Source organism: Triticum aestivum, chromosome 7D (genome assembly GCF_018294505.1).
Source record: "Triticum aestivum cultivar Chinese Spring chromosome 7D, IWGSC CS RefSeq v2.1, whole genome shotgun sequence".
NCBI classification, from domain to species: Eukaryota; Viridiplantae; Streptophyta; class Magnoliopsida; order Poales; family Poaceae; genus Triticum; species Triticum aestivum.
Window position 1 is genome coordinate 63,795,980 of NC_057814.1, and position 72,089 is coordinate 63,868,068.

Genomic DNA, 72,089 nt, shown 5'->3' on the forward strand with positions numbered 1-72,089 from the left:
CAATGAGTTCTGAAGAGCAAATTTTATTCCTTTTTCTTGTGGGTTTGACTTGACAAGGCAAAATCAAGAAAGAGGAAGGAAAAGTGTAAGGAAGGCGATGATGGTGGTCCTCTGCAGCAACGTAAACGGAGCATCTGTACCGATTCTCCTTGTACTGATAGTGCATTACAAGGTCCAAGTCTCCGCTCCCCTACTCCACCATCCAAGGTGCTTTCTCTAACTTGGCAGTGTGATATCTTGTTGCATGTTGCATATGGTGTCTAGCTTGTATTGCTCCTAATTAGTGTAAACTGCATCTGCTTAGCTTACACATGATACGTGTGAATATGACACGCTTTCCTGTTTTTGGTACATACTTTATCTGTCTATCACACCATGTTCTTACATGAAACTACTCTTCTTGTGTATCCTGCATCAGTCACTTATGATGGGACACCTTTAAGTTGGTAGTGTGATATTAGTTTGCGTCTTGAATATGACTTCTAGCATGTATTGCTTCTAGTTTGATGAACGCCACCTATGATGAGACAATTTTAACTTGGCAGAGTGATATTGATTGCACCTTTCATATGGTGTGTAGTTTGCAGTGCTTCTAATTTGTTGAAGTGCCTTCTCCTTAGTTACCACATCATAGGTGTGAATATGTCAAGCCGTCCATTTTTTCGTACATATTCCATCCTCGTATCATGACTTTGCCTTTCATCAGAGTAGTGTTCGTCAGTATCACGCACGAATGAGTTCTGAAGAGCGAATTATATTTCTTTTTCTTGTCGGTTTGACGTCACAATGCAAAATCAATAAAGCTGAAGGAAATTGGCAAGGCATTGGATGATGGTGGTCCTTCCGAGCAACTGAAATGGAGGTTCTCTACAGATTCTACTCCGCCATCCTCCCAACAAGATTCGCAAGACAACGCAAGGCTAGACAGTCAACGTAGCTGTGTAGATGATGAGCACATCTCCCCTACTCCACCATCGCAGGTGCTTGCTGTAACTTGGCACTATTATATGTGGTTGCATGTTGCGTATGATGTCTAGCTTGTATTGCTTCTAACTTTGTTAAATTGCATCTGCTTACTTTACACATAATGCCTGTGAATATGACATATGTTCCTGTTTCTAGAACATACTATATCTGATCACACGATATTCTTACATCAGACTACTGTTCTTGCATATCCGGCATCAGTCAGTTATGATAAGGCACCTTTAAGTCGCCACTATGATATTGGTTGTGTCTTGCATATGATTTCTAGCATGTATTGCTTCTAATTTGTTGAAACGCCATACAGTTTCAACTTGGCAGAGTGATATTGGTTGCATCTTTCATATAGTGTCTAGCTTGCAGTGCTTCTAATTTGTTGAAATGCCTTCTGCTTAGTTACCACATCATAGGTGTGAATATGTCACACCATCCTGTTTTTCATACATATTCCATCCTCGCATCATGTCTTTGCCTTTCATCCGAGTAGTGTTCGTCAGTATCATGCATGAATGAGTTCTGAAGAGCGAATTTTATTCCTTTTTCTTATCGGTTTGACTTCACAATGCAAAATCATTATAGCTAAAGGAAATTAGTCCGGCAGTGGATGATGGTGGTACTTCGGAGCAACGCAACCAGGGGGTCTCTACAGATTCTACTCCGCCATCCTCCCAACAAGATTCACAAGACAACACAAGGCTGGACAGTCAACGTAGCTGTGTAGATGATGAGCACATCTCCCCTACTCCACAATCACAGGTGCTTGCTCTAACTTGGCACTATTATATGTTGTTGCATGTTGCGTATGATGTCTAGCTTGTATTGCTTCTAACTTTGTTGAATTGCATCTGCTTACTTTACACATAATGCCTGTGAATATGACACATGTTCCTGTTTCTAGAACATACGTGTACATGATGAGCACATCTCCCCTACTCCACCATCACAGGTGCTTGCTCTAACTTGTAACTGTTATATGTGGTTGAGTTTTCCGTATGATGTCTAGTTTGTATTGCTTCTGATTATGTTGAATTGCATTTGCGTAGCTTACAACTTATACCTGCAACGATCACTTACCCATAAGACACATTTAACTTGGGACTGTGATTTAGGTTGCATCTTGCAATGTCTTCTAGCTTGTACTGCTTCTAATTTCTTGAAATGGCACTTACGACGAGACACTTTTTACCTGATAGAGTGATATTGGTTGCATGTTCATATGGTTCCTAGCTTTCATTTCTTCTAATTTTGTTGAAATGCCTTCCGCTTACTATTTTTTCATACATATTCCATCCTCCTATCGTACGTGTGAATATGAAACGCTGTCTTTTTTTGTTTATATTCCATCCTCCTATCCTGCGCTTGCCTTACATGAAAGTAGTGTTCGTCTGTATCATGCATCAACCAGTTATGCAGAGCTAATTTTATTCATCTTCTTGTGGTTTTGACTTCATAAGGCAATATCAGAAAATAGGAAGGAAAAGAGTAAGTTAGGGGATGTTGGTGGTCCTCCGCACCGACGCAAACAGAGACTCTCTAGATTTGCCACTGCTACTGCTAATGAAGTTGAAGTCCCAAGTCTACATGATGAGTTCATCTCCCGTACTCCACCATCGCAGGTGCTTGCTCTAAGTTGACAGTGTGATAATTGGTTTCATGTTGCATATGTTGTCTAGCCTATATTTCTTCTATTTTGATTAAATTGCACTTGCTGAGTTTATATGTTATACATGTGCATATGACATGGCGTTCTGTGTCTAGAATACAATGCATCTATCTATCATACCATGTTCTTACATCAAAGTACTGCTTTTTTGTATCCCGCATCAGACACTAATGATTGGACGCTTTTAACATGGCAGTTTGATAGTGGTTGCATCTTGCATTGATTTCTACGTTGTACTGCTTCTAATTTTTTGAATTGCCACTTATGACAAGACACTTTTAACTTGGCAGAGTAATATTGGTTGCATCTTTCATATGGTGTCTAGCTTGCATTACTTCTTTTTTCTTGAAAATCCTTCTGCTTAGTTTACACATCATAGCTGTGAATATGTCATGCCGTCCTGTTTTTCTTACATATTCCATCCTCATATGGTTGTCTTACATCAAAGTATTGCTTGTCTGTCTCATGCATCAATGAGTTCTGAAGAGCGATTTTATTCTTTTGTGTTGTGGGTATGGCTTGACATGGCAAAGTCAAAAAAGAGCAAGGAAAATAATATAGTAGGGAGTGATGTTACACGTCGGGTGAAACGGAATAGGATCTGCCGTCCAGATTCTGCTGGTACTTATAGTGCAGTAGAAGGTCCAAGTCCACCGGCTAAATCTACAAAAACAGTATCACCTGGTCCACCAGCTGCAGCATCCACTTCAACTGTACCAGCATCTCAACGAGTTAATCGTTCGTTTGCTCCGGAACTGGCCAGTTCCCAAGCTGCCTTCACACCTAACACTACTTCCGGAGCACTGCTGACACAACAGGACTTGGCAAGATCAGATGAACCTCATGAGCATCAACACCAAGACGGTACCTGACCGAGTCAAGTTGCAGTTGCATCCTCCTTTATATGTACTCTCACAGTTTGATGTACACTAACACTTTCCATATTCGTTGTTGAACTAGCACCACGGCGCAAGCGGAAACAGACATCAGGGATAATGCTTGACAGATTAGCAAAATCTAAAGGAGGAAGAATGGAGATCCATTTTGAGGCAGGTTTAAAAAGGCCACGTGATGCTACAGAGTCAGCCAAGTTAGTATCAGAGGCAGCCGTTGCCGTTAGGTGTCATGCACGTATCCTCCCAACGTGGATCTAGTACAGGAATGAGAAAGACAATACCCACTTTAACACCTTCCTTGACCATTTATCCATAAGTAATGTTATTAATCGCAATTAGTAATATTGTCTTGCTCTGTCCCATACTTTCTAGCTTCCTCCTAATAAGACTCACATTCTTTTTTCAACAGATGAGGTTCAAGTTGGATCCGAAAGATGATGCAACTAAACAAGCATGCACTCATGTTTTTCAGTCTGCTCTGTGACAGTATCGGTATAAACATAGAAAATCTCACTTTGAAGGCAAGGCTAACAATGAAATCGCCCAAACATCTCCAGTGGAATATATTACAGATGAAGACTGGACAGCCCTCATTAAACACTGGTCTGATCCAAAGTATCAGGTAGGCTATATGTATTTGATCAGACCACATATTGAACTTGTATTTATGTACGTGCCTTACAAGTGTATCTTCTTCTAGGCTAACTATTTGAAGAACAAGACCAACCGTTCTGAAGTGAAATTCCGACAAACAACAGGATCTCGTAGCTATATTGCACAGTGCGAGGCTCTTGTAAATAGCTGCTACTTCCTTCTTTTTTCTGTGCCATATTATCGTACCTATATTGACTTGTTCCAAATACAAAGGAAAGCATGTGCGGACCAAAAAGAACCTGAACCGAATGCACTGCAAATCTTGAAGGATTGCCACACCAGCAAGATGAAGGGCATGAGCACACCAGTTCAAGCCGTTGTTGTAAGTCCTTACTCCTCCTGCCTTTGAACTGATTGGTACTGTGATGTGTTCATTTAACTACTTGGTTTTCAGCCAATGTCAGTTACTCCATTCACTTTTATACACAGTTGTCTTAACGTATCATTTCACCTTACATGGTTTAAAAGAGATGAAGGATATTCTTTTGGTCTTGATCTGTAATCTAGTTGTTATGTTCACGTGCGCACACAATGATAAAATAGCCTGTTTGTTTTATATCTGTATTCCCATGATATGAATGATGTCATACTATGTTCATCTTACTTTAAACCATATCTCTTTATCCTTAGATGTCAATGAATGTGAGGAAATAGACAATACAGTAGGCATGCTACATGGACATATGTTCCGAAAGTGATTTTATTATGCAGTTGGCACTACAATACATGCTAATGTATTACAGTAGTTCACCAAAATAAGTTATGTATAAACGTGTAACCTACTTTGTTTGTTTTTGTCTCATTAGTAACTTATCTGGTACACTAATCTACAAGTTCAAACTTTCAGGAAGCTATGGAACAAATGATTGAACAGCCACAATCACCTGAAGGTGACGAGGCTACCACGGGCACAATGTCACCTCTTGCTGCAGTGCGTCAGTATCTCTCCACTAACAGTGCAAAAATCACCTTCCTGCATAATTCTGGGTTGGTTGTCAAGGTAACCTCGTCTAAATCTCCTACTGAACAAAATCTTCCTGCTAGATAGAGTGATATATCTGTGCTCCAGACACAAGTCCAATCCCTAATGGAAGTCGTTTTGGAAACAAGAATAGTGGTTGACAAATGTCGTCGAGATATGAATGGTTTTGAAACCAGACTATTAGACATTCGCTTCGTTGTTGATATGTGCTTCTATACATCTGATGGTGCTTTTATCTGCAAGGACTGTAAACTTTATGCCAACAGGCCTTTTGTTGTATGGTTGGAATTTATTTTGTTGTGATACAGCATTTATGATGCTGCCAAAGGCTGCGGTAATTACGATGCTATTTTTGTATAGTGTAGGTTTGTCTTAGTAATGTATTCGGCCGAAAGCTTCATAGGAGCCCAACATGCCAACATTCATCGGGCCCATTCCAATTGGGCTAAAAACTATTATGGGCCGAAATTTGCATGTAGCCCACTAAAAATATCTGGGCCTAAATCAGCATAAGCTTTCATATTTTTCTGGTAGGCATGTGCCCATAGTGGGCCTTCAACAGGCCTAAACATAATTTGGGCCCTCAGTAACAATAGGCCGTTTACAGGTGTAAATATCTCGAGCCCATAAAAACATGGGCCTTTAATAGACCGAAAGTGAGATTGGGCCTTGATTGTGCCAAATAACCCACTGGTCTTAGCAGGCCGAAATGGTGGCCCATTTACGATGCGGATCTTTCACAGGCCGAAATTCGGATGGGCCGTAAATGCGCCGACCTAATAAACGGGCCTTTAACAGACCGGAAGTTCGGTCGGGCTAGATTATCGTCATTTTTATATGGGCTGTTAATGGGCCCGATGTGACATTGGGCCACATATGGCCCATGGATTTCGTCCGACGTTAACAGGAAAAAAATCACAACAGGCCGAAAGTGGCCCAAATCTATAGTGGGTCTCTAACAGGCCAAATGTCAGACATGGCCGAATATGACCCAAATCCTTCACGGTCGTTTATGGGACGAAAGTTTCAATGGCCTGTAAATGGGCCCAAATGAAGCAGGACCTTTAACAGGCCGAAAATACACCTGGCCGTAACTCGGCCCATATACTTAGTTAACGGGCCAGAAGTGACCATGGGCCGCGATGATGACAAGTTTAGGACAGGCCGTTGACGGGCCAATTTGACACTAGCCGTACGGGCCTTAACTAAGAATGTTGGGCCTTTAGCTGGGCCGACCCATTATGGTCTGCAAAATCTTGTGGGCCTTTAGCTGGGTTGGCCCATTGTGGTCTGCTAAATCTTGCGGGCCTTTAGCTGGGCTAGCCCATTATGGTCTGCAAAATCTTGTGGGCCTTTAGCTGGGCTGGCCCATTATGGTTTGCTAAATCTTGTGGGCCTTTAGTTGGGCCGGACCATTTAAACTTTATGGGCCACTTTTGGGCCCGTCCACATGTCAACATATCATAGGCCCATCTCGACCGTTGGATGAGTGACACCTGTGCCAACGCGGAGCTGGCGCATGGTTCCGTCGGCCAATGAGAATTTTACACGTGGAAAATTGGCATTGGTCGTGGCTGTTAGCGGGTTATCGGATCCAAAACCGGACCCGATAGCTTAACGGCGTCACGTTACGGTGGATGCCATGTGTCGGTCACCCTTGACGAAAGCACTTCTATGACGCGCGATTTATCGTCATGGAAGTGAACACTTCCGTGATGATAACTTTGGAAATGTCATGGAACACTTCTACGACAGCACATGTATGACTATCTTCATTCTGTCATAAATTTCTCATGGATGTACATGCATGACAGAAAACATGACCTACTGTGACAAACACGTATCATCACGGAAGTGTATTTTTTTTTGTAGTGTACTAGGGATCAAATCCTAACAAAACTAACTTGATTACATGGTAAATCTCATCCAACCCATCACCGTCCAGCAAGCCTATGATGGAATTACTCACGCACGGCGGTGAGCATCATGAAATTGGTGATGGAGGATGGTTGATGATGACGACGATGACGGATTCCCCTCTCCGGAGCCCCAAAGGAACTCCAGATCAGCCCTCCCGAGGAAGATTAGGCCTTGGCGGCGGCTCCTTATTGTAAAACGCGATGAATCCTTCTCTCTGATTTTTTCTCCCCAAAAGTGAATATATGGAGTTGGAGTTGAGGTCGGTGGAGTCCCAGGGGGCCCACGAGGCAGGGGCCGCGCCCCAGCGAGGGGCGCGCCCTGTACCCTCGTGGACAGGGTGTGGGCCCCCTGATGCTGATTCTTTCTTCAACATTTTTCTTTAATTCCAAAACGTGTCTCCGTGGATTTTCAGGTCATTCCGAGAACTTTTATTTCCGCACAAAAATAACACCATGGCAATTCTGCTGAAAACGGCGTCAGTCCAGGTTAGTTCCGTTCAAATCATGCAAGTTAGAGCCCAAAACAAGGGAAAAAGTGTTTGGAAAAGTAGATACACTGGAGACGTATCAACTCCCCCAAGCTCAAACCTTTGCTTGTCCTCAAGCAATTCAGTTGACAACCTGAAAGTGATAAAGAATAACTTTTACAAACTCTGTTTGATCTTGTTGTTGCAAATATGTAAAGCCAGCATTCAAGTTTTCAGCAAAGATTATAAACTAACCATATTCACAATAACATTTAGGTCTCATGTTTACTCATATCAATGTCATAATCAACTAGCGAGCAATAATAATAAATCTCGGATGACAACACTTTCTCAAAAAAATCATAACATGATATAACAAGATGGTATCTCGCTAGCCCTTTCTTAGACCGCAAAACATAAAGGTTGAGCACCCCTGAAGATCAAGGACTGACTGGACATTGTAATTCTTGGTAAAAGAGATCCAGTCATAGTCATACTCAATATAAATTAATATGAATGCATGCGAATGACAACGGTGCTCTCCAACCGGTGCTTTTTAATAAGAGGATGATGACTCAACATAAAAGTAAATAGATAGGCCCTGCACAGAGGGAAGCAGGGATTTGCAGAGGTGCCAAAGCTCGAGTTTTGAAACAGAGATAAATAATATTTTGAGTGGCATACTTTTATTGTCAACATAACAACCAAGAGATCTCAATCCATGCTACACACATTATAGGCGGTTCCCAAACAGAATGGTAAAGTTTATACTACCCCACCACCAACAAGCATCAATCCATGCCTTGCCCGAAACAACGGGTGCCTCCAACTAACAACAATCCTGGGGGAGTTTTGTTTGCAATTAATTTGATTTGATTTGAGCATGGGATGCATCCCGGTTACCAGCCATTTTCTCGTGAGTGATGAGCGGAGTCCACTCATCGTGAGAATAACCCACCTAGCATGGAAGATATAGACAGCCTTGGTTGATACATGAGCTATTCGAGCATACAGAACAGAATTTCATTTGAAGGTTTAGAGTTTGACACATACAAATTTACTTGGAACGGCAGGTAAAGACCGCATATAGGAAGGTATGGTGGACTGATATGTAATAACTTTGGGGTTTATGTAAGTGGATGCACAAGCAGTATTCCCGCTTAGTAGAAGTGAAGGCTAGAAAGAGACTGGGAAGCGACCAACTAGAGAGCGACAACAGTCATGAACATGCATCAAGATTAATCAACAATGAGTGCAAGCATGAGTAGGATATAAATCATCATGAACATAAATATCGTGGAGGCTATGTTGATTTTGTTTCAACTACATGCGTGAACATGTGCCAAGTCAAGCCACTCGAATCGTTCAAAGGAGGATACCACCCATTCATACCACATCCGAACCATTTTAATAGCATGTTGGCATGCAAGGTAAACCATTATAAACTCCTAGCAAATTAAGCATGGCATGAGCAACTATAATCTCTAATTGTCATTGCAAACATGTTTCATTCATAATAGGCTGAATCAGGAACGATGAACTAATCATATTTACAAAAACAAGATAGGTCGAGTTCATACCAGCTTCTCTCATCTCAATCAGTCCATCATATATCGTCATTATTGCCTTTCACTCGCACGACTGAACAGTGTGGATAATAATAATAATAGTGCATGTGCATTGGACTAAGCTGGAATCTGCAAGCATTTAATACAGGGGAGAAGACATGGTAAAATGGGCTCTTGGTTAAATCAACAATAATGCATATGAGAGCCACTCAACATTTTCATCATGGTCTTCTCCTCTCGACCCCCAAAGAAAAGAAATAAAACTATTTACACCGGAAAGCTACCAACAAGCAAAAGAAGAACGAGAAATCTTTTTGGGTTTTCTTTTAGTTACTACTACAAGCATGGAAAGTAAACTAGCTAAAAGCTTCAACTAAATTATTTTTTTGGTTTTTATTAAGGCTTTTCAAACACACAAGAAGAAGTCTTAGAAAAGAAATTTAAACTAGCATGGATAGTACAATGAAAAAGTATGAGCACCGAAAAACTGGCAAGAGTGTGTGAACATGAATGTAATGCGGGTGAGAAATACGTACTCCCCCAAGCTTAGGCTTTTGGCCTAAGTTGGTCTATGGCCACTGCTGGCCTGGCGGATATCCAAAGTCGTAGCTGGGGTTGTACTGAGATGCAGAAGCTACTGCCTGAAGAGTTGCAGCTTGGAGGCGAGCTGCCTCCGTCGTCCTCTCATACTCCTTCGCCTCCTCCCTGGTTATAACATATCTCCTTTTTGCCTGAAAGTTAAAGAATGTAGGAGCAGGGAGAGCAACATGGACAGTGCGCTGTCTGTCAAAGATTAGTCGGTACTGGAGGGGTTGTTCATTCCTCTCAAGAAACTGATGGCGAACCATAGCACTATAATCTAGATAAGTAGGAGGAAATTCCATATCATTTTCATGTATGGGTACATCAAGATAATTAGCTACACGAGTTGCATAAATTCCACCAAACAAATCTCCACTTATACCGTTAAGATGCAACCTTCGTGCAACAATGGCCCCCAAGTTATATTGTTTATCACCTAATACCGCACTCTTGAGGACACTAAGATCTGGAACGCACATGTGACAAGCCTCATCTTTACCGTTAATGCATCTACCCATAAAGAGAGCAAAATAATGTATGGAAGGGAAACGAATGCTCCCTATGGTAGCTTGTGTGATTTCTCTAGATTCCCCCACAGTGATACTAGCAAGAAAGTCTTTAGATTCAGATTTGCGAGGTTCACTAACATTGCCCCACTGCGGGAGTTTACAAGCAGTATTAAAATCTTCTAGGTCCATGGTATATGATTTATCATAAAGATCAAATAAAACAGTGTGAAAATTGTGCGAGGATTTTAATTTAAACCTCCTCACAAAGGAATCAGTAAGGTAGTGGTAGTGTGGTCACTTATCTGACACGAAGTCCTCAAGATCAGCATTACGCACATACGCGTCAAATTCATCCTTAATGCCTGAATGGACCATAAACTCCTCTGACGGCCATTCACAAGGCCGCACTTGAACTTCCCTCGGTGGTTCATCGTCCGGCTCACGTATCGCGAGCCTTGGTCCTTGCTTCCTTGAGGAACCACCTTGGTACATTTTCCTATGCACTTTTCTTTCTCTGAAAAATTTCTAAAATTTTAGTGACTCAAAAGAAAAGTGAACCAGACTCAACAAGATTGATAGCAACTACTCCCACAAGTGCCTAGAGGCTATATCATGCATTAAAACTACTTTGGACGATATAAATTTGAAATGCAAGCTCAAGAACAGGGTCACCTAAGCAGCAAAAACTTGCAATAAATAAAGCACTAGAACAAAAACTAATTGGACCATTGGAGGAGTCACATACCGAAGAACAATCTCCCCAAACAGTTTTGTGAATGGAGCTTTGAGCAAAGAGATCAAAAATGGCAGCAAGATGAGCTAGAACACGGGTTTGAGCTATGGGAGGATTTATTCTGGAGGAAGACGAAGTGAGTGGGTGCTGGCATAAGTCGAGGGGGTCCACGTGGGGCCCACGAGGCAGGGGGGTGCGCCCCAGGGGGGCGCCCCATGCCCTTGTGGCCAAATGGTGGGCCCCCTGGTGTGTTCTCAGTGCCAGTAATTCCTAAATATTCTACAAAAAATCATATTTCATTTTCAGGACGTTTGGAGAACTTTTTTGGGGTATTTTTATTGCAAGGATAATTCAGAAAACAGACAGAAAATACTATTTTTGCTTTATTAAACCTAAATAACAGAAAATAAAAGGAGGGTACAGAGAGTTGTGCTTTATAACTTCATCCATCTCATGCTCATCAAAAGGAATCCACTAACAAGGTTGATCAAGTCTTGTTAACAAACTCTTTCCGAATCGCATGAAACCGGAGAATTTTCAAATAACACTAAGTTACCTCAACGGGGATATGTACGTCCCCAACAATAAGAATATCATATTTGTTCTTGAAAGTAGGAAGAGGGAATTCAAAACCTCCAATAGTAATCGTTGAAATTTTTCCAATAGAATTGATACTGTGGACTTGAGGTTGTTTCCTCGGAAAGTGTACTGTATGCTCATTACCATTACATGAAAAGTGACATTGCCTTTGTTGCAATCAATAACAGCCCCTACAGTATTCAAAAAGGGTCTACCAAGGATAATCGACATACCATCGTCCTCGGGAATATCAAGAATAACATAGTCCGTTAAAATAGTAATGTTTGCAACCACAACAGGCACATCCTCACAAATGCCGACAGGTATAGCAGTTGATTTATCGGCCATTTGCAAAGATATTTCAGTAGGTGTCAACTTATTCAAATCAAGTTTACGATATAAAGAGAGAGGCATAACACTAACACCGGCTCCAAGATCACATAAAGCAGTTTTAACATAGTTTCTTTTAATGGAGCATGGTATAGTTGGTACTCCTGGATCTCCTAGGTTCTTAGGTATTCCACCTTTAAAAGTATAATTGGCAAGCATGGTGGAAATTTCAGCTTCCGGTATCTTTCTTTTATTTGTAACAATATCTTTCATATACTTAGCATAAGGATTCAGTTTAAGCATATCAGTCAAACACATACGCAAAAAGATAGGTCTAATCATTTCAGCAAAGCGCTCAAAATCCTCATCATCCTTTTTATTGGATGGTTTAGGAGGAAAGGGCATGGGTTTCTGAACCCATGGTTCTCTTTCTTTACCATGCTTCCTAGCAACGAAGTCTCTCTTATCATAACATTGATTCTTTGATTGTGGGTTATCAAGATCAACAGCAGGTTCAATCTCTACATCATTGTTATTGCTAGGTTGAGCATCAACATGAACATCATCATTAACATTATCACTAGGTTCATGTTCATTACCAGATTGCGTTTCAGCATCAGAAATAGAAATATCATTGGGATTCTCAGGTGTGTCAATAACAGGTTCACTAGAAGCATGCAAAGTCCTATCTTTTTCTCTTTCTTCCTTTTAGAAGGACTAGGTGCATCAACATTAGTTCTCTGAAAATCTTGCTCAACTCTCTTAGGGTGGCTCTCGGGATATAAAGGTTCCTGAGTCATTTTACCCCCTCTAGTCATAACTCTAACAGGATTATCATTTTTTATTTAATTCATTGAGAAAATCATCTTGTGCTTTAAGCACTTGTTCTACCTGAGTGGTAACCATAGAAGCATGTTTACTAATAAGTTTAAGCTCACCTTTAACTCTAGACATATAATCACTCAAGTGTTTAGTCATATAAGAATTACGTTTCAATTGTCTACCAACATAAGCATTGAAGTTTTCTTGTTGAACAATAAAGTTATCGAACTCATCGAAGCATTGACTAACAGACTTATTATGAGGGATATCACCTTCATCAAATCTATAGAGAGAAATTACCTCTACTACCTGTGTCGAGTTATTAAGACCATGTATTTCTTCAATAGGTGGTAAATTCTTAACATCTTCAGCTTTAATACCCTTTTATTTCATAGATTTCTTTGCCTCTTGCATATCTTCAGGACTGAGAAATAGAATACCCCTTTTCTTCGGAGTTGGCTTAGGAGTTGATTCAGGAAGTTTCCAATCATTATCATTACTCAATATATTATTCAATAGCAATTCAGCTTGCTCGACAGTTCTTTCCCTGAAAACACAACCAGCACAACTATCCAGATGGTCTCTGGAAGCATCAGTTAGTCCATTATAAAGGATATCAAGTATTTCATTTTTATTGAGAGGATGATCAGGCAAAGCATTAAGTAATCGGATAAGCCTCCCTCAAGCTTGTGGGAGACTCTTTTCTTCAATTTGTACAAAATTATATATTTCCCTTAAGGCAGCTTGTTTCTTATGAGCGGGGAAATATTTAGCAGAGAAGTAATAAATCATATCCTGGGGACTACGCACACAACCAGGAGCAAGAGAATTAGACCATGTTTTAGCATCACCCTTTAATGAGAACGGGAATAACTTAAGGATATAGTAGTAACGAATTTTTTCCTCATGGGTGAATAGGGTGGCTATATCATTTAATTTAGTAAGATGTGCCACAACAGTTTCAGATTCATAGCCATAAAAAGGATTGGATTCAACCAAAGTAATTAACTCAGGATCGACAGAGAAATCATAATCCTTATCAGAAATACAGGTAGGTGAAGTACCAAAAGCAGGGTCATATTTCATTCTAGCATTCAGAGACTTTTCTTTCAGCTTAGCTAACAGTTTCTTAAGATCATACATATCTTTGCAAGCAAATAGGTCTTTAGCAGTTTGTTCATCCATAACATAACCCTCAGGCACATCAGGCAATTCATATCTAGGGGGAGAATCTTCATCATCACTTTCATCAATATTATCTGTTTCAATAATTTCATTCTCTCTAACCCTAGCAAGTTGTTCATCAAGAAATTCACCTAATGGCACATTATTATCAAGCATAGAAGTAGTTTCATCATAAGCATCATGCACAGCAGAAGTGGCATCATCAATAACTTGCGACATATCAGAATTAATAGCAGGAGTAGGTTTAGGTGTCGCAAGTTTGCTCAAAACAGAAGGAGAATCAAGTGCAGAGCTAGATGGCAATTCCTTACCTCCCCTTGTAGTTGAGGGAAAAATCTTGGTTCTTTCATCTTTCAAGTTACTCATAGTGATCAACAGATATAAATCCCAAGTGACTCAAAGAATAGAGATATGCTCCCCGGCAACGGTGCCTGAAAATAGTCTTGATAACCCACAAGTATAGGGGATCGCAACAGTTTTTGAGGGTAGAGTATTCAACCCAAATTTATTGATTCGACATAAAGGGAGCCAAAGAACATTCTCAAGTATTAGCAGCTGAGTTGTCAATTCAACCACACCAGAAATACTTAATATCTGCAGCAAAGTATTTAGTAGCAAAGTAGTATGGAAGTAACGGTAACGGTGGCAAAAGTAACAGTAGCAGTTTTTGTAATAATCGTAACAGTGGCAACGGAAAAGTAACTAAGCAAAGATCAATATGCAAAAAGCTCGTAGGCAATGGATCAATGATGGATAATTATGTCGGATGCGATTCCTCAGCCAACAGTTATAACATAGGGTGACACAGAACTAGCTCCAGTTCATCAATGTAATGTAGGCATGTATTCCGAATATAGTCATACGTGCTTATGGAAAAGAACTTGCATGACATCTTTTGTCCTATCCTCCCGTGGCAGCAGGGTCCTATTGAAAACTAAGGGATATTAAGGCCTCCTTTTAATAGAGTACCGGACCAAAGCATTAACACTTAGTGAATACATGAACTTCTCAAACTACGGTCATCACCGGGAGTGGTCCCGATTATTGTCACTTCGGGGTTGCCGGATCATAACACATAGTAGTTGACTATTGACTTGCAAGATAGGATCAAGAACTCACATATATTCATGAAAACATAATAGGTTCAGATCTGAATTCATAGCACTCGGACCCTAGTGACAAGCATTAAGCATAGCAAAGTCATAGCAATATCAATCTCAGAACATAATCGATACTAGGGATCAAACGCTAACAATACTAACTCGATTACATGGTAAATCTCATCCAACCCATCACCGTCTAGCAAGCCTACGATAGAATTACTCACGCACGGCGGTGAGCATCATGAAATTGGTGATGGAGGATGGTTGATGATCACGACGGCGACGAATACCCCTCTCCGGAGCCCCGAACGGACTCCAGATCAGCCCTCCCGAGAAAGATTAGGGCTTGGCGGCGGCTCCGTATCGTAAAACGTGATGAATCCTTCTCATTGATTTTTTTTCTCCCCAAAAGTGAATATATGGAGTTGGGGTTGAGGTAGATGGAGTCCTAGGGGCCCACGAGGCAGGGGCGCGCCATGCACCCTCGTGGACAGGGTGTGGGCCCCCTGATGCTGATTCTTTTGCCAATATTTTTATCTTTATCTAATATTAAAAAACGGATTGTTTCTCCACCATTTTTCGTCTATTAGTCATTTTTCGTACGTCATCAACCGTTTTTATGTTTTTAACATTGGGGGTCGCCGCACATGAACGCCCAAATGGGCCGGCCCAATAGCAGCAAGCACGAGCGAGCTAATAAATCCAAAAAATAAACGCGCCTACATGGAGTCGAACTAACGACCTATGGTTCCACAATGCCTGATGACTGCCAAGTAAACTGGTGAACGTTTGTGTTACATGTGCACCACGGAACTTAATTAAACAAGGTACATTTTCGTGCGTTGGAAAAAAATGGCTTGCCTAGGCCTTAACGCTTTCTCTGGCCCAACAAAGTCCTCGCTGCTGCATCCAGTACAGCTCGACCTACGCCCGAGAAATTAACAGCTTCCTTATTCTCAAAAAAACAAAGTTTAACAGCTTGCTTCACGTTTTAATAAGTTTTGCACTGTAAAATATAAATGAGGTACGACCTGGGTACAAAGAAGCGTGAGTGCGCCCATGTAGGATTTTTAGCATTAAGATCCCGGCTCCTGTAATCTATTGCTTTCGAGACATAGTTTCTATCTCTAACAATAAATAACATACCGCTTCTATTTGTCCGCCGTGCCTTTTTGCAAAATAAAAAACCTTAGTTTGTTGAAAACAACTCACAGTCCATCTTTAAGTAGGGATGAATCATTTGTTTAATTTTACATAAAACACCCCTGACTTTTATACTAATCAAACTCCAGTCCAACTTTTAGTCACAGCGCATCGTTTTCTGAATTTTTTCATAAAACCCCTTAATATTTGTGTTAATCAACCAGCAGTATATCTGGAATAATCATATCTTTTAAACCTTAAATTTAATTTCAGCATTGTATATATGAAATTTGATTAAAAAAATGTGTAGAATCTGAATTTTATATATGATGTTATTTTTATGATTTTATCTATTAACTATTAAAAATGCTATTTAGGGTGTAACCTAAATCAATGTCACATGATCCGTCATTCTAGCTCGGATAAGAAATATTTACTCTCCCGTTGCAACGCACGGGCATGTTTGCTAGTTTAATTCCAAAACGTGTCTCCGTGGATTTTTAGGTCATTCTGAGAACATATATTTCTGCACAAAAATAACAACATGGCAATTCTGCTGAAAACAGCGTCAGTCCGGGTTAGGTCCATTCAAATCATGCAAGCTAGAGTCCAAAACAAGGGGCAAAAGTGTTTGGAAAAGTAGATACGTTGGAGACGTATCAGACCCTCGACCGCTCGGCGATCCACAACCCTCTACCCTAGTTCCCGACCCTCGACCCCCTCATCTCACGTTTGTCTAGTGTCAAAGGATTCAACAAAACCATGTCTTCATCATTAGGCGAAAGTAACAGACGCATGATGGTATGAAGCTCTTCAAAGTTGTTCAGGAACGGAGTCCCAGATAGGATAATCAGCTTTTTGGTACAAAGTTCAGCAAGAGCCTTCCGAATATCGCTATTTGGAAGGCCTTTGCTGAAATTCATACCAAAAGGCGGATTATCCTATCCGGGACTCCGTTCCAGAACAACTTTGCAGAACTTGGTACCATCATGCCCCGGTTACTTCCGGCTAATGATGAAGGCATGAATTTCTTCAATACTTTGACACTAGGCAACGTCTCGACCCCTCGGCGTTCCTCGACCCTCGACCCCTCGACCACCCTCGGCGACCCTCGACCCCTTGGTGACCCTTGACCCTCTACCCTAATTCTCGACCCTCGACCCCTCGGCGATCCTCGATAGCCTCGTTCCTGATAAAAATTAAGAAGAGGAAGAAGAAAAAAATGAGGAGAAGAAGAAGGTATAGAGGAGAAGAAAAAATAGATTTATTCTTCTCCTCTATTCCTTCTTCTTCTCCTTTTTTTTCTTCTTCTTCCTCTTCTTTTTTTTGACGTACCCCTCATGTCATGTCCGACGTCCCCCCTCATGTCATGTCCGACGTCCCCCCTCGTCACATGTCCGACGTCCCCCCTCATGTCATGTCCGACCCTCGACCGCTCGGCGATCCTCGACGTCCCCCCTCATCACATGTCCGACGTCCCCCCTCATATCTATTTTTTTTCTCCTCTTCTTCCCTTTTTTCTCCCCTTTTTCCTCTCCTTCTTTTTGTTCCCTTCTTCCTCTCTTTTCCATACATATAGAAAATACATACAAAACATACATACATACATATAAAAAGAAAGAATATATATAAAAAAGCAACGGTGGTGGCGGCGGGGTGGCAACACGGCGGCGGCGGCGGGTAGGACACTGCGCGATGCTCACAGAGGAGGCGTCGGGGCGGGTCGGGCGGTGTCGCGGCGGCAGACGGCGTCGGGGCGGCAGGCGGCGTTGGGGCGGCGTCGAAGAACGGGTGGCGGGCAGCATCGGACGATGTCGGGGCAAGGCGCGGCGACGGCGACGAGGAGCGGACTAGCGGCATCGGCGGAGAATGGGAGCAGTTGGGCAAATTTTCCTAAATGTTGGCTTATAGCCACACCTTTGGTCCCGGTTGGTGGCACTAACCGGGACCAAAGCCTCCCTCTGGTCCCGGTTGGTGCCACCAACCGGGACCAAAGGTCTCTTTTCGGCAGCCCAAAGGGCCGGAAGCAGAGACCTTTGGTCCCGGTTGGTGGCACCAACCGGGACTAAAGGGGGGCATTGGTCCCGGTTGGTGCCACGAACCGGGACCAAAGGTATGCATTGGTCCCGGTTTGTGGCACCAACCGGGACCAATGGGCTTGCACAGCGGGGTGGTGGTGGAAGTTTAGTCCCACCTCGCTAGTTGAGAGCGCCCCGCACCGGTTTATAAGCTCGACTGCCTCATCCCTATTGAACTCCACTGAATTGCAGGCCTATGGGCCTAATCTGACACTGCTATGCCTGTGGGCCAGCCGGGCCTTCTGCGGGCCTGAATCCTGGCCCAACTAGCTGGGTTTCTAGTCGTATTCAGGCCGTGGTGGCCCAGTAGGTGGCATTTTTTATTTTTTGTCCTGTTTTTTGTTTTCTTTGTTGCTTTTTTTTATTTTGTTTCTACTTACAACAAAATACTTACTGTTGCTATTTTTATTTATTTTATTAAAGTTTATTTTATTTTGTTTCTACTTATTTATTTTTATTAAAGTTTATTTTATTTTATTTTATTTTTTCTACTTATTTATTTTATTTTATTTAGTTTCTACTTATTTATTAAAGTTTATTTTGTTTCTACTTATTTATTTTATTTTATTTTTTGATTTTTGATTTATTTTATGAAAATTGGTTTTTATTTTAATGTTTTGAATAGAAAATACTTTATAATTTTAGTTGCATAAATTTTATATAATTTTAGTTTCAATAATACTAGAGGTTTATAAAAGCTTTTTAGTTGATTTCTTTAGCTATTTGAGTTTCATTAAAGTTTTCTAGTTCATTCTTTTTTTGTTAGAGTTTCATTAAAGTTTTCTAGTTCATCTATTACAAAGGCATTTCATTTAGTACCGGTTCTATGGCTGGGCCCCATGAGCACCTTTAGTACCGGTTCGTGGCATGAACCGGTAATAGAGTTTTTTAGTTGATTCTTTCTGTAGCTGTTTTTTAGTCCCACATCGCCAAGCGAGAGGCACTCACAGCGGTTTATAGGCCCTGAGTGCAGAGACGATGAAGGAGGGGTGCAATGCTCACCTACACGTTGCTTAGCTTCAGGCCTTGAAATGGTGTAGACTGCACGGAGCTATGTGCAGTTTCTCAAGGCCTGAAGCTAAGCAACGTGCAGGTGAGCATTGCGCCTCTCTTTTATTTTTAATAGCTTATTACAACTCCGGACTTTTTTTGCGTTCAGTATGCATCATTCAGAGCGACGTCATCAAATTTCAACCCTTTCTGACATACGGACAATCTCTTTCGAAGTATCAGGGTTTCAGACGAAACTCATCTGTTACAAAGGGATTTCATTATTTTGAACTTATTTGAAGTCTAGACTTTTTGTGTGTTCAAAATGCAGCATTCAAAGCCACATCATCAATTTTCAACCCTTTCTGACTTCATTTGTTATTTTTCATGCATTTACTGATTTTTTTTAGGCTATATGACCCTGAAATTGAAAAGCATTTCAAATCAACTCTGAAAAGGTTGAAAGTTGGCATGGTATCATAATTTCACGCACATAGCATGTGCTAAAAAGTTGAGAGGGTTACGGCAAAAACTGGATGCACTTCGTGTACAAAATGGACAATCTGTTTCGAGGTATCAGGGTTTCATACGGAAACTCGTGTGTTACAACAGGTATTTCATTTCTTCACATGTAACTGCAGTGATATTCTAGATCAAAGGCATCATTCATAATAGTTGTGGAGAGAAAGTCTTCACTTTTTCTTCACTTGTGTCCTTTGCTTATTGCGCCGTAACCATGGATATTCTTCATCGCTTAACAGGGTGCTTGGGTCAGCCTTGGCTTTGAAGGTAGGAATTTCATGAAACTTTTCATAATCTTCAGACATGTCTGTCTTGCCCTCCAATCCCATGATGTCTCTTTTTCATGAAAGAACTAGGACGTGCGTCAGACAGGATCCAGAATGACAATCTCGTCGACTAGATGAACTAGGATGTGCGTCATGATATTGAAGAAGGATGGTGGGAACACCAGCTCGAAACTGACAAGACATTGTGCCACATCACTCCTTAGCCTTGGTAGGATTTCTGGATCGATCACCTTCTGATAGATTGCATCAAGGAATGCACATAGCTTCACAATGGCTAATCAAACGTTTTCCGGTAGAAGCCCCCTCAATGCAACCGGAAGCAGTTGCGTCATAATCACGTGGCAGTCATGAGACTTTAGGTTCTGAAACTTTTTCTCAGCTATATTTATTATTCCCTTTATATTCGACCAGAAGCCAGACGGGACCTTCATACTGAGTAGGCATTCAAAGAAGATTTCCTTCTCTTCTATGGTAAGAGCGTAGCAGGCAGGACCTTCATACTGCCTTGGAGCCATGCCGTCTTTTTCATGCAAACATTGCAGGTCCTCCCGTGCCTCCGGTGTATCTTTTGTCTTCCCATACACGCCCAAGAAGCCTAGCAGGTTCACGCAAAGGTTCTTCGTCACGTGCATCACGCTGATTGAAGAGCGGACCTCTAGGTCTCTCTAGTAGGGTAGGTCCCAAAATATAGATTTCTTCTTCCACATGGGTGCGCGTCCCTCAGCATCATTTGGAACAGATAGTCCGCCGGGACCCTTTCCAAAGATTATGTGTAAATCATTGACCATAGCAAGTACGTGATCACCGGTACGCATGGCGGGCTTCTTCCGGTGATCTGCCTCGCCTTTGAAATGCTTGCATTTCTTTCGACATTGATGGTTGGTCGGAAGAAATCGACGATGCCCCAGGTACACATTCTTCCTGCATTTGTCCAAGTATTTACTTTCGGTGTCAGCTAAACAGTGCGTGCGTGTGTGGTATCCCTTGTTTGTCTGTCCTGAAAGGTTACTAAGAGCAGGCCAATCATTGATGGTTACAAACAGCAACGCATGCAGGTTAAATTCCTCCTGTTTGTGCTCATCCCGCACACGTACACCGTTTCAATTCCACAGCTGTAAAAGTTCTTCAACTAATGGCCTTAAGTACACATCAATGTCTTTGCTGGGTTGCTTAGGGCCTTGGATGAGAACTGGCATCATAATGAACTTCTGCTTCATGCACATCCAAGGAGGATGGTTATACATAGATAGAGTCATGGGCCAGGTGCTATGATTGCTGCTCTGCTCCCCGAAAGGATTAATGACATCCATGCTTAAACCAAACCATACGTTCCTTGGGTCACCTGCAAACTCAGTTCGGTACTTTCTCTCGATTTTTCTCCACTGTGACCCGTCAGCGGGTGCTCTCAACTTCCCGTATTTCTTACGATCCTGTCTGTGCCATCGGATCAACATGGCATGCTCTTTGTTTCTGAACAGACATTTCAACCGTGGTATTATAGGAGCATACCACATCACCTTCGTAGGAACCCTCCTCCTGGGGGGCTCGCCGTCAACATCACCAGGGTCATCTCGTCTGATCTTATACCGCAATGCACCACATACCAGGCATGCGTTCAAATCCTCGTACGCACCACGGTAGAGGATGCAGTCATTAGGGCATGCATGTATCTTCTACACCTCCAATCCTAGAGGGCATACGACCTTCTTTGATGCGTACATACTGTCGGGCAATTCGTTATCCTTTGGAAGTTTCTTCTTCAATATTTTCAGTAGCTTCTCAAATCCTTTGTCAGGCATAGCATTCTCTGCCTTCCATTGCAGCAATTCCAGTACGGTACCGAGCTTTGTTGTTGCCATCTTCACAATTGGGGTACAACCCTTTTTGTGATCTTCTAACATGCGATCGAACTTCAGCTTCTCCTTTTCACTTTCGCACTGTCTCCTTGCATAAACAATGACCCGGCGGAGATCATCATCGGGCACATCGTCTGGTTCCTCTTGATCTTCTGCTTCCCCCGTTGCACATCACCGTATTCAGGGGGCACATAGTTGTCATCGTTCTCTTCTTCTTTGCTGTCTTCCATCATAACCCCTATTTCTCCGTGCTTGGTCCAAACATTATAGTGTGGCATGAAACCCTTATAAAGCAGGTGGGTGTGAAGGATTTTCTGGTCAGAGTAAGACTTCATATTCCCACATATAGGGCATGGAAAGCACATAAAACCATTCTACTTGTTTGCCTCGGCCACTTCGAGAAAATTATGCACGCCCTTAACATAGTCGGAGGTGTGTCTGTCACTGTACATCCATTGCCGGTTCATCTGCGTGCATTATATATAATTAAGTGTGTCAAAAACCATTACAGAACATCATGAATAGATAAGTGACCAAATTAATGGAAGTTCATCATCACATTAAAACCAAAGTACATACATAGTTCTCATTGAACAACATATAGCTCTCCAGAGCATCTAATTAAACCATACATTGAATCTATGCAAAACATTTCAATGCAACAACAAATGCGATCATAATCGCAACCAAGGTAACAATTGATCCAACGGCATAATGATACCAAGCCTCGGTATGAATGGCATATTTTCTAATCTTTATAATCTTCAAACGCATTGCGTCCATCTTGATCTTGTGATCATCGACGACAACCGCAACATGCAACTCCAATATCATCTTCTCCTCCTCAATTTTTTTATTTTTGCCTTCAAGTAATTGTTTTCTTCTTCAACTAAATTTAGCATCTCGACAATAGGGTCGGTTGGAATTTCCGGTTCACATATCTCCTAGATAAATAAAATCTATGTCACGTTGGTCGGCATAATTGTCATAAACAATAAATGAACCAAATAGTTATAAAAGATAATATATACCACATCCGAATCATAGACTGGACGAGGGCCGACGGGGGCGGATACCAAAACCATCGCACTATATAATAACAAGAAATAATAAAAGTAAGAAAATTAGACAAGTATATATCTAATCATACAAGTAAGAATTTTTTTTCTTTTAGAAAGAAGATAAGAACAAGAGGCTCACCATGGTGGTCCTGGCGACGAGATCGGCGCGGGTGATCAACGGCGGTGAAGACGGGGACGGGATGTCATGGACCGCTAAACCTAGACAAATCTCGAGGAAAATGGAGCTTGGAGGTCGAGCTTCGAGAGGAGAAATCTTAACTAGTGTGGTTCATGCATTTCATCGAACACCTCATGTGCATAGGAGGTGAGCTAGAGCACCACAAAGCTCTCCCCTCGCCGGCCAGAAAAAACAGAGCAATGTGGAGTGCTCTGCTCGCCGGCGAGGGGGTATATATAGGCACATCCATTGGTCCTGGTTCGTGCCTGGAACTGGGACAAATGGGTCCAGGCGAACCGGGACAAATGTCCCACGAGGCCTGGCCAGCCCCCTGGGCGCAAGAACCGGGACGTATGCCCCCCATGGGTCTCGGTTCATGACTGAACCGGGACCAATGGGCTGGCCAGGCCTGAACCAAAGCCCTCTTTTCTAATAGTGAGAGCCAAGGCAAGACTACTACAGAACCTACGACTAAGTTGAACTATATACTTTTACGATTAATGGGCATACTCACGACTTCACCCATAATAATTCAAAAAAAATTGAATCCTTCATTTTTCAAACTTGAGCATTGGCGCATATCCACTATATGGATGATGACCCACAAGTATAGGGGATCTATCTTAGTCCTTTCGATAAGTAAGAGTGTCGAACCCAACGAGGAGCAGAAGGAAATGACAAGCGGTTTTCAGTAAGGTTTTCTCTGCAAGCACTGATATTATCGGTAACAGATAGTTTTAAGACAAGGTAATTCGTAATGGGTAACAAGTAACAAAAGTAAACAAGGTGCAGAAAGGTGGCCCAATCCTTTTTGTAGCAAAGGACAAGCCTGGACAAACTCTTATCTAAAGGAAAGCGCTCCCAACGACACATGGGAATTATCGTCAAGCTAGTTTTCATCATGCTCATATGATTCGCGTTCGTTACTTTGATAATTTGATATGTGGGTGGACCGGTTCTTGGGTACTGCCCTTCCTTGGACAAGCATCCCACTTATGATTAACCCCTCTCGCAAGCATCCGCAACTACGAAAGAAGAATTAAGGTAAACCTAACCATAGCATGAAACACGTGATTCCAAATCAACCCCTTACGAAGCAACGCATAAACTAGGGTTTAAGCTTCTGTCACTCTAGCAACCCATCATCTACTTATTACTTCCCAATGCCTTCCCCTAAGCCCAAATAATGGTGAAGTGTCATGTAGTTGACGTTCACATAAAACCGCTAGAGGAAAGAAAACATACATCTCATCAAAATATCAAACGAATACCAAATTCACATGACTACTTATAACAAGACTTCTCCCATGTCCTCAGGAACAAACGTAACTACTCACAAATCATATTCATGTTCATAATCAGAGGGGTATTAATATGCATAAAGGTTCTGAACATATGATCTTCCACCGAATAAACCAACTAGCATCAACTACAAGGAGTAATCAACACTACTAGCAACCCACAGGTACCAATCTGAGGTTTTGAGACAAATATCGGATACAAGAGATGATCTAGAGTTTGAGAGGAGATGGTGCTGGTGAAGATGTTGATGGAGATTGATCCCCTCCCGATGAGAGGATCGATGGTGACGATTTCCCCCTCCTGGAGGGATGTTTCCCCGGCAGAACAGCTCCGCCAGAGCCCTAGATTGATTCCGCCAAGGTTCCGCCTCGAGACGGCGGCGCTTCATCCCAAAAGCTTCCTTCTTATTTTTTCCAGGGCAAAAGACACCTTATACCAGAAGATGGGCATCGGGGGGCTTCCAGGTGGCCCACGAGGCAGGGGGCGCGCCCTCCACCCTCGTGGACATTGGGTGGCCCCCCTCTGGTGCTTTCTTCGCCCCATATTTTTAATATATTCCAAAAATGACTTTCGTGGACTTTCGGGACTTTTGGAGTTGTGCCGAATAGGTCTCTAATATTTGCTCCTTTTTCAGCCCAGAATTCCGGCTGCCGGCATTCTCCCTCTTCATGTAAACCTTGTAAAATAAGAGAGAAAAGGCATAAGTATTGTGACATAATGTGTAATAACAGCCCATAATGCAATAAATATCGATATAAAAGCATGATGCAAAATGGATGTATCAACTCCCCCAAGCTTAGACCTCGCTTGTCCTCAAGCGGAAGCCGATATCGAAAAATATGTCCACATGTTTAGAGATAGAGGTGTCGATAAAATAAAATACGGACATGAAGGCATCATTATCATTCTTAGAATAGTAGCATATATATATTGTCATATGATTTCTTATGCTAAAGTAACAATCTATTCACGATGTAAAGTATTAATCAGAAACTTCGTTGAAAACTAACAAACTATAATCTCAGTCATTAAGGCAATTGCAATTTATCATAACATCGGAAAGAGTCAATATAAGAGCTTTTCAGCAAGTCCACATACTCAACTATCATTTAGTCTTTCACAATTGCAATACTTATGGGTATGAAGTTTTCATCGTACACAGAGAAAGATAGGGGCTTATAGTTTCGCCTCCCAACCTTTTACCTCAAGGGTAATGTCAACAATAATGCTTTATGAAAACCCACATCCAATTGGATATATATATATCAGGATCTTTTCAACACACCGTGCTTTCCAAAGGATAAAGTGTAAAAAGGAAAGGTGAAGATCACCATGACTCTTGTATAAGGTATAAGACAAAAAATAAAAGATAGGCCCTTCGCAGAGGGAAGCAGAGGTTGTCATGTGCTTTTATGGTTGGATGCACAAAATCTTAATGTGAAAGAATGTCACTTTATATTGCCACTTGTGATAGGGACCTTTATTATGTAGTCCGTCGCTTTTATTTCTTCCATATCACAAGCTTGTATAAAGCTTGTTTTCTCCACACTAATAGATCATACATATTTAGAGAGAAATTTGTATTGCTTGCAACAATGACAACTTACTTGAAGGATCTTAATCAATCCATTGGTAGATATGGTGGACTCTCATGGCAAGACTGGGTTTAAGGATATTTGGAAGCACAAGTAGTATCTCTACTTGGTGCAAAGAATCTGGCTAGCATGAGGGGGAAAGGCAAGCTCAACATGTTGGATGATCCATGACAATATAATTTATTTCGGATATAAGAAAACATAACCCATTACGTTGTCTTCCTTGTCCAACATCAACCTTTTAGCATGTCATATTTTAATGAGTGCTCACAATCGTAAAATATGTCCAAGATTTTATATTTATATGTGAAAACCTCTCTTTCTTTATTACTTCCTATTAATTGCAACGATGGCCAAAACTATGTTTGTCAACCCTCAACAACTTTTATTCATCATACTCTTTATATGTGAAGTCATTACTCTCCATAAGATCAATATGATCCCTTTATTTCTTTTTATTCTTTCTTTTCTTTTATTCCCTTAAGATCATAGCAAGATAACCAAACCCTCGACTCAAAACTAATCTTTATTATATATAGCTCATGGACTCGATTACATAGATAAGGATCAACACAAAAACTCAAAGCTAGATCATACTAAACTTTATTCTACTAGATCAAGATATAACCAAAAGGATCGAACTAAGAAAAATGGTAAAGATAGAAGTGTGATGGTGATACGATACCGGGGCATCTCCCCCAAGCTTGGCAGTTTGCCAAGGGGAGTGCCCATACCCATGTGTTTATGTCTCTTTCTTCGGAGGTGGTGATGTGATATTCTTGGCGATGATGCCCCTTAGGATATGATTCTCTTCCTCGAGCTTATTGACTTTCTGCTTGAGATCCATTATTTCCTTACGGAGCTTACCCGTGACGGCTAAATTAAGCTCCTTTCACCCATGGATGTTGCATAGCTGCGGAAGAACAAGTAACACTCTTTTTTAAATTTTCATAAGAAAGAAATCTAGCATTGGGAGGGATGACCGAGTTTGGAATTGCTGAGCTCTGAAGTTCCTCCATCATGAATCTGGCTTGTTGACGAGAGGTAACTTCTTGATCCTCCTCCATGGCATCTATCATTTTCAAGTCGGCCTCCATCTCTTCCTCCGTTGATGGCCCAAAGTGGTCAGCATCACTGTTTGCTCCTGGCCCCGGTGTCGGATGAGACACCCGACTCTCCCCGACTGACTCTTGAGAAGACATCTTGCTCTAAATCTGCTGCAGAAACAGGTCGAAACAAAAACAGAGGATATTTGCGTGGTAAGATGGTCAAAAACTTCGGGAGATTATATAATGAATTTTTACCGACCAAAAGAAATATCGTGCAAGAAAACGGACTCTGGAGGGCACACGAGGTGCCCACGAGGCAGGGGCACGCCCTCCACCCTCGTGGATGCCTCGTGTCCTTCCCGGACTACTTCTTATTTTCCTATTTTCTTAAATATTCCTAAACGGAGAAAAAATGCTATTAGAACTGTTTTGGAGTCGGTTTACTTACCATACCACATACCTATTCCTTTTCGGGGTCTGAAACGTTCTGGAAAGTGTCCCTTATCTACTCCTCCGGGGTTACGGTGTCAATAACATTAGTTTCAACATTTATGGGATTACCTGATATATAATGTTTGATACTTTGACCGTTCATCGCCTTTGGATTTGTGCCTTCGAAGTTGTTGATTTTTATGGCACCGGAACGATAGACCTCCTCGATAACGTAAGGACCTTCCCATTTCGAGAGAAGTTTTCCTGCAAAAAATCTTAAAGAGAGTTGTATAACAAAACATAATCACCTACATTAAACTCACGCTTTTGTATCCTTTTGTCATGCCATCTTTTAATTTTCTCTTCAAACAGTTTGGCATTCTCATAGGCCTGGGTTCTCCATTCATCAAGTGAGCTAATGTCAAATAGTCTCTTCTCACCGGCAAGTTTGAAATTATAATTGAGCTCTTTAATGGCTCAATATGTCTTATGTTCTAGTTCGAGAGGTAAGTGACATGCTTTTCCATAAACCATTTTATATGGAGACATACCCATAGGATTTTTATATGCAGTTCTATAGGCCCATAATGCATCATCAAGTTTCTTGGACCAATTCTTTCTAGATCTATTGACAGTCTTTTGCAAAATTAATTTAATCTCTCTATTACTCAGTTCTACTTGACCACTAGACAGTGGGTGGTATGGAGATGCAATTCTATGATTAACATCATACTTAGCAAGCATTTTACGAAAAGCACCATGAATAAAATGTGAACCACCATCAGTCATTAAGTATCTAGGGACTCCAAACCTCGGAAAAATAACTTCTTTAAGCATCTTAATAGAGGTGTTATGATCAGCACTACTAGTTGGAATAGCTTCTACCCACTTAGTAACGTAATCAACAGCAACTAAAATATGTGTATACCCATTAGAGGAAGGAAACGGTCCCATATAATCAAAGCCCCAAACATCAAATGGTTCAATAACAAGTGAATAGTTCATAGGCATTTCTTGACGTCTACTAATATTACCAATTCTTTGACATTCATCACAAGACAAGACAAACTTACGGGCATCTTTGAAAAGAGTAGGCCAATAAAAACCGGATTGCAATACCTTATGTGCAGTTCTATCTCCAGCGTGGTGTCCTCCATAAGCCTCGGAGTGACACTTGCGTAGGATCTGTTCCTGTTCATGCTCAGGTACACAACGTCTAATAACACCATCTACTCCTTCTTTATAAAGGTGTGGGTCATCCCAGAAGTAATGTCTTAAATCATAGAAAAACTTTTTCTTTTGCTGGTATGTGAAACTAGGTGGTATAAATTTAGCAACAATGTAATTAGCATAATCAGCATACCATGGAGCAGTACGAGAAGCATTTATGACAGCTAATTGTTCATCAGGAAAGCTATCATCAATAGGTAGTGGGTCATCAAGAACATTCTCTAACCTAGACAAGTTGTCTGCAACGGGGTTCTCAGCTCCCTTTCTATCAATAATATGCAAATCAAATTCTTGTAGCAAGAGAACCCATCTAATAAGTCTAGGTTTAGCATCTTTCTTTTCCATAAGATATTTAATAGCAGCATGATCAGTGTGAACAGTTACTTTAGAATCAACAATATAAGGTCTGAACTTATCACAAGCAAATACAACTGCTAAAAATTCTTTTTCAGTAGTAGCATAATTTCTCTGGGCACTGTCTAGAGTTTTACTAGCATATTGGATAACATTTAATTTCTTATCAACTCTTTGTCCTAGAACAGCACCTACAGCATAATCACTAGCATCACACATAATTTCAAAGGGTAAATTCCAATCAGGTGGCTGAACAATAGGTGCAGAAATCAAGGCTTTCTTAAGTATTTCAAATGCTTCTACACAATCATCATCAAAGACAAAAGGAACATCTTTTTGTAAGAGATTAGTCAGAGGCCTAGAAATTTTTGAGAAGTCTTTAATGAACCTCCTATAAAAACCGGCATGACCAAGGAAACTTCTTATACCTTTGATGTCCTTAGGACACGACATCTTTTCAATAGCATCAACTTTAGCTTTATCAACTTCAATACCTCTTTCAGAAATTTTATGCCCCAAGACAATACCTTCATTAACCATAAAGTGGCACTTCTCCCAATTCAAGACAAGATTAGTTTCTTCACATCTCTGCAAAACTCGATCAAGGTTGCTTAAGCAATCATCAAAAGAAGTTCCATACACGGAGAAATCATCCATGAAAACCTCAACAATCTTTTCACAAAAGTCAGAGAATATAGTAGTCATACATCTTTGGAAGGTAGCAGGTGCATTACATAAACCAAAAGGCATACGTCTATAAGCAAAGGTACCGAAAGGGCAAGTAAAAGTGGTCTTATCCTGATCCTCTTTTGACACAGGTATTTGAGAGAAACCAGAATAACCATCTAGAAAGCAAAAATGTGTATGTTTGGATAATCTTTCTAGCATTTGATCAATAAAAGGTAAAGGGTAATGATCTTTTCTAGTAGCTTTATTTAATTTGCGGAAATCAATTACCATTCTATAACCTGTAACAATTCTTTGTGGGATCAATTCATCTTTATCATTAGGAACAACAGTAATACCTCCCTTCTTAGGGACACAATGGACAGGACTTACCCACTGACTATCAGCAACAGGATAAATTATACCTGCCTCCAGAAGCTTTAGTATTTCATTTCTTACCACTTCTTTCATCTTAGGATTTAACCGTCGTTGGTGATCAACAACCGGTTTAGCGTCTTTCTCCAATTTTATTTTGTGCTGGCATAGAGTGGGACTAATGCCCTTAAGATCATCAAGAGTATATCCAATAGCAGCACGGTGCTTCTTCAGAGTTTTCAATAATTTCTCTTCTTCCTGCTCTGAAAGGTTAGCACTAATAATAACAGGATATATCTTCTTTTCATCAAGATAAGCATATTTAAGAGTATCAGGTAATGGTTTAAGCTCAAACACGGGATCACCCTTGGGTGGAGGAGGATCCCCTAGAATTTCAACAGGCAAGTTGTGTTTCAAAATAGGTCCCTGTTTAAAGAATACTTCATCTATTTCCCTTCTTTCATTCATAAACATATCATTTTCATGGTCTAGCAAATATTGTTCTAAAGGATCATTAGGAGGCACGGCAATAGAAGCAAGACCAATAATTTCATCTTTACTAGGCAATTCTTTATCATGGGGTTGTCTACGAAATTTAGCAAAATTAAAATCATGAGACATATCCCCTAAACCAACAGTAACAATATCCTTTTCGCAATCTATCCTAGCATTAACAGTATTCAAGAAGGGTCTACCAAATATAATGGGACAAAAGTCATCTTGTGGGGAACCAAGAACAAGAAAATCAGTAGGATATTTAACTTTCCCACACAAGACTTCAACATCTCTAACAATCCCAATTGGTGAAATAGTATCTCTATTGGCAAGCTTAATTGTAACATCAATATCTTCTATCTCAGCAGGTGCAATATCATGCATAATTTCTTTGTATAAGGAATGAGGTATTGCACTCGCACTAGCACCCATATCACATAAGCCATGATAACAATGATCTCCTATTTTAACAGAAACAACAGGCATGCCAACAACAGGTCTATGTTTATTTTAGTATCGGGTCTAGCAATTCTAGCAGCTTCATTACAGAAGTAAATAACATGCCCATCAATATTATCGACTAAGAGATCCTTAACCATAGCAATACTAGGTTCAACTTTAATTTGCTCAGAGGGTGTAGATGTTCTAGCATTACTCTTACGAACCACAGTTGAAGCTTTAGCATGATCCTTTATTCTAACAGGGAAAGGTGGTTTCTCAATATAAGCGGTAGGAACAATAGGATCAACATTATAAGTGATAGTCTTTTCTTCAACTTTAATAGGTTCAACTACTTTTACTTCAATGGGAGGATGATATTTAAACCACTTCTCCTTAGGGAGATCAACATGAGTAGCAAATGATTCACAGAAAGAAGCTACTATCTCAGAGTCAAGTCCATATTTAGTGCTAAATTCACGAAAAGCATCGGTATCCATAAAAGATTTAACACAATCAAACTTAGGTGTTATACCTGACTCCTTACCTTCGTCGAGTTCCCAATCTTCAGAGTTGCGTTTAATTCTTTCCAATAAATCCCATCTGAATTCAATAGTCTTCATCATAAAAGAACCAGTACAAGAAGTATCGAGCATGGAGCGATTATTGAGAGAAAGCCGAGCATAAATTTTTGAATAATAATTTCTCTTGAGAGCTCATGATTGGGGCATGAATATAACATTGACTTAAGCCTCCCCCAAGCTTGAGCGATACTTTCTCCTTCGCGAGGCCAAAAATTATATATATAATTACGATCACGATGAACCAGATGCATAGGATAAAACTTCTGATGAAATTCCAATTTCAATCGGTTGTAGTTCCATGATCCAATATCATCACATAGCCTAAACCATGTCAATGCCTTTCCCTTCAAAGATAAAGGGAAGACCTTCTTCTTGATAACATCCTCGGGCATACCTGCAAGCTTAAATAATCCACAAACTTCATCCACATAGATTAGGTGCATATCGGGATGTAATGTTCCATCTCCTGTAAAAGGATTAGCTAGCAGTTTCTCTATCATACCCGAAGGAATTTCAAAGTAAACATTTTCAGTAGGTTCAGTAGGTTGAGGAGCAACTCTTTGCTCTACTGGTCGGGGTGAAGATACCCCGAACAAGCCCCTCAAAGGATTATTTTCCATAGTAACAAGTGACAGTAAATTTCAGCACACTATATAAATTTTTCCTTACCAAATTCCACTACCAAAGGCGCTTCACTCCCCGGCAACGGCGCCAGAAAAGAGTCTTGATGACCCACAAGTATAGGGGATCTATCTTAGTCCTTTCGAAAAGTAAGAGTGTCGAACCCAACGAGGAGCAGAAGGAAATGACAAGCGGTTTTCACTAAGGTATTCTCTGCAAGCACTGAAATTATCGGTAACAGATAGTTTTGTGATTAGGTAATTCGTAACGGATAACAAGTAACAAAAGTAAACAAGGTGCAGCAAGGTGGCCCAATCCTTTTTGTAGCAAAGGACAAGCCTGGACAAACTCTTATATAAAGGAAAGCGCTCCCGAGGACACATGGGAATTATCGTCAAGCTAGTTTTCATCATGCTCATATGATTCGCGTTCGTTACTTTGATAATTTGATATGTGGGTGGACCGGTGCTTGGGTACTGCCGTTCCTTGGACAAGCATCCCACTTATGATTAACCCCTCTCGCAAGCATCCGCAACTACGAAAGAAGAATTAAGGTAAACCTAACCATAGCATGAAACATATGGATCCAAATCAGCCCCTTACGAAGCAACGCATAAACTAGGGTTTAAGCTTCTGTCACTCTAGCAACCCATCATCTACTTATTACTTCCCAATGCCTTCCCCTAAGCCCAAATAATGGTGAAGTGTCATGTAGTCAACGTTCACATAACACCATTAGAGGAAAGACAACATACATCTCATCAAAATATCGAACGAATACCAGATGCACATGACTACTTATAACAAGACTTCTCCCATGTCCTCAGGAACAAACGTAACTACTCACAAATCATATTCATGTTCATAATCATAGGGGTATTAATATGCATAAAGGATCTGAACATATGATCTTCCACCGAATAAACCAACTAGCATCAACTACAAGGAGTAATCAACACTACTAGCAACCCACAGGTACCAATCTGAGGTTTTGAGACAAAGATCGGATACAAGAGATGAACTAGGGTTTGAGAGGAGATGGTACTGGTGAAGATGTTGATGGAGATTGACCCCCTTCTGATGAGAGGATCGATGGTGACAATTTCCCCCTCCCGGAGGGATGTTTCCCCGGCAGAACAGCTCCGCCAGAGCCCTAGATTGATTCTGCCAAGGATCCGCATCGAGACGGCGGCGCTTCATCCCGAAAGCTTCCTTCTTATTTTTTCCAGGGCAAAAGACACCTTATACCAGAAGATGGGCATCGGGGGGCTTCCAGGTGGCCCACGAGGCAAGGGGCGCGCCCTCCACCCTCGTGGACAGTGGGTGGCCCCCCTCTGGTGCTTTCTTCACCCAATATTTTTAATATATTCCAAAACTGACTTTCGTGGAGTTTCAGGACTTTTGGAGTTGTGCCGAATAGGTCTCTAATATTTGCTCCTTTTCCAGCCCAGAATTCCAACTGCCGGCATTCTCCCTCTTCATGTAAACCTTATAAAATAAGAAAAAAAAGGCATAAGTATTGTGAGATAATGTGTAATAACAGCCCATAATGCAATAAATATCGATATAAAAGCATGATGCAAAATGGACGTATCAATGGATTAGTCATATTATCAGGCTGGGTCAGTATATTAGTAAATTTGTCACATATACACAATTTGTCGAACCAGTTCCAATAATGATCAATAGACATGCATATCTCTGGAAAAAAAGGAACACACATGCATACAGTGGAAGTGTCTCAAGGGCCAAACTATTGTGGAAACTATCATAGCAGAAATCATATTTTTATTAATTTGGACTAAAAGGGGATGTACGCACACTTATCTTGGCTTGATCACCTGCACAATCAAATCTTACTACTGGACATTGGCATTGCCTGATGCTTCCCATCAAAGACCAGCCAATTTGTGATTTACCATTGCCCTAGGGACTCACATCCCAGCTATCTTGCTCTGGCAGCTTAGTGGTACCAAACCAAAATTCTTGGATGCCTGTTCTGGAAGTTGTTCCAAATCTGTGCAGCTCCCTAGGTGGACTCATAGAAGGTTGAACAATGTTTTGTTAATCAGTTACACCATACGTAAACTTCAAAAAATGCATAGAACGGAGTCTACCTCATTAGGTGCATCCTTTTATGATTCTTGGCAGTTAGGTGAACACAGAGATAATAAGAAACTGGCTTTTTGAACTTGCATTGCAGTATGCAAGAAATGGATGATATTGTCCCCAAGTGGTCTAGGATAACCTGATGATCAAACAAAACACTAAGTGATTATGTAGAGAATTATAGATTCATCAAATTCTTAAATTAGTATTTTCATAAAACAACATCTATTAATTTGGAACTATTTGATGTTGATTGTTCGTAAGCCCATTTAGTTAGAGAAGGTTCTCAATCGGATACCATCCCGCTTTCATGCAATTAGGCTCAGCAAATTACTGTTATTACCTTGACAGTGCCCACTGCTGGAGAGAGTTAATATTTTTGGCAAGAAATCTCTGTTATAAATGAGTCCAAATTTATCTATATGTATTATGTATGTCCCCAATAATAGAAAAAACATTCTTGTCCTCTTCCTCTCTAGCAAATCTTCGTCAGTGACGGGGATATGCCAATAACCTTTCTCCGATTTCTAAGTTTCAGAGGTAAAGGGTGAAACAATTAGAAAGTCAACAAAGGGCTAGATGAATCTGATTGAAGAACAAAAGACAACAGAATATCTTGTTGTGCATAAATCATCAATTATATGTCCAATTAGTACTGTCCAGTTAAAGGTCCAAGCTAGAATCATAGATCTTACAACTGTACTTCCGAAAAGAACCATTCAATGTCAGGTTTTTATCATTGCTAAACGTCAGAGTCTCATATCATACAGTGATAATCCTCCTAGATTAGTATTATACCAAATTACTGAATGAATAAAATAACTACAATTTGGAGCTTCAAGTAAAGCAAACAGTTAACTTAATTCTCTAGTCGACGGCTATGTTGGTACTTGAAGAATCATTCTGCCCCTGCTGTTAGTTCAGCACCTTGGTCCCTCGTTCTTGCCGCAGCATCCGATCCCAAATCTCCAACCTGGTAGCGAATTTTGGTCAACAAATAGTAGCATGGAATACTTCTACAACTAACTTAGAATCAGACAAGACAGAACCAAGGAGCAGAGAAGTGCAGCAGCAGCAGCAGCAGCTCTAGGAGAGATGGGACAGCCACAGCCAGCAAGGACCAGAGAGGAGAGGCAGCAGAGCCAAGGCAAGACTACTACAGAACCTACAACTAAGTCAAACTATATACTTTTACGATTGATGGGCATACTCGCGACTTCACCCATAATAATTCAAAAAAAGTTGAATCCTTCATTTTTCAAATTTGAGCATTGGCGCATATCGACTGTATGGATTAGTCATATTATCAGGCTGGGTCAGTATATTAGTAAATTTGTCACATATACACAGTTTGTCGAACCAATTCCAATAATTATCAATAGACATGCATATCTCTGGAAAAAAAGGAACACACATGCATACAGTGGAAGTGTCTCAAGGGCCAAACTATTGTGGAAACTATCATAGCAGAAATCATATTTTTCTTAATTTGGACTAAAAGGGGATGTACGCACACTTATCTTGGCTTGATCACCTGCACAATCAAATCTTACTACTGGACATTGGCATTGTCTGATGCTTCCCATCAAAGATCAGCCAATTTGTGGTTTACCATTGCCCTTGGGACACACATCCCAGCTATCTTGCTCTGGCAGCTTAGTGGTACCAAACCAAAATTCTTGGATGCCTGTTCTGGAAGTTGTTCCAAATCTGTGCAGCTCCCTAGGTGGACTCATAGAAGGTTGAACAATGTTTTGTTAATCAGTTACACCATATGTACACTTCAAAAATTGCATAGACCGGAGTCTACCTCATTAGGTGCATCCTTTTATGATTCTTGGCAGTTAGGTGAACACAGAGATAATAAGAAACTGGCTTTTTGAACTTGCATTGCAGTATGCAAGAAATTGATGATATTGTCCCCAAGTGGTCTAGGATAACCTAATGATCAAACAAAACACTAAGTGATTATGTAGAGAATTATAGATTCATCAAATTCTTAAATCAGTATTTTCATAAAACAACATCTGTTAATTTGGAACTATTTGATGTTGATTGTTCGTAAGCCCATTTAGTTAGAGAAGGTTCTCAATCGGATACCATCCCGCTTTCATTCAATTAGGTTCAGCAAATTCCTGTTATTACCTTGACAGTGCCCACTGCTGGAGAGAGTTAATATTTTTGGCAAGATATCTCTGTTATAAATGAGTCCAAATTTATATATATGTATTATGTATGTCCCCAATAATAGAAAAACATTCTGGTCCTCTTCCTCTCTAGCTAATCTTTGTCAGTGACGGGGATATGCCAATAACCTTTCTCCGATTTCTAAGTTTCAGAGGTAAAGGGTAAAACAATTAGAAAATCAAAAAAGGGCTAGATGAATCTGATTGAAGAACAAAAGACAACAAAATATCTTGTTGTGCATAAACCATCAATTATATGTCCAATTAGTACTGTCCAGTTAAAGGTCCAAGCTAGAATCATAGATCTTACAACTGTACTTCCGAAAAGAACCATTCAATGTCAGATTTTTATCATTGCTCAACGTCAGAATCTTATATCATACAGTGATAATCCTCCTCGATTAGGATTATACCAAATTAGTGAATGAATAAAATAACTACAATTTGGAGCTTCAAGTAAAGCAAACAGTTAACTTAATTCTCTAGTCGACGGCTATGTTGGTACCTGAAGAATCATTCTGCCCCTGCTGTTAGTTCAGCACTTTGGTCCCTCGTTCTTGGCGCAGCATCCGATCCCAAATCTCCAACCTGGTGGCAAATTCTGGTCAACAAATAGTAGCATGGAATACTTCTACAACTAACTTAGAATCAGACAAGACATGCTTACCATGTTGGCGTATATGACACTGGAACCACTCATGCAACCATTGTCTAGATGCGTCTCTTTGGGTTCAAAACTCTGAATTTTAGAGGTGCACTTCTCTGAAAGCATAAAGATGCCATATCAGACTCAACACTTGGCTCAACAAATCATACAGTTCGGTGCAAGTATTTATACTACTTTCATGTGCAAATCCAAGTGAGACTAGTATATTGGTAATCCATATTTCAGATGGAAACGGGGAAAACAGAAGTGTGATTTTAGAGGTGAATACCTTATCCTCCAGCTCATGGATAAAATAGCCGCAGTCAGATGCGTGCTAGGTGACAGCCTCCTGCTCGGAGGTCGTGGCTCTTCTTCCACCTCCCTCTGCGCCCGTTGATCTAGATGGAACAGGGAGTGTCGCATCCTCGTGCGACAGATCGATTGACACGACTCCCGCCTCTTCCTCGATCTCTTCGCTGCGTGGGCGGCAAGACGACGCCGTGCAAGAGAGGAGTTGGGGAAGAAAGAAAGAAGGAGCGGCAGAGGAGGCATGCGGCGCCCGAGCTCAGCGTCGCCTCCCCGCCATGGCCACCGCCCCCTGCAAGCTTGCAGCGCCGTGGTCCGTGGCTTCAACGCCGGCGAACTCCTCGCCCCGGCCGACTCTCCATTTTCTCCTCCTTCATCTCCGTGTGCGCCTCCCGCCTCGCTGCTGCCGCTTGATGCGGCGCCCGAGCGCAGCGCTGCCTCGAGGCCTCGCTGCTGCATCCCGGGAGCGCAGCGCCGCATCCCCGCCTCGCTGCCGCGAACTGATGCGGCGCCCTCGCGGCCGCATCTCCCAAGCCCAGCGCCGTCTCCCGCGAGCCCACTCGGAGCTGTCGCCGCCGTGAAGGGCGCCGCCCCGCCGTGGTGGAAAGGAACGTCATGATAAGAAGGGCGCCGCGGGTTGAATTCCCGAAAAGAGAAGGACTTTTCTGCAAAATGGCTAACGACGTACGACCAAATGCATTGGCCGCTTTATTAGAGTATATATATATATATAGGCACGCTAAACTAAGCCCGAGCGCATTATAACTTATTCTGCGCTCCGGCCATTCAAACCACGCTCGAACTCGCTAATTACAGAAGTGACCACGTCCCAACCAAAGTTCCACCTGATGGTAAAAGACTCTAGTACATTACCATGTGTGACAATGACTTTTACTATCCAGACCCACAAGTCCCTTCAACTAGTAAAATTGACTAGTAAATTACTATATATCACACTGTTGTTACTATCGCTCTAGCATGTGGTAAAATTGATCAACAATTACATATTTTCAACAATTAGATCTTGGTTATAATTTGCTCACCGTGCGTACATGTAACATTATGATTACTTTGAAATCAATTTTACTACAGAGGTCACGTATTTACTACATGCTATCTGAGATTTTATTAACAATTTCCATGCATCTATAGTAAACATATTACAGTTTTTGTGGGTATAGTAAAGAGATTACTAATTGTACTACATGTTATACTTCCGATTATTTTCCCAGGAATGTGTAGTAAGGTGGTAACATGCTTTACTAAATGTTTCATGGGGTGTTACGGCAAACTTCATGACCAGACATCTGTAGTACAAATGTGCATCTGTAGTAAAGAGATTACTAGTTTTACTACAAGTTTACTATCGATTGATTCCCTGGGAACGTATAGTAAATAGGTTAACATGTGTTACTACATTTCACATGTGATCTTACCATAGACTTTGTGACTAGGCTTGTGTAGTAAAAAAGGTTACCATGCTTTACTACTAGTTGCCTATGAATTTATGATCTATACAACGGGATAATAAAATTATATGCCTCTAGCTCAATATAAAAATGGATCAAGACCCCCACATATCTGTATTCTCTAGTTCAACATGGCACCCTTTAATTAGGACCAAACCAGTATATTCTTTTTTATTGGCGCGTGCCCATAATTTGTTTCAATTATAATTACCAGCATATTCTTTTTTATTGGCACATGGAAGCTACCACTGTCAATAACTTATGGTGTCCCTTATTCTGAACAAGCCGACTTAACTCGATGCCCAGTATGGGAGTGATCGACCTCACGAACTCAAAGACCCGACCACATGTTGCTAGCCACTCAAACAAACGTGTTCTGCTAACCAATGGTCAGCATAAATATAAAAGGATATAATGCAACGCCAGATTCAATTTTTTTTGAACTTTTCAAAAACCGATAACTATGAAATGCCAAGTATACATGGCAACATGAACAATTTTCCAAATTACACGCATTTTTAAAAAGACAAACAAAAATTTGAATGGAACATTTGTTGAAATTCACAAACATTTCTTAAAACATGAACGTTTTATAGAAATACGTTTTTTTAAGTTGTGAACAATTTTTGGAAACAGGAAAATGTTTTAAACATATAGAAGAAATTTAGAAATGTGTCTTTAATGCAAATATTATTTTAAATTTTGAACATATCACTAAAACAATAATTTTAATTTGTAACATTTTTTAGATGTTCAATTATTTTTTGAAAAACCCAAACATTTTTCAAAAAATGGGGATAATATTTAAAATTCTGAAAAAATTCGGAATGACAAAAAACTAAAATTTCAAACATATTTTAAGTAGGAACACAATTGTGGAATTCATAACATGAACTACCGAATATACTTGGCAATTTGAAAATTTTTCCAAATTAAGGATGGTTTTTTTTGAAAATTCCAAACATTTTTGAACAACGGAAGAAAAAAAAATTGAACGGAACATTTCCTGAAACACACATACATTTCTTAAAGACATGAACCTTCTTATAAAAATATGAACATATTTGAAGTTGTTATTTTTTAAATGGGAACATGTTTTAAACATGCAGAAGAATTTTAGAAAATTTGTTTCTTTAATGCAAACTTTATTTTCAATTTTTAAACATATCTTTAAAACAAGAAAATTTGTTGAAATGTTGACAATTTTTAAAAATACAAACGTTTCTTGAAAAATGGGAATATTCTTGTAAATAATGTTTTGAACAAAATTTGGCACGATAAAAAAATTCAAACATTTTTCAGAGTAGAAACAAATTTTTTTTATTTATATTTTTTACGAAATTTATGAATAAAAATTGAAAAATACAATTGCGAACATTTTTTTAAAATTTTGAATTTCTGAAAAAATGAATAAAATAGACTTGCAGTAGGAAAAATAAAAAATAAATAGAAAATAAAAAGAGAAAGAAACAGAAAAAGAAAATTTGAAACAGAACAGAAACAAAAATGGTCTGCCGAGTCTTGGACGCCCTGTGCGTAGCTTAAATTATTTGCCGCATCGAGTGGGAAATAATTTTTTTTATTGCTGCTTAGGCAGGAAAATATGGGCTGACTTTACTGGGCCATAGGGCGCGCAGCCCATGTACGAAATTCTGCATTAATCATTTTTCCTTTGCCAACAGATGAAGTACGAAAGTTTACTACGACCTCAGACATAGGAAAAAATAATCTTTTGGCGGTGAAAGGATGAAAAAAATCGGAGAAACGCACCTTGATTTATTAGTATATATATATATATATATACCCAGGGTGCAGAATAAGTTATTCTTCACCCGAGTTAATCTTACGATCATTTCATAATTAAATTACGTTTGAAATTCAAATAGCTACATTCTTATTGATTCACCACGTAAAATTTGGCATGAAAAATAAAAATATAGGGCATAAGACAAGAAATTTTGCAGTTTATGTGTATTTTACACTATGTTTTTACGTTTGTAATTTTATATAACATAAAATATTTTTTACAACGATTATATATTTTTTTACGGTCTCTTTTTACGTCAGAAATAAGACAAAACTTACGAAATGTAAAATTACGGTGTATTGATGATAAAATAAAGAGGGTGAAGAATAACTATTCCTCACCCAGGGTGACGAATAGTCAATATATATATATATATATATGTGTGTGTGTGTGTGTGTGTGTGTGTGTGTGTGTGTATGTGTGTGTGAGACAAATGTTTCTACAAGCAGTGATAGTTACCACCACTTGCGTTTTGTATGTTATATGTGCTATTTATCGAAACCGAGAGTATGTACGTGTAGTATGTAATATATAACAATGTTTATGTAGTATATATACTAATTTTTAGGTAATATGTACCATATTTTGAGTATTTTTTTTACATACAAATATATACGTATTTCACAAATATAACAAAAACTATGGACTCATAAGCAATTTTTTCACGTAACTTGCTTTGAAATATCTTAGATATAGTATATGAACATATTTAAAATCATAAAATAGTATATATATATATATATATAGTACCACATGGTAGTATATGAGATATGTGGGGTAACTACAACCAGCCGGTCTATTCTGCTAATATTAGCAGAATAACTATTCTGATAACACTTCCGCACTGCACGCTCAACGTAAGTGCACGTTATTGTTTGAACCAAATGTGCTGCAGTACTCAGGCGAGTGAACTTCTTGTCGCTGCATGTTGTATTTTTTCGGTACCTTTTTTGCTCTAGTTTTTTAATCGTTTATCGGAACAAGCCGTGTAATATAATGTTGAAAAGATATGGATTATGCGCAACTTCCTCATGTTGAACACTTTTTGAGATTCCTCGTGGTTTAGGAGCAGTTTTGAAAACACTGCGGCGCACGACGAGTGGCAGCGAACGTTTTTTCGTGTTTTTTTTTCTAAACCATTTGTCGGAATGAAGCAAATGATACACCGTTGGAAACATAGCGTCGAGGCGCATATTTTTCATATCTATTATTTTCTCTATTTCGTTATGGTTGAAGAGCTGTTTTAAATTTAGTAAATCGCGGAATTGTGTTCTTTTATTTTTTTTCAATTTTTGGTATTGTTTTCGCTCCAGTTTTTGAACCGTTTGTCGAAAAGAGGCGTATGATATGCCGTTGGAAATCTACGGACAAGGCGCAACTTTCATATGTTGAAATGTTTTTGAGATTCCTTACGATTTTTAGTTAATCTTGAAAGTTGTGTGGCTGACGACGAGAGGCAGTGGCCGTTTTTCGCGAATTTTTTACAAACTGGTGATCCGAATGATTCAAATTATACGCCGTTGGGAAGATATTGACGAGGCGCAAGTTTTTCATGTAGAACACGCTCTCTAATTCCTTACGGTTAAGAGCAATTTTGAATTTACCGAAATGCGGACACTCTGTTTTTCGCGACACCAAAAATCGATGAGTGAACCGCATCGGACAGAAAACCGCCCTGCTTAAGACTGAAAACCGCACTGCATCAGACGGGCAAGTGAACCCCGTAAGTTTTCTCTTTTTTCTAACTTTTTTACGCTTATTTGTGAACCTCATGGTCAAAGTTAGTGAACCGCGTGGCCCAGACTAGAGAACTGCATTTTTTCGGTTGGTGGTGAATCGCAGGGCAGAAACTAGTGGACTTCATCTAAAAAGAAACAAACTTCTTCTGTGTTGATTTTTTATTGTTTTTACAAAGGGAATTATTTTACAAAGGGAACCAGGAGTGCACTGCAAACATACATACACTGCATCGGATAGAATAACGCACTGCTTTAGACCGAAAACCGCACTGCATTAGAGGGACAAGCATGATTTCTTTTTTGTTATTTTTTCTAACTTTTGAATGAACGAGAGTGGACCGCAGATACGAGGGAAGTGAACCACATTAAGGCAAAAGTGAACCGTGACTTGAGTCTAAGTGAACAGTATGACATTTTTTGTCTTTCTGTATCTTTTTTAAATTGCATGCAGGACTACATGAACGAGGCTAGAGAACTGCATTTTTTGGAACCGTGAGGCAGAATAAAAGGAGGTGAACTTCTTGTAATTTTTTATTTTTTCTGGAACTGCATTTATTTCGCATGTTATTTTCTTTAAATAAAAAAAGAACTGCATAGGACAGAGGGGCGAACCTCTCAAAAAACAAAAATACAACGACACATTTTTTTATGAACTGCTTGTTTTTTCAGCAATTTTCAGTAGAAAGGCAAAATTAAAAAGAATTACAATCAAGTTTTTTAGCATTTCAACCAAAAGCATGCTTCATGTGCACTCGTGCACTGCACCAATGCGCTTGTTGTACTGCAAGAATAAATGCCGCAAGCTGTAGGGGAGGCCCGCACCGTGTGAATTGCATAGGGGTTGGCTGGTCCTGGAGTCCTCTTTCTCCCTGCGGTGGAAGGCATTGGACTAGAGAAGGGCCCGGCGGTGAGGGAGAGGACACGCCGGTGAACCAGTGCGTGCACACAGACTGCACTGCAAGCCTGCACCTCCGAACCATAACTCCCTAACTTTTCTGAACCACAACTCTGGTGATGTCTACTGCAAGGGGGTTGACCGCATCCACCATGGAGTGGATCCATCATCCATCGGGCTGCCGCGCTGGCGGACTGCACGCATGCGCCTGCTGCACAGCTTCGTACATGCCAGAAACTGCAGCAGTGGTTGACGGCAGTGGCTGCAAGCGGACAACAGGTCGTCATGGTGCTCGTTGAGGCAGGGAGGGAGCGCAGCCGTGGCCGCAGTGGAGGAGTGCCGTGGGGAGAACCAGCCCCCCACCGCCTCGATCTGAACTCCCGATGCAAGCAAACTGCATCACCGTGGTCGTGCCCGAGCAACTGAATGTAGCACACAAACTGCATCTCCGGGCTGCACGCACCCACGAGATGAACCGCCAGAGTATTTTTCATGCACTACAAAGATTTTTGCATCCCATGTGCAAAGCGACTGCGTGTCCGCCGGCCACAAACAAGGGGAGAGACTGGGCAGATCCAGTGAGGGTGTCTGGTGCCTTCATCTGCTAACATCAGCCAACCGCTGCACTTCACCTACTGTCGGCAATGGAGGGAGATCGTGGAGCAGGCAGTGTTGAAGGAGAGCCACCGGTACCGGACATCGGCCATATAGCTGGTTCAGGGCACGGACATGGAGATGGAGGAGTCGAAGCTGGAGAGGCCCTAGCAGGGGGAGGAGGAGGTGGGAGGAGGAGGGGGCAGGAGAAGAGCTACTGGGACGGTCCTATACCATGGGGACTGGTGCAGGCTGCCGCCGTCGCCGCTGAGATGCTTTGAGAGGAACCAGGCGGGAGGGGTGGCCCGTGATCCATTTGCAAGGGCCGTCATCGACTGATTTGAACATGGGTGTGGAGAAGAGCTTGGATCCAGCGCGGGATCCATAGATCCGTCGCTATTGGAGGTAGCGGTTTGGACGCGATGGCGCTGTGCTGCACCGAGCGATGGTGGTAGCTGCTGGTACGCCGGAATCCCAGATCCAGAGCAGTCGCGACGATGGTTTTTGAGGCACTGAGCGGTGGATCCTCGCTGGATCCGTGCAGAACAGGGGGTGAAGGTGCTATGGCAGGTCCGGCGCGGGTGGAGAGGGCCGGCACGTAGCAGAGGTGTCGCTTGATGGTGGCCATGGTGGGCAGCGCGGTGTGGTGGTGCGTCGGAGGGGAGGGGTGGTGGGGCGCCACGGGGGGGTGGGAGGTGGTGGCGCGCCGGAGGGTGTGGTGGCGCGCCGCGGGGTGGTGGTTGTTGGGGAACGTAGTAATTTCAAAAATTTCCTACGCACACGTAAGATCATGGTGATGCATAGCAACGAGAGGGGAGAGTGTTGTCTACGTACCCTCGTAGACCGTAAGCGGAAGCGTTATATCAACGCGGTTGATGTAGTCGTACGTCTTCACGATCCGACCGATCCAAGTACCGAAAGCATGGCACCTCCGAGTTCTGCACACGTTCGGCTCGGTGACGTCCTCGCCTTCTCGATCCAGCAAGAGGGGCGAAGTAGTAGATGAGTTCCGGCAGCACGACAGCGTGGTGACGGTGTTGATGAAGAACAATCTTCGCAGGGCTTCGCCTAAGCACTACGAAAACTATGACGGAGGATAAACTAGAGGAGACGGGGTTGCCGGCACACGGCTTGGTGTTTCTTGATGCGTCTTGGGTGCTAGCCCTACCCCTCTATTTATATGTTGAGCCTTGGGGTCGAAACTTGGAGTAAAAGCCTCCACAAAGTCGGTTTCACCCGAAAGGCAACAGTCCTTCTCGGACTCCAGGGCCAGACGCCAGGGTTCCCCGCGTCTGGACCCAGACGCCAGGGACCCTGGCGTCTGGCCCCTGGACTCCGCAAAACTTCCTTTTACCCTTTCCAAAAACCTCGTGGGCTTTCCCCTTTGGCCCAGATAAAGTGTTCTTGTGCCCAAACATTACGGGAAACATCCGGAACCCCTTCCGATGGATTCCGGAACCTTTCCGGAGATCAAAAACTACTATCCACATATCAATCTTTACTTCCGGACCATTCCGGAGTTCCTCGTCATATCCATTATCTCATCCAAAACTCCGAACAACATTCGGTCACCAACATACATAACTCATAGTACTATATCGTCAACGAACGTTAAGCGTGCCGACCCTACGGGTTCGAGAACTATGTAGACATGACCGAGACACCTCTCTGGTCAATAACCAATAGCGGGACCTGGATGCCCATATTGGCTCCTACATATTCTACGAAGATCTTTATCGGTCAGACCGCATAACAACATACGTTGTTCCCTTTGTCATCGGTATGTTACTTGCCCGAGATTCGATCGTCAGTATCTCAATACCTAGTTCAATCTCGTTACCGGCAAGTCTCTTTACTCGTTCTGTAATACATCATCCCGCAACTAACTCATTAGTTGCAATGCTTGCAAGGCTTATAGTGATGTGCATTACCGAGTAGGCCTAGAGATATCTTTCCGACAATCGGAGTGACATATCCTAATCTCGAAATACGCCAACCCAACAAGTACCTTCGGAGACACCTGTAGAGCACCTTTATAATCACCCAGTTACGTCGTGACGTTTGGTAGCACACAAAGTGTTCCTCAGGTAAACGGGAGTTGCATAATCTCATAGTCATAGGAACATGTATAAGTCATGAAGAAAGCAATAGCAACATACTAAACGATTGAGTGCTAAGCTAACGGAATGGGTCAAGTCAATCACATCATTCTCCTAATGATGTGATCCCGTTAATCAAATGACAACTCTTTGTCTATGGCTAGGAAACATAACCATCTTTGATCAACGAGCTAGTCAAGTAGAGGCATACTAGTGACACTCTGTTTGTCTATGTATTCACACATGTATCATGTTTCCGGTTAATACAATTCTAGCATGAATAATAAACATTTATCATGATATAAGGAAATAAATAATAATTTTATTATTGCCTCTAGGGCATATTTCCTTCAGTCTCCCACTTGCACTAGAGTCAATAATCTAGATCACATCGCCATGTGATTTAACATCAATAGTTCACATCACCATGTGATTAACACCCATAGTTCACATCGTCATGTGACCAACACCCAAAGGGTTTACTAGAGTCAATAATCTAGTTCACATCGCTATGTGATTAACACCCAAAGAGTACTAAGGTGTGATCATGTTTTGCTTGTGAGAGAAGTTTAGTCAACGGGTCTGCCATATTCAGATTCGTATGTATTTTGCAAATTTCTATGTCTACAATGCTCTGCACGGAGCTACTTTAGCTAATTGCTCTCACTTTCAATATGTATCCAGATGAAGACTTAGAGTCATCTGGATCAGTGCCAAAACTTGTATCGACGTAACCCTTTTACGACGAACCTTTTGTCACCTCCATAATCGAGAAACATATCCTTATTCCACTAAGGATAATTTTGACCGCTGTCCAGTGATCTACTCCTAGATCACTATTGTACTCCCTTGCCAAAATTAGTGTAGGATATACAATAGATATGGTACATAGCATGGCACACTTTGTAGAACCTATGGCTGAGGCATAGGGAATGACTTTCATTCTCTTTCTATCTTCTGCCGTGGTCGGGCTTTGAGTCTTACTCAATTTCACACCTTGTAACACAGGCAAGAACTCTTTCTTTGAATGTCCCATTTTGAACTACTTCAAAATCTTGTCAAGGTATGTACTCATTGAAAAAACTTATCAAGCGTTTTGATCTATCTCTATAGATCTTGATGCTCAATATGTAAGCAGCTTCACCGAGGTCTTTCTTTGAAAAACTCCTTTCAAACACTCCTTTATGCTTTGCAGAATAATTCTACATTATTTCTGATCAACAATATGTCATTCACATATACTTATCAGAAATGTTGTAGTGCTCCCACTCACTTTCTTGTAAATACAGGCTTCACCGCAAGTCTGTATAAAACTATATGCTTTGATCACACTATCAATACGTACATTCCAACTCCGAGATGCTTGCACCAGTCCATAAATGGATCACTGGTGCTTACACAATTTGTTAGCATCTTTGGATTGACAAAACCTTCTAGTTGCATCATATACAACTCTTCTTTAAGAAATCCATTAAGGAATGTAGTTTTGACATCCATTTGCCAGATTTCATAAAATGTGGCAATTTTCTAACATGATTTGGACGGACTTTAAGCATCGCTACGGGTGAGAAAGTCTCTTCGTAGTCAACTCCTTGAACTTGTCGAAAACCTTTCGCAACAAGTCGAGCTTTGTAGACAGTAACACTACCGTCAGCGTCAGTCTTCTTCTTGAAGATCCATTTATTCTCGATGGCTTGCCGATCGTCGGGCAAGTCAACCAAAGTCCACACTTTGTTCTCATACATGGATCCCATCTCAGATTTCATGGCCTCAAGTCATTTTGCGGAATCTGGGCTCACCATCGCTTCTTCATAGTTCGTAGGTTCGTGTCAAGTAACATGAACTCCAGAATAGGATTACCATACCACTCTGGTGCAGAATGTACTCTGGTTGACCTACGAGGTTCGTAGTAACTTGATCCGAAGCTTCATGATCATCATCATTAACTTCCTCACTAATTGGTGTAAGCATCACTGGAACTGATTTCAGTGATGAACTACTTTCCAATTCGGGAGAAGGTACAGTTACCTTATCAAGTTCTACTTTCTTCCCACTCACATCTTTCGAGAGAAACTCCTTCTCTAGAAAGGATCCATTCTTAGCAACGAATATCTTGCCTTTGGATCTGTGATAGAAGGTGTACCCAACAGTAACTTTTGGGTATCTCATGAAGACGCACTTCTCCGATTTAGGTTTGAGCTTATCAGGATGAAACTTTTTCACATAAGCATCGCAACCCCAAACTTTAAGAAACGACAACTTAGGTTTCTTGCTAAACCACAGTTCATACGGTGTCGTCGCAACAGATTTAGATGGTGCCCTTTTTAACGTGAATGCAACTGTCTCTAATGCATAACACCAAAACGATAGTGGTAAATCGGTAAGAGACATCATAGATTGCACTATATCCAATAAAGTATGGTTATGAAGTTCGGACACACCATTACGCTGTGGTGTTCCAGGTGGCATGAGTTTGTGAAACTATTCCACATTGTATTGAAGACCAAACTCGTAACTCAAATATTCGCCTCTGCGATCAGATCGTAGAAACTTTATTTTCTTGTTATGATGATTTTCCACTTCACTATGAAATTCTTTGAACTTTTCAAATGTTTCAGACTTATGTTTCTTCAAGTAGATATACTCATATCTGCTCAAATCATCTGTGAAGGTCAGAAAATAACGATACCCGCCGCGAGCCTCAACACTCACCGGACCACATACATCAGTATGTATGATTTCCAATAAATCTGTTGGTCGCTCCATTGTTCCGGAGAACGGCGTTTTAGTCATCTTGCCCATGAGGCATGGTTCGCAAGTACCAAGTGATTCATAATCAAGTGATTCCAAAAGTCCATCAGCATGGATTTTCTTCATGCGCTTTGCACCAATATGACCTAAATGGCAGTGCCACAAATAAGTTGCACTATCATTATTAAATTTGCATCTTTTGGCTTCAATATTATGAATATGTGTATCACTACGATCAAGATCCAACAAACCATTTTCATTGGGTGTATAACCATAAAAGGTTTTATTCATGTAAACAGAATAACAATTATTCTCTAACTTAAATGAATAACCGTATTGCAATAAACATGATCAAATCATATTCTTGCTCAACGCAAACACCAAATAACATTTATTTAGGTTCAACACTAATCCTGAAAGTATAGGGAGTGTGTGATGATGATCATATCATTCTTGGAACTACTTCCAACACACATCGTCACTTCACCCTTAACTAGTCTCTGTTCATTCTGCAACTTCCGTTTCAAGTTACTACTCTTAGCAACTGAACCAGTATCAAATACCTAGGGGTTGCTATAAACACTAGTAAAGTACACATAAATAACATGTATATCAAATATACTTTTGTTCACTTTGCCATCCTTCTTATCCGCCAAATACTTGGGGCAGTTCCGCTTCCAGTGACCAGTCCCTTTGTAGCAGAAGCACTCAGTTTCAGGCTTAGGTCCAGACTTGGGCTTCTTCTCTTGAGCAGCAACTTTCTTGCCGTTCTTCTTGAAGTTCCCCTTCTATCCCTTTGCCTTTTTCTTGAAACTAGTGATCTTGTTAACCATCAACACTTGATGCTCTTTCTTGATTTCTACCTCCGTCGATTTCAGCATCACGAAGAGCTTGGGAATCGTTTCCGTTATCCCTTGTATATTATAGTTCATCACGAAGTTCTACTAACTTGGTGATGGTGACTAGAGAATTCTGTCAATCAATATTTTATCTGGAAGATTAACTCCCACTTGATTCAAGCGATTGTAGTACCCAGATAATCTGAGCACATGCTCACTGCTTGAGCTATTCTCCTCCATCTTTTAGCTATAGAACTTGTTGGAGACTTCATATCTCTCAACTCGGGTATTTGCTTGAAATATTAACTTCAACTCCTGGAACATCTCATATGGTCCATGACGTTCAAAACGTCTTTGGAGTCCCGATTCTAAGCCGTTAAGCATGGTGCACTAAACTATCAAGTAGTCATCATATTGAGCTAGCCAAATGTTCATAACGTCTGCATATGCTCCTGCAATAGGTCTGTCACCTAGCGGTGCATCAAGGACATAATTCTTCTGTGCAGTAATGAGGATAAACCTCAGATCACGGACCCTGTCCGCATCATTGCTACTATCATCTTTCAACTTAGTTTTCTCTAGGAACATATATAAAACATAGGGAAGCAACAACGCGAGCTATTCATCTACAACATAGATATACTAATACTACCAGGACTAAGTTCATGATAAATTAAAGTTCAATTAATCATATTACTTAAGAACTCCCACTTAGATAGACATCCCTCTAATCCTCTAAGTGATCACGTGATCCATATCAACTAAACCATGTCCGATCATCACGTGAGATGGAGTAGTTTCAATGGTGAACATCTCTATGTTTATCATATCTACTATATGACTCACGCTCGACCTTTCGGTCTCAGTGTTCCGAGGCCATATCTGTTATATGCTAGGCTCGTCAAGTTTAACCTGAGTATTCCGCGTGTGCAACTATTTTGCACCCGTTGTATTTGAACGTAGAGCCTATCACACCGATCATCACGTGGTGTCTCAGCACGAAGAACTTTCGCAACGGTGCATACTCAGGGAGAACACTTATACCTTGATAATTTAGTGAGAGATCATCTTATAATGCTACTGTCGATCTAAGCAGAATAAGATGCATAAAAAATAAACATCACATGCAATCAATATAAGTGATATTGATATGGCTATCATCATCTTGTGCTTGTGATCTCCATCTCTAAAGCACCGTCATGATCACCATCGTCACCGGCGCGACACCTTGATCTCCATCGCAGCATCGTTGTCGTCTCGCCAATCTTATGCTTCTACGACTATCGCTACCGCTTAGTGATAAAGTAAAGCAATTACAGGACGATTGCATTGCATACAATAAAGCGACAACCATATGGCTCCTGCCAGTTGCCGATAACTCGGTTACAAAACATGATCATCTCATATAATAAAATATAGTATCATGCCTTGACCATATCACATCACAACATGCCCTGCAAAAACAAGTTAGACGTCCTCTACTTTGTTGTTGCAAGTTTTACGTGGCTGCTACGGGCTGAGCAAGAACCGTTCTTACCTACGCATCAAAACCACAACGATAGTTCGTCAAGTTAGTGCTGTTTTAACCTTCTCAAGGACCGGGCATAGCCACACTCGGTTCAACTAAAGTTGGAGAAACTGACACCCGCCAGCCACCTGTGTGCAAAGCACGTCGGTAGAACCAGTCTCGCGTAAGCGTACGCGTAATGTCGGTCCGGGCCGCTTCATCCAACAATACCGCCGAACCAAAGTGTGACATGCTGGTAAGCAGTATGACTTGTATCGCCCACAACTCACTTCTGTTCTACTCGTGCATATAACATCTACGCATAAAACCTGGCTCGGATGCCACTGTTGGGGAACATAGTAATTTCAAAAATTTCCTACGCACACGCAAGATCATGGTGATGCATAGCAACGAGAGGGGAAAGTGTTGTCTACGTACCCTCGTAGACCGTAAGCGGAAGCGTTATATCAACGCGGTTGATGTAGTCGTATGTCTTCACGATCAGACCGATCCAAGTACCGAAAGCACGACACCTCCGAGTTCTGCACACGTTCGGCTCGGTGACGTCCTCGCCTTCTCGATCTAGCAAGAGGGGCGAAGTAGTAGATGAGTTCCGGCAGCACAACGGCGTGGTGACGGTGTTGATGAAGAACAATCTTCGCAGGGCTTCGCCTAAGCACTACGAAAACTATGACGGAGGATAAACTAGAGGAGACGGGGTTGCCGGCACACGGCTTGGTGTTTCTTGATGTGTCTTGGGTGCTAGCCCTACCCCTCTATTTATATGTTGAGCCTTGGGGTCGAAACTTGGAGTAAAAGCCTCCACAAAGTCGGTTTCATCCTAAAGGCAAGAGTCCTTCTCGGACTCCAGGGCTAGACGCCAGGGTACCCGGCGTATGGACCCGCAAAACTTCCTTTTGCGCTTTCCAAAAACTCCGTGGGCTTTCCCCTTTTGCCCAGATAAAGTGTTCTTGTGCCCAAACATTTCGGGAAACATCCGGAACCCCTGCCGATGGATTCCGGAACCTTTCCGGAGATCAAACACTACTATCCACATATCAATCTTTACTTCCGGACCATTCCGGAGTTCCTCGTCATATCCGTGATCTCATCCAAAACTCCGAACAACATTCGGTCACCAACATACATAACTCATAGTACTATATCGTCAACGAACGTTAAGCGTGCCGACCCTACGGGTTCGAGAACTATGTAGACATGACCGAGACACCTCTCTGGTCAATACCCAATAGCGGGACCTGGATGCCCATATTGGCTCCTACATATTCTATGAAGATCTTTATCGGTCAGACCGCATAACAACATACGTTGTTCCCTTTGTCATCGGTATGTTACTTGCCCGAGATTCGATTGTCGGTATCTCAATACCTAGTTCAATCTCGTTACCGGCAAGTCTCTTTACTCGTTCTGTAATACATCATCCCGCAATTAACTCATTAGTTGCAATGCTTGCAAGGCTTATAGTGATGTGCATTACCGAGTGGGCCCAGAGATACCTCTCCGACAATCGGAGTGACAAATCCTAATCTCGAAATACGCCAACCCAACAAGTACCTTCGGAGTCACCTGTAGAGCACCTTTATAATCACCCAGTTACGTTGCGACGTTTGGTAGCACACAAAGTGTTCCTCAGGTAAACGGGAGTTGCATAATCTCATAGTCATAGGAACATGTAGAAGTCATGAAGAAAGCAATAACAACATACTAAACGATCGAGTGCTAAGCTAACGGAATGGGTCAAGTCAATCACATCATTCTCCTAATGATGTGATCCCGTTAATCAAATGACAACTCTTTGTCTATGGCTAGGAAACATAACCATCTTTGATCAACGAGCTAGTCAAGTAGAGGCATACTAGTGACACTCTGTTTGTCTATGTATTCACACATGTATCATGTTTCCAGTTAATACAATTCTAGCATGAATAATAAACATTTATCATGATATAAGGAAATAAATAATAACTTTATTATTGCCTCTAGGGCATATTTCCTTCAGTGGTGGCGTGCCGGGGGAGGGGGGTGTCGCGCCGGAGGGGTGGGTGTGGTGGGCCGCCAGGGGATGGGTGGTGGTGGGGAAGAAGGTGGGCAACAAGGGTTGGTTCCTGCGGGGTAGACGGTGCAGTGCGGTGCGCCGTAAGTACTGCTGCATTATAAGTTGTACAAGCCCTTTCTTGATTACTTTTACCGATCTTTTGCAGGAACTTCCAGTGGCGGCCTTCCTTCTCTCCTGATCTCAAAGGACTCGCCACGGCTGCCCCAGGTCTCTGTCTCCCCCATGGTGCAGCGGTTGCAGGATTGAGCCACTTTCTCCAATCATCATGTCACAAGTACGAGCTGCCTGCGCATGAGCTAGGTGTGCAGAATGCGTAAGCATCGAGCGGCGAGACATGGACTTGAACACACTGTAAGATGATTCAACTTAGTGGTGGTTGTAGCTAACATTTAAACTGAGATCTTAATTTTAATACATCAACTTGCATTTGTTCACATATAATCAGTGCACTGGTTTAGCTCGATGATAATCATGCTAACTGCGCCTTTATGTGGTGACCTTGAGTTTGTCATTGCCTATGTGGCACCAAATTTAAATAGGTGTAGTTTCTCTTCGTGCAATCGCATTGAACCAACTAGATTGAACCGGTCATAAACATGTTTTTTTTCATTTGTAATATTTTTAGTGCAATCAAAATATCATTCTGTGTATGTTAATTCTCACATATGCCCTCGCAATTTTCTCTCTCTTATATATGTTCATAATATTAGTCAAGACGTGCATTTGCACGTGCAAGCTTACTAGTACTACACTAAGTATTGTTATAAATATCTGACATTGTAACGTGAACGGTGGAGTAGCTTGGATAGCTTGCTATCCAGCAGTTGTTCTCATGTTCGAGATGCGGAGGCCGTCAGTTACGTTTTTATTTACATGTACTGACAGGCGGGCCCCATGTGTCATGAGTTAAGAAATCAAATGGCATATGCGGCGTTGACAGGGGCTTTTTATGAGAAATACATTTTTGTGGGGGTTTCCACAAAAAACAGGCTACACGCGTCTACGCATTCAGTTACCAACAACAGTCCCGATGCTAGGCTAGCACGCCAAGTTAGCGCCGACTTCGTATCCAAACGCGATTAGCACCGTATTTGCATGTCTGAGCTATGTTTTTACACCAGTTCAATGTATGCCGCAGGTTCTAGCACCAAAGTGACTGTTCCCGGCAAGTTTAAGCACCACCGTTGTAATTGACTCAAAAAAATACTAATGTAATAGCCAATCTTATAAACCACACTATTGTATGAGTGAATAGAAATGATGGTTATAAATGACATGATAGTTTCATATAGCCAGCAGCTGGCTATACTATTAACCATGCTCTAAAAAAACAAATCTATGACATCAGTAGGTGACATGGCTTCACCAGAATGTAGGAAAATCATGCAGTGGGGTGCTCCTATTTAGGATATCCAAGATTGGTTACCTTGCCGCCAATGAGCTTGCATGTGGATCCTCACCTCTTCCTTCCCTTTCACCTCCCCTGACTCTCATTCTAACCCATCCCATGTTGCTTCTGCAATCGACCTCATGTAGCGCCGCGGTACGATTCGATCACCTCTTCACCCAGGTAATTGTCCTCCTCCACCTGTCCTTTCATCCCCTCTCTCTCATGTTATTTCCTATTTCTTGAACCCTAGCCCTAACCTGAGTATTTGACTCCAATAGCACATCAAGCAACACACCCCTCTCAATTCTCAAGGACACTGGATCCGGAGCAGGTCGACTATGCCTTGACTCTCAACAGGGCCCTACACCTTGTCCCTAACCTACAACCCTGAACTTAGAGGACAACAGCTTGCAAGGATACGCCTGATCACAGCTTTGGTACAGATGGAATAAACTTCTCAACTTGTGGTTTGTGATGATATGGTCAACCTACAACTTATTCATGGTGGTAAGATCTAGTTCATTAGGCTGTTCTAGGTTGGGTATTCACAGAAACACAAATATTTGCCCACCATTGACTTGGTAATTGCTAATGTTCACTACTACTTCTGTGTATAAAACCTTTTTGAATACTCTATCGCTCACTGCAGTTTTTAGTGTTCTGTTTAACTGCTTGTGTGAAAGTTAAAGATACCAAGAAATGTGAGATTTGTTAGTGCCTCTGAAATGTCACCGAAAAGCTGGTTCTGGGACAGGTGAGTGATTCTAGTTGAGTCATCCTACCCAATTCCTGTGGAATATCACAAGTGAAGGCATTGCCTGACATGGCATTGTCAGATCGGACAATTGATTGTTGCATGCATACTTTGACAACCAACGCTTGCAAAATTTATTTCATAGAACTTGTTTGAGTGCTAGAAACCGGATTGGATCACATGAAACCGGCTGAACTCCAAATATATATCTATGCCCCTACTCATTGGCTGGTTCCAATCAGGGTTTTGGTTACCGCTCGAAATTTCGGGTTACGCGGTTACCGAGCTTTTTGCCCCCCTCGGTAAATGGGCATTTCGAGCAAAAAAACCGATTTTGATTGAATTTTTTGAATTTAAATGACCAATGCGTAGTCGACTAGCGGAGAAACTGACCATGAACACGTAAACTTGGATGCCTAGCGGTTCGGGTTTCTCGCCCTACCCAGCGACGTCTTGTGTTCGAATCCCATCTCCGCCATTTGTTTTTTGCCTAATTCTTTTGATATAAACGGAATTAAAAAAGAAGACTGGACGTGGGGTGCGAACTCAAGACCAACAAGGTAACAAGGACGTAAGGCTACGAGTAAAAACCATTGAGCTATGAGCAGATTATTGTGAAATATTAGTTCCTTAACTACTTGACTTAGTCTAAATATTTGAATTCGATTTACATTTGAAATTTTGAACGGTATTTCATGGTAACCATGGTAACTGCGTTTTTCGGCCCCCCTCAGTAATTTTTTGGTATCCAGTACCCAAAACCTTGGTTCCAATGCTTCCTGATTTTATAAAATGAATTCAATTTGGGTATACTGTTCTGTCTAGTCATAGGTAGTGATGCAAAGTGCAACACCAAGTAGTCTATACACTGGTCTTGTTCAGTATAGAATGTGCATATAGTTATGTGCACATCACGAAGTAAACATTTGACTTTGTTTTTTTCATGAGAAAGCAAGTATCTGACTTCTAACTGTTGCATGGTTCATATATTCTGGAAAATGGATGCCACATCATAATCCACATATATAGGCATCTGAACGCAGGTTTCTTCCTAGAAGTCTTTTTTCTACTTGCAAGTTGCAATTTAATTTCAGCACTACTATAATGGGGACTTAATTGTGAGTTGCTTACTCTCTGTATGCATTTGCTGCCTTCTATTTACTATATATATCATGTACCAAGTCTCTAGACTGTCGTGCTTCCACAGTTATTGATATGCATTCATTCTCATTTTGGTTGATTTGTTCAAACTGAGAAATACATAAATGCATAATACCTTTGATACGTCTCCAACGTATCTATAATTTTTGATTGTTCTATGCTATTATATTATCTGTTTTGAATGTTTAATGGGCTTTAATATGCACTTTTATATTATTTTTGGGACTAACCTATTAACCGAAGGCCCAGTGCAAATAGCTATTTTTTGCCTATTTCAGTGTTTCATAGAAAAGGAATATCAAACGGAATCCAAACGGAATGAAACCTTCGCGAGGATCGTTTTTGGAACAAACACAATCCAGGAGACTTGGAGTGGACGTCAAGGAAGCAACGAGGCGGCCATGAGGAAGGGAGGCGCGCCTGGGGGGTAGGCGCGCCCCCACCCTCGTGGGCCCCTCGTAGCTCCACCGACCTACTTCTTTCGCCTATATATACTCTTATACCCTGAAAACATAAAGGAGAGCCACGAAACCACTTTTCCACCGCCGCAACATTCTATACCCGTGAGATCCCATCTTGGGGCCTTTTTCGACGCTCCGCCGGAGGGGGAATCGATCACGGAGGGCTTCTACATCAACACCATAGCCTCTCCGATGATGTGTGAGTAGTTTACCACAGACCTTCGGGTCCATAGTTATTAGCTAGATGGCTTCTTCTCTCTCTTTGGATCTCAATACAAAGTTCTCCTCGATGTTCTTGGAGATCTATTCGATGTAATACTTTTTGCGGTGTGTTTGCCGAGATCCGATGAATTGTGGTTTATGATCAAGTTTATCTATGAACAATATTTGATTCTTCTCTGAATTCTTATATGCATGATTTGATATCTTTGCAAGTCTCTTCGAATTATCAGTTTAGTTTGGCCTACTAGATTGATCTTTCTTGCAATGGGAGAAGTGCTTAGCTTTGGGTTCAATCTTGCGGTGTCCTTTCCTAGTGACAGTAGGGGCAGCAAGGCACTTATTGTATTGTTGCCATCGAGGATAAAAAGATGGGGTTTATATCATATTGCTTGAGTTTATCCCTCTACATCATGTCATCTTGCCTAATGCGTTACTCTGTTCTTATGAACTTAATACTCTAGATGCATGCTGGATAGCGGTCGATGTGTGGAGTAATAGTAGTAGATGCAGAATCGTTTCGGTCTACTTGACACGGACGTGATGCCTATATACATGATCATGGCTAGATATTCTCATAACTATGCGCTTTTCTATCAATTGCTCGGTAGTAATTCGTTCACCCACCATAATATATGCTATCATGAGAGAAGTCACTAGTGAAAACTATGGCCCCCGGGTCTACTTTCCATCGTATAAGTTTCCGATCTATTTTATTTTGCAATTTTTATTTTCCAATCTATACAACAAAAATACCAAAAATATTTATCTTATTATCTTTATCAGATCTCACTTTCGCAAGTGGCCGTGAAGGGATTGACAACCCCTTTATCGCGTTGGTTGCAAGGTTCTTCATTATTTGTGCAGGTACTAGGCGATTTGCGTGTAGTCTCCTACTGGATTGATACCTTGGTTCTCAAAAACTGAGGGAAATACTTACACTACTTTGCTGCATCACCCTTTCCTCTTCAAGGAAAAACCAATGCATGCTCAAGAGGTAGCAACCTTCAGAAAGATTTGGGAGATAAGGTAACCGATACATTACATTACCCACAAGAATAAAAGAAATTTTTTATCAGTAACCCTTAAATATTAAAAGATATGAGCTAAAATCTGTTGATTTTCTCCCTTGTTGTGAATGAGGACATTCTTATCGGAGTAGCACTATCTATATTTTTCCCACTAGGTAAGCAGCTCTCTTACTTCAAATTTCCAAAGATATGTAATCTGAAGTGGGGTTTCAGGGAGAGTTTTTAGAACTAAGCGCAACAGTCTGGTTTGGAATTCCCTTAGAAAATTACTACTTGTAATAATTATCTATAAGTTGCAGCAAAGTTGGCTTTCTTTTGATAAGTATGTTATAAATAGCGATCTCTTTATATACAGACATTATAGCTCGTAGTACATTGTTCAACTTCAATATTACGATGCTTTTACAAGATGGAACTAAAATATTGGTCCTATGTTTGTTGTTTGCCCACTTCACATTTAATAACTACATTTGCCAGTTTTCTTACACACCTCATCACATTTGTAGGACAATAAGTAAGCCACAAGTTCATGCCTCTTCAAGCCTTAGCAAATGTAATGAAAAGAAATTAGTCTTGATGCAAAAAATTATTTTTTATGGTCTTAAAGGTTATGATGGCAAGTTGTATTCTTTTGTTGTCCAGAACTTGCCTAATACAAGCTTTGAACCGTGATCTTTTTTGGTTATGAGTCAATTATGTTCCCTTTGTGCCTTCTAGATCTGAACCATGTTTGTCTGTGTGAATTATGATGCCTTTGTGCCTTCTAGACCCTAGACATGACCCATCCTTGCATGAGTTAATTATGATATTAATCGGGAAAAAGTGCATTATTATTTTTGGGTTTATTAGCTGCCTTAGATTGTAAATGTGTTGAATGTATAGATGGAGTTTTGGACATTTATTATTTCTGATTATAATTCAAAGCAGCCAAATAGCACAGGACATTTATTTCATTTCATTTCATAAACCCATATGTCAGCCAAACAAGAAAATTGGGTATGGAATCCAAATCCCACCAAATGAAATCCTCTCAGGATTATGTTTTCATTTCATTTCCACAAAACGAAATGAAAAGCTAGGTGCCAAACGAGCTGGTATAGAAATCACCATAGTGAAATGTGGATATAGCCAACTGTACTACTATTTGGAGTGTCATCTCAACTCATAACATGCTCATCTAGACAACCACAAAGAAAGTAGGGATTTATTATTTATTTTAACAAGCCTGCATCTTTATTGATGTAACTAAGTTTGATACACCCGCCAATGGGATCCCCCACCTCTTCATTGTTGTGTGTCGGAGTGATGTGCATGTTATTTATCACACTACTCACTCCGCTTATAGTAAATGACATTTAAAATCCTCTTATTTTAAGCTTTTCTAGAGATATCCACAGGGTAGCAATTGATGCAGTTAGCCCAGGGTCCATCCGCGCAGGAAGATGGTTGTATACACACCCAACTAGCGGTGTTGCACTCGTACCCTGCACCAAATCCGATCATCCACACCTTGTCGCCTTTCTTCATTAGGCCTTTAGCATCGATGTATGCCAACTCATACCACACTGATGCGGCCGACTGGTTTCCAAAGCGATATAGTGTCATTCGTGACGGTTCAACGTGCTTGTCTGATAGATTGAGGCCACGCTGTATTGAGCTGATAACCGCAGGTCCACCTACGTGGATGCATATATGTTCAAATGCAACACAAAAGTTGGGGATGTATGGTCTAATCTTCCTCCAATAGAGCACCTTTCCAGCAATGTCAAAAAGGAAAAACTTGAGAAGCTCTGCTGTCGGCAGTACAAGTGGCCCGCTTGTAGTGAGATTGTCCTTGAGTGCTTCTCCAGCAACAACCATAAGGTCTTTAGTGAGACGTGTCCCTAGGATGCCCTTCTCATCTTCCTCCTGATATGCACATCGGTACGCGGAGTTGTTTGGCGCAGTAATTATCCGCGTGACATGTGCAAGCTCAAACCGAGCTTTTGAGCTAGAAGTCGACAACAACTTCGCCACTCCACCTATGCGGAATAAGATGTTAGGCAACTGCATGGAGCTTGTATTCCCTTGATAGTGGCCTGGCCCAGTGGTCTCTGTTGACACTATCAATGCATGCGACCCCCAAGGCATGACCTGCAACATATTGCTTGCGAGCCCCACTGCGGTCACTGATGCAGAGCATGCCATCCCCGAGAGGTTCATTACACGAAGATCACCTCTTAACTTGTATCTATTCACAATCATGTCAGCAATAGATGGTATCGGACAAAATATACTTGAGGTGGTGATAAGAACACCGATTGCATCACGATTGATGCATGTCTTGGCCAAAAGATCGTCGGTCACCGAGAAGACAATTGACTCTGCTTCGGCACGTGCTTCGTAAAGCCCACAATATGGCTCTATATAGTGAAGTACAGGCGGGACATATGTCTCATCGCTCATTCGAGAAAAAGGGTTTCCCCCGCTTTGTATTACAAAGCAACCAGTCTCATCGCTCATTCCTGAGCGCTTGAGAACATTTCCTATGAAGTTGACAGTAGAATCATCAAGCAAAGACGAGAGATGTGCATGGGCATCTTAGGTTGAAACTTGGCCGGAAGCAAGCGTAGTCAACAAGGTATACAGTTTTACGACGGAGTGCAAGGTAGATAGTTGCGGTGATGGTCAGTAGAACCATGGCAAGAAGTAGGTGGATGGGATAAATAGCTCCGGGTTGAGGTGCAACTATTTTTAGGACACCTGCTGCAAGTGCCATTGTGATTACAATTCGAGGGACGTGGGTGTTGGCTGAAAGATTGTATAGCAATCTGAAGTGCTTGACAGAAGTAGGGACGAAGCTCTAGTATGGCCGCTGGGGTCAATCAAGGGACCTCCTATATGCCGCGCTTTGCGGCAAATTAGCGGCGTGCCGCACAGAGAGGGACCCGACTGGGCCGGCCCATGGAGTTCTACCGCAGGACGCAAAAATACAGGAGAAGAATGAAACGCGCGTGACCCAGGAATCGAACCTGAGACCAGCTGCGTACTAGCACGCACTAGTAGAAACTCCAACTAACAAGTGCTGTTGTCAAATAAAGCAGTGGATAGCTTAAAGACCTAACCATAAATGTAAAACAGAAACGGTATCCTGTAGCGAACTGGAACCAGTACTGTAGCAAATTAGCTATTGTAGCGAATCTGAATTAGTTACTGGGGTGAACGTTTTTTAATGCATATTTTGAAAAAAGTATCAACATTTCTTGAATTTCTGAAGAAGAAAAACGGAGACAGGAACATTTTCTGAATATGCGAACAAAAAAATTGAAAAAGCTATGCACTGCTTTATTCAGTTTCCGTGCGTGCTAATGATTCCAAGTTTCCAATTGTCCGATTTACAGCGCTAGTATCTAAGAATAACAACAGTGCCAGAACTCAACACTTTTTGATTTTATTCGAACAAATCTTGGAAATTATGAACAATTTTAAGGTAAGTAATGTTTCAAAGTTTGAACATTTTTCAAACAAGGCGAACAAATTTTGAAACTCCAAACAATTTTTTTGAATACGTGAACCATTTTAAAAACAGGAACATTTTTTTTGAAAATTTCTGAATGAAAAGTTGAAAAGCTGACCATTTATTGAATTTGCGAACAATTTTTTGGAAACGCGAGCAAATTTTTAAGAAACACGAAGAATTTTTTAAAAATGGGAACAAATGTGAAATCCCAAAAAATTGAAAAAATGAACAAATTTGGAAACGCGAACATTTTTTGAAAACCACGAACAAAATTTGAAACTCCAAACAAATTTTGGAAACACAAACAAAATTTTGTACATTTTTTGAAAAGAATGAAATGTTTTTCGAAACCTGAACAATAAAATTCGAACATCTTTTTAAAAACCGAACAAAGTATTGAATATACTGAACTTTTGTTTAAATTGCGATTTTTATATTAAAAAAGAAATAAACAGAAAAACAAAAACGAAAAAACGCGAAAAAAAGAAACAGATAATAGACGCCCTCTTGCACGCTATGACACTAGCGTTGTTATGCTGCAGTGGCTAGCAACCCACCTCCACGAGTGGGAGGTCGGAGGTTTGATTCCTGTGGGCTGGGCCGCGAACGATCGATGGTGTGTGGCAGGTCGACACTTTTCCGCATAATGCGGCCAATAGGGATTTCCGCCAATTGACCCCAATGCCTTCGAGTATTTGAAGCTAACTAGGTCCATCCAAACTGCGTTTGACCCCAGCCCAAAATATGTGTTGACCCCAGCCCAGTAGCTAATGTCCAATTATTCATAGTCTCAGCCCATAACATCCATAAAATCTAGTAAAAGATAAAAAAGAATGTGGTGTACAGCTCCACACAGCGTTAGCACACAAGGCCCAATGCATAATACGTGGCTTAGGCTTACACACCATAACACACACGTACACGTTTGACGTTTCGTGAACAGCCCAGGTCACCTCACCTCTTCGTCTCTTCCGCATCGTCAGGTCGCCTCTCCGTCTCATCGCCTTCCCCTAATCTTTTCCTCATCTAAACTCTCAATCCCTAATCCCCAATTTGCATCGGCGACGAACAGCGGCGATCCCTAATCTCCAAGGGTGATGCCGGCCGGCCGGCCGCCGCCGTATAGTCCTTAATCTCCCGAGTGTTGCCTGTTGGTTGCCCACTTGGCACTTGCCCTCCTCGTAGGCTGTTCTCACGCAGGTACGGCAATCTCTTTCTCAGTTTCTCTTGGTCTCACGCACTAACAACTCGGTCTCTCACTCTCTCCGGATGGCTAATTACTAAATTTGCGTTTATGTTTTTTTGCTGCATCTAGGAGGCTAGGGCTAGAAGGATATGGACAGATTTCTGCTGAAACGAACGGCACCAGAGACTGATCTTGCAGGGACTTCAAGGCCAGTTAGACTAAGGCAAGATCATGCATCAAATATTGGTACTACTACTACTACAGCAGATATTAATTTGGATGAACTTCCTTTTGATCTGGCCAATCGAAAAAGAATATCACAGTACACTAAGAATCCAAAGAAGCAAGATGAGATCAGAAGAATATATTTAACTAGAGGACCTTATAGGCCAAAATAAGGCTTTGTATATCCGCAGAAGACCATCGGAGGATTCGAAAGAAGATTCAAGCCAGAATGGTTTAAAGATTATCATTGGCTAGAGTACAGTGATAAAGTGCATAAGGCATTTTGCCAATGTTGCTATTTGTTCAGAGATTGCATCGACGGTCAAGGTGGGAATGATGTATTTGTTGTCAATGGTTTCTCTAGTTGGAATAAGAAATACAGATTGGATACTCATGTGGGTGAGGTTAATAGCTATCACAATGTAGCTGCTAAAAGGTGTGATGCCTTGATGAATCAAGATCAGTCCATTAAAGTTGCCCTCAACAAGCAAACAGATATTACAAAAAGGCAAAATCGTATTCGGTTGAATACTTCCGTCGAATCTGTTAGATACTTATTACATCAAGGTTTAGCTTTCCGGGGCAATGATGAATCAGAGGAATCCAAAAATAAGGGGAATTTTCGAGAGTTGGTACAAACATTAGCATATCAGAATGAGGATGTGAGGAATGTAGTTCTTAAGAATGCTCCAAAAAATTGCAAATGGGTGTCTCCAGATATTCAAAAGGAACTTGCAAATTATTTTGCAAAGGTAAATTACTACTTTCTAGCATCTCTATTCTTTATTTATTTCATATGATTTATCTCTCCGAGCACCCAAAAATATATTTTATCTGGTTTGTTACAGATAACATTGAATTCTATTCTTGAAGAAATTGGTGGTGATGTTTTCAGTTTGTTGATTGATGAGGCTTCCGATGTGTCAGACAAAGAACAAATGGCTGTTGTGTTGAGGTATGTTGATAAGCTTGGGTTAATCCTAGAACGACTAGTTGGGGTAGTACATGTGAAGGAAACATCGACAACGTGTCTCAAGTCAGCCCTTGAGAAATTGCTTGTTGATATTGGATTAAGCTTCAAACAAGTTAGAGGGCAATGCTATGACGGGGCGAGCAATATGAGGGGTGAGTTCAATGGTTTGAAAGCTAAAATTCTGGAAGAGAATAGGTCAGCATATTACGTGCATTGTTTTGCTCACCAAATCCAATTGGTTATCGTAGCGATTTCAAAGAAGAATGAAGATATTGCAGATTTCTTTTACATGATTTCTCTTCTATTTAATGTGGTTGGAGCTTCTTGCAAAAGAAAAGACATGATCAGAGAGACTAATAGAGAGAATGTAAAAAAAGCCATAAGTGTTGGGCGAATTAGTACCGGCACAGGGTTGAATCAAGATCAATCACTTCAAAGGGCGGGTCTTGCTAAAAAGTTGGTGGATACTAAGAAGCATCTTGCTTTCCCTTTGGTGTATCAACTTCTAAAGCTAGTGCTAATTTTGCCGGTTGCCACAGCGTCAGTGGAGAGATGCTTTTCAGCAATGAATATTGTGAAGAGTGTTTTACGCAACAAAATGGGTGACCAGTTCATGAGTGATTGCTTGATTTGCTATGTGGAGAAAGATATATTTGCTACCATTACGAATGACGCCGTAATTGATCTATTTAAGAAGATGGGAGATCGAGAAGGCAAGTTATAAAATGTGAGTCTATGTGAATGCAGAGGAGATCGATACACATAGAAGCAGGCAACGAAGGGTGGGGGGGGGGGGTTATACAAGGGCGAATGTTGTACTTTATACTACGTACGGGACCTTCCATGCCTACTTCTCAACTACTTCATAGAATATTATTCATGTTGCACATTAGTGTAAACCATGTTTTTCACATCAAGCTGCGGGAGCATTCTCGTTCAGATTTATTACGCAGATCAAGCTATTTGTTTTCTCACATTTTCTATAGCTTACAATATCTTCTTTTTGTAAAACTAATAGGGTGGACCTCGCCAATGCGAGGACGTCATCCCTATTGCATCGAAAGTATTAAGTATTTTATTTTTATCCCATGTACACATTTTTCACTTCTTTGGGATTGGCGTTGATACATTTGCAAAGTTGCATCTTCGACCTTTATTTTGCATATAAATATTTTTCTTATGTTTCTAACTGTAATAACAAATAATTGTGATAATCCTTTTACAAGATAATTGTGCCCCAGATAGAAAAACTTGTACGGTGAGAACAAATTAATACAAAAACTTGAAAAACATGCACCTTGGTACATGAACTTGACTCGCAGGTTCGTATCTTGTACAATTCGCTCCTATGTTGACACATAACATTGTTATTTTGCTAGAAAACCCTCGTACATCTATTTCTTTTTTTTGCGGGTGTACATCATCTATTTCTTTAGACGTAGCCTTCTCATCTTTCACCTGTTGTACTGAGGCGCCACCCCATGCACCAGCTCAGGCGGCGACGGCACCATGGACCTTCGACTCAGGAGGTGGCATCCATGGCCGACCAGAGGAAGGAAGCGACGGCAGGGATGGAGCGCGGCGACTATATATCGCCTTACATGAGTGCAACTTTCCGTCTCGTGGGCGACAGCCATTCCTCGGGTCGCTCCCGCGGGCGGCCAGGGTGCGAAAACCTAGCCGCCGCCAGCGCCGATCCACCGGCCATCTTCCACTCGCTGCCACCGGCAGACATCGCCTGGTAAAGCCCGCACGGATCGGCAGCGACGGGGCACTTCCTCCTCCCGTCTGAGCTCCGGCAGCGCGGGCTGCTCATCTCGGCGGGATCCAGGGCACTGCCCCCATGCCGGTGCGCGCACGGGAAGGGGCGACCATGTTCGGGCGCCTGCCCATGCGCGGGGAGGTCCGTGTAGGGCGGCGCAACATGGCTGTGTCTGGGAGGCCGCAGATATGACAGTCTCACACAATGATGGGCTTCCTCAAAATGTCCTAGGTCTTCGTGAGCAAGTGAGTTGGATGCACACCCATTTAGTTTTTTTGAGCTTTCATACACTTATAGCTCTAAGTGCATCCGTTGCATGGCAATCCCTACTCACTCACATGCCTGAAGATTGAAAAAGTTTGAGAACATCAAAAGTATGAAACAATTGCTTGACTTGTCATTGGGGTTGTGCATGATTTAAATATTTTGTGTGATGAAGATAGAGCATAGCCAGACTATATGATTTTGTAGGGATAGCTTGCTTTGGCCATGTTATTTTGAGAAGACATGATTGCTTTGTTAGTATGCTTGAAGTATTATTGTTTCCATGTGAACATTAAACTTTTTTTTGAATCTTATGGATCTGAATATTTTTGCCACAATAAAGAAGATTACATTGGAAATTATGTTAGGTAGCATTCCACATCAAAATTCTGTTTTTATCATTTACCTATTCAAGGACGAGCAGGAATTAAGCTTGGGGATGCTTGATACGTCTCCAACGTATCTATAATTTTTGATTGTTTCATGCTATTATATTATCCATCTAGGATGTTTTATATGCATTTATATGCATTTATATGCTATTTTATATGATTTTTGGGACTAACCTATTAACCTATAGCCCAGTGCCAGTTTCTGTTTTTTCCTTGTTTTTGAGTTCTACAGAAAAGGAATATCAAACGGAGTCCAATTGACGTGCCAATTTTTGATGATTTTTTATGGACCAAAAGAAGCCCCCGGAGTGAAAGCGTTGGGCCAGAAGAGTCTCGGGCCGTCCACGAGGGTGGGGGGCGCGCCCTACCCCCCTGTGTGCGCCGCCCTATCTCGTGGACGACTCGGAGACCCCCCCTGACGTGAGACCTATGCCAAAAATTCCTATAAATACAGAAACCTCTAGAAAATAACCTAGATCGGGAGTTCCGCCGCCGCAAGCCTCTGTAGCCACCAAAAACCAATCGGGGCCCTGTTCCGGCACCCTGCCGGAGGGGGGATCCCTCACCGGTGGCCATCTTCATCATCCCGGCGCTCTCCATGACAAGGAGGGAGTAGTTCACCATCGGGGCTGAGAGTGTGTACCAGTAGCTATGTGTTTGATCTCTCTCTCTCTCTCTCTCTCTCTCTCTCTCGTGTTCTTGATTTGGCACGATCTTGATGTATCGCGAGCTTTGCTATTATAGTTGGATCTTATGATGTTTCTCCCCCTCTATTCTCTTGTAATGGATTGAGTTTTTCCTTCGAAGTTATCTTATCGGATTGAGTCTTTAAGGATTTGAGAACACTTGATGTATGTCTTGCGTGGGATACCCGTGGTGACAATGGGGTATTCTATTGATTCACTTGATGTATGTTTTGGTGATCAACTTGCGGGTTCCGTGACCTTCGGAATCTATGCATAGGGGTTGGCACACGTTTTCGTCTTGACTCTCTGGTAGAAACTTTGGGGCACTCTTTGAAGTTTTATGTGTTGGTTGAATACATGAATCTGAGATTGTGTGATGCATATCGTATAATCATACCCACGGATACTTGAGGTGACATTGGAGTATTTAGGTGACATTAGGGTTTTGGTTGATTTGTATCTTAAGGTGTTATTCTAGTACGAACTCTATGTTAGATCGAACGGAAAGAATAGCTTCGTGTTATTTTACTACAGACTTTTGAATAGATTTATCAGAAAGAATAACTTTGAGGTGGTTTCGTACCCTACAATAATCTCATCGTTTGTTCTCCGCTATTAGTGACTTTGGAGTGACTCTTTGTTGCATGTTGAGGGATAGTTATATGATCCAATTATGTTATTATTGTTGAGAGAACGTGCACTAGTGAAAGTATGAACCCTAGGCCATGTTTCAACGCATTGCAATACCGTTTGTGCTCACTTTTATCATTAGTTACCTTGCTGTTTTTATAATTTCAGATTACAAAAACCTTTATCTACCATCCATATTGCACTTGTATCACCATCTCTTCGGCGAACTAGTGCACCTATACAATTTACCATTGTATTGGGTGTGTTGGGGACACAAGAGACTCTTTGTTATTTGGTTGCAGGGTTGCTTGAGAGAGACCATCTTCATCCTACGCCTCCCACGGAGTGATAAACCTTAGGTCATCCACTTGAGGGAAATTTGCTACTGTCCTACAAACCTCTGCACTTGGAGGCCCAACAACGTCTAGAAGAGGAAGGTAGAGTAGTAGACATCAGGCGCCCCCCCCCCCCAAGCCCAATCCGAATTGGGGTGGGCGACCGGCCCCCCTTTCCTTCTCTCCCTCTCCCTCTTCCTTCTTCTCCTACTCCAACTAGGGAAGGGGGGAAAACCTACTCCTACTGGGAGTAGGACTCCCCCCTTGGGCGCCCTATGAGGACCGGCCCTCTCCTCCTCCCCTCCTTTATATACGGGGGAGGGGGACACCCCATAGACACACAAGTTGACAGTTGTCTAGCCGTGTGCGGTGCCCCCCTTCATAGATTTCCACCTCGGTCATATCGTTGTAGTGCTTATGCGAAGCCCTGTGTCGGTAACTTCATCATCACGCCGTCGTGCTGACGAAACTCTCCCTTGGCCTCAGCTGGATCAATAGTACGAGGGACATCACCAAGCTGAACGTGTGCAGATCGCGGAGGTGCCGTGCGTTCGGTACTTGATCGGTTGGATCGCGAAGACGTTCGACTACATCAACCGTGTTACTTAACGCTTCCGCTTTCGGTCTACGAGGGTACATGGACACACTCTCCCGCTCGTTGCTATGCATCAGATAGATAGATATTGCGTGATCGTAGGTAAATTTTTTGAAATATGCGTTGCCCAACATTCCGGTCTTAGGACCTTCACCACCTTGTTGTTTTCTGTTGCTTCCTGCTATTTTCAATGAATGCTAGCGATGCTGGATATTTCAGAAAAAAAACTTTCCGTCTCGCTGAAGCGAATGTATCCACGTTGTAGCTATTGGGCCGGCCTCTTAGCGAATGTTTAAAAAAAGAAGAAAAATCGGCGAAACCAGGATTCAAACCCTCGGGTATCCTGGCTGAGCTGCCACTCTCCTAAACACTAGGTCAGCTTCGCCTCCTTGTAGGGCGCGAACAATTAAGGTTAATAGAGTCGGTTTTGCATTGTTTTATCCTTGTTTCTTGTTTTTGTTTTTTCTTTCTTTTTTCACAAGTTTTTTTCGTTTCTTTCTTTGTTTTAATTGTTTTTATTTTGTTTAATTTTCTTCTATTGTATTCGGTTTTCTCTTTTTTTTCCTTTTCCTTTTGTTTTTCTCTTTTCTTTTCTTTTTTCTTCTCCGGATTTTTTTCATTTTTCTTTTTGTATATCATTGTCTTTATCGGTTTGCATCGCCTCATCGGGATATTTCAATGTTGAATAAGTATTAAAAATGTTGACCAAGTATTTGAAAATGGTTGAATATGCATAAAAAAATGATGAACAAGTATTTGAACAATGTTGAACAAGTATTAAAGTGTTGAACAAGTATTTCAAAATATTGAATAAGCAAAAACTATTTTAAGGATATTTTTCCTCATTGTTGTACATTTATAAATGACAGATAATGATGATCGTTTTCCATGTCGTTATTTGGTCGGCTAGGGAAACCCAAAATTTTACCTATTAGCACCCACTGTATAATTGGACTGGGCAATTTGAGAGGTTTACTACTCTGCTATCGCTTAATAGAACACAAGTGAAAGAAGCGTAACGTTCACATTGCATTTCTATTGGCTTGCGTCTGTGGGGTGCTTTGCCCGGTAAGCTAGCTGGCTGACCTTGGTCGGGCTTCTTTCAGGATGTCGGGTACCCTAATATGCAAACCTAATTCCTGAAGAAAGAATCTTTACAGTTTCCAAGCTCCCAAGAAATGGAGCTCTCTGGTTGAATTGGGGATGTGGGACCATCATGTCATTCACTGAAAGAAATGTATTTACGGCCTTAAACCCAAGCTTTGTTTACACATGTCCTGTTCTCCCGTGTCAGGGCTCAGCTGGGCATATGCACCCCACTGGTCAGCAGTAGGAGGTCATGGGATTGCAGCGATCAAACTTTAGACAGGGTAAATACTAAACCAACCGGCTAGAGACGTGACACTATATTACTCGTGCATCTATTGTATCTTTCTTGAGAAGCTGAACGAGAGATCCCTATATCTACCTCATACCTTTCTTCGTATACCAAATCACTTCTAAAATAACACCAACACGATGCAGCTTCTCAGATGTTTCTATTTGTGTCCACTTTTAAAATCCACCAACATTTTTCAATTCATGAATATTTCTAAAGTTCATGAACATTTTTTTTTCTAAATTTTATTTTTTTTAAATTGACGAACATAGTTTAAAATTAATTAATATTTCTAATATTTATGATTTTCCTAAAAAAATATGTTTTTTAATGCGCAACATTTTCAAAAATACATAAAAATGGTTTTTATAAAATTTTGTATAAAATACATTTTATAAAATGGTTTTTCAAAAATGGCAACATTTTATAAAATACATTTTTAAAAATTTGTAATTTTTTTATTTAACAAAAAATTCAAATAAAAATGTGGTATCCGGTTTTGTCTAAGCTAGCAATGTAGCGAGCGGAAAAAAGCTAAGCAAGCAGAGCAGGAGCCGAACTGAGTGAGCAAGAGTTTCATTGGCCGACCCATAGGAGTGTTATAGCAGCAAATTCCATGGTCTCATTGTGGAATAAGAGCTCTTGAGGGGATCACACAAGAACCACCAGCTGACACTGACGATGAAACGCGAAGAACACCACAACCACACATCAATCAACTCCACTCTCCTCTCAAAACAAATACAATTTTAAACAATAGCCGAATGCGATATACAAATGAAAAGAAAGTATGGTCGAACATAATTAAAATCCAAGTCAACATATATAGAATCAAAATGACAAAATTGACTGCAATGACATGCTAAAGAAAAATAGAGTTAATACCATGAGTGAACAACGGTGCGGCGAAGCGCGCGACAACCTCTAGTATTAAACGAATCATCACAAAATGCAAGGCCACGGTTGTTCAAGCCGTCCTCCTCTCGCACCTGCCAACAAGCTTCTTCAGCGTTGCTTCACGGTTGGTCATCGTGAAGTCCCTAATATTCAACAAAAGGAGCTTAAAAACCCCGGCCTCTACATTAATTGATGCATATGGCCATTTTTATTTATTATTCAATAAAAGTCTAACAAGAACATTCATCAATCCATTCGAAGCCATCACTCACACCTACAAAACTCGATAATATGGAGCACTCTCACTCCCCATATCCAAAATCGGTGTCGTTGCCGATCCATCCACATAACATATCGGAACCAATAACCGGTGAAGTAGACCTAAAGCGTACACCACATGCACACGTTTTAGAGCATGCCATCGTCATCGGACCGCTGACCAATTTTCAGAAGAGAGATCCGCATCATCCTTGCCAGTTCGTCTATCCTTCGACGCTACCACGGCGCCCAACAGCGCCATTGCCCCCACGCTCATCCATCCAGACGCGAACATTCTGAAAGATCTGTCATGCGTAGCACCTGCCGAGTAGGCATGACACAACGTAGCACCTGTCGGCCAGGCATGACTTAACATCTCCATCGAAGCTCCGTATAAGACGAAGCCGCTCCGTCTCCTGCCTCTGTCTTCCAGTGCTGCTCCACAAACGATATCCCCAATAGAGAAACAACACCGCAGTGCCGTCATCGTCCGATCTGGAAGACCAGATCCTAGGGTTTCCCCCGGAACAGCACGAGTGGGTCGCTAGTTGTTACACGACGATGCCTTCATCAAGGTAACGGCGCATAACTCCACAATCGCATGCCATCGGCTCGGTTTTCACCGCACTAGTAGAAAACAGGGCTTCCGTCACAGGGCAATATTCACATTAGTCCCCGTTCAGTCACGAACCCCCGGTTCGTGCGGCTAAGGTATTAGTCCCGGTTCACCTGGGCCC

The 72,089-nt window shown here is 41.4% G+C and overlaps 1 long non-coding RNA gene and 1 pseudogene across 6 annotated transcripts; both read right to left on the bottom strand.

Moving 5' to 3' along the window:
• Positions 1–33,629: 33,629 nt before the first annotated feature.
• Positions 33,630–38,158, bottom strand: LOC123169003 (uncharacterized). Of its 6 annotated transcripts, none has more exons than XR_006484598.1 (7): positions 37,463–38,158; positions 37,195–37,289; positions 37,033–37,115; positions 36,152–36,282; positions 35,856–36,063; positions 34,350–35,314; positions 33,630–34,261 (listed from the first exon to the last, which is right to left on the bottom strand). It is a non-coding gene; the product is annotated as an uncharacterized lncRNA (long non-coding RNA). The 6 variants fall into 6 exon arrangements; XR_006484601.1 differs by having other exon boundaries at positions 35,856–36,072; XR_006484602.1 differs by having other exon boundaries at positions 34,350–34,480; positions 35,201–35,314; positions 35,856–36,282.
• A 21,485-nt stretch (positions 38,159–59,643) lies between these two features.
• Positions 59,644–61,030, bottom strand: LOC123165353 (3-ketoacyl-CoA synthase 4-like; annotated as a pseudogene).
• Positions 61,031–72,089: the final 11,059 nt, after the last annotated feature.